The sequence below is a fragment of the Carya illinoinensis genome, chromosome 6 (genome assembly GCF_018687715.1).
Source record: "Carya illinoinensis cultivar Pawnee chromosome 6, C.illinoinensisPawnee_v1, whole genome shotgun sequence".
In the NCBI taxonomy this organism is placed as follows: Eukaryota; Viridiplantae; Streptophyta; class Magnoliopsida; order Fagales; family Juglandaceae; genus Carya; species Carya illinoinensis.
The window spans coordinates 10,578,049-10,650,137 of NC_056757.1; the positions used below are offsets into that span (position 1 = coordinate 10,578,049).

The 72,089-nt window shown below is 36.7% G+C and overlaps 2 protein-coding genes, 1 long non-coding RNA gene and 1 pseudogene across 8 annotated transcripts; 2 read left to right on the forward strand and 2 right to left on the reverse strand.

The window, feature by feature from the left end:
- Positions 1–17,768: 17,768 nt before the first annotated feature.
- Positions 17,769–24,830, reverse strand: LOC122313464 (transmembrane protein 208 homolog). Of its 6 annotated transcripts, none has more exons than XM_043128500.1 (8): positions 24,561–24,830; positions 24,241–24,355; positions 23,969–24,162; positions 22,484–22,568; positions 21,566–21,742; positions 21,368–21,438; positions 18,158–18,223; positions 17,769–18,059 (listed from the first exon to the last, which is right to left on the reverse strand). In XM_043128500.1, exons 2-8 carry the CDS (start codon positions 24,322–24,324, stop codon positions 17,804–17,806), a joined length of 933 nt encoding a protein of 310 aa, XP_042984434.1. In that variant the 5' UTR covers positions 24,325–24,355; positions 24,561–24,830; the 3' UTR covers positions 17,769–17,803. The 6 variants fall into 6 exon arrangements, with proteins under 6 accessions (XP_042984434.1, XP_042984439.1, XP_042984436.1 ...); XM_043128502.1 differs by lacking the exons at positions 17,769–18,059; positions 18,158–18,223 and adding exons at positions 18,350–19,275; positions 19,312–19,478; XM_043128501.1 differs by lacking the exons at positions 17,769–18,059; positions 18,158–18,223 and adding an exon at positions 18,350–19,478.
- Positions 24,831–42,956: 18,126 nt separating this feature from the next.
- Positions 42,957–44,538, reverse strand: LOC122312318. The gene is made up of 2 exons (XR_006243163.1): positions 44,144–44,538; positions 42,957–44,047 (listed from the first exon to the last, which is right to left on the reverse strand). It is a non-coding gene; the product is annotated as an uncharacterized LOC122312318 (long non-coding RNA).
- Positions 44,539–47,488: 2,950 nt separating this feature from the next.
- LOC122312317 (serine carboxypeptidase-like 50) lies at positions 47,489–49,147 on the forward strand. The gene has a single exon (XM_043126872.1). The coding sequence runs from the start codon at positions 47,636–47,638 to the stop codon at positions 48,977–48,979; it is 1,344 nt and encodes a 447-aa protein (XP_042982806.1). The 5' UTR covers positions 47,489–47,635; the 3' UTR covers positions 48,980–49,147.
- An 11,056-nt stretch (positions 49,148–60,203) lies between these two features.
- LOC122312439 lies at positions 60,204–61,838 on the forward strand (annotated as a pseudogene).
- Positions 61,839–72,089: the final 10,251 nt, after the last annotated feature.

Sequence of the window (72,089 nt, forward strand, 5' to 3'; positions counted from 1 at the left end):
CACCTTTTGGCGTGAAGTGTGGTTTTTTTTTTTTTGCTGTGTAATCAAACTTCCCTCTAGCAACAACCATGTTGAGGCTTTTTTACCTTAAACAATTGTATGTCCAGGAAGAGCAAAAACGTGCTCTGCTATAGCTTGGAGTGAAACGCATGGCTATGGTGTGAATTACTTTCTTAGGGAAAAAACCAATTGAAGAGTCTAGGCCAAAAAGCAAGAAAGCAAATTCAAGCATGGCCCCACGTGAAGAGTCAAGACCCAAAAGCTTATGTGTGTTCCATTTCTTTGTCTTCTTGTCCATAGCTTTTCTTTCTTGTTCCTTTTTTTTTCCCCCGTCTTGTTGTGCTCTATTTCTTTGTCAAATTCTTGAAGCTACTCGGTCCCCCAACAATTTGAACAACAGCCATGCTGTGTGTACTCAAAATCATCTTCGTTTTCGTAGCCTCTCATTGCATATGCATGTGAGAAAATATTACTTAATGAAATCACAGGTTATAAAATTTAACATAACTATGATACTAACCAATTTGAATCACAACTCAGATGTATGCTTCTTAACAGTTTTTCCATCTAAAACCAATAAAAATGTCAGTGAAGTAATTAAAATATATTGGTTCTAGATATGAAATATGCAATAATTTAGCTCAATCACTATGCATGGGGGACTTTAATGAGGTCATATCTCACGATGAAAAAGCTGGTGTTGCTCTAAAACCTTATAGACAAATGGAACTCTTTAGAGAAACTCTAGGGGATTGTGGTTTGAGTGACTTGGGCTATAAGGAATCTATATATACTTGGTGTAATGGTAGAGAAGGCAGTGCATTCACTAAGGAAAGGCTGGATAGAGTGGTTGGTACTCGAGCTTGGAACTCTCTTCATGAACAATCTAAGATCTCAATTCTCCTAGTTCAATGTTCTAATCACAAACCCTTGCTCACCTCTTGTATTAATCCTCTCATTCTTTTTGAACCCAAGAAGAGAACCGTCAAGTATGAGGCCACCTGGTCCAAAAAGGAAGAGTGTTATAATATCATCAAACAAGCATGGTCTAGTACTCTTGCTTTTCCTAGCAGCACTGACTTCATTAAGAAGGGCTTGGATAGGTGCCAGCAACACTTGATCAAATGATGCAAAACTCTTGGGATTCTAGAAAGGTCATTGCTGAGAAGAGGGATAAGATCATAGAGATGCAAGACCTAAACCAAGGGGATCCTTCTGAGACAATTAGAGAACTATAGAGCGAAGTGATTGACATTCTTGAAGATGAGGACCTCAAATGGTGTCAAAGGGTAAAGCAAAGGTGGTGGTTAAAGGATGGTGATAGAAATACTAAATTCTATCACTCTTGTATTAACCAAAGGAAGAAGTCCAACTCAATTCTTAGTATCTCTAGTGATGAAGGGCTGCATGCTTCACAGCCTAAGGAAGTTAGTGAGCTTTTTGAGTCCTTTACATGGGCCTCTCTACCACCTCTTAGCCTCAAGGGATCAAAGACAGTCTACCTCACTTGGGTAGAGTTGTTACTGCTGAGATGAATGACTAGCTACTATTTGATTTCACAACTGAAGAGATTAAAATGGCATTTTTTTTAAATGAATCCTCTCAACTCTCCAAGTCTTGATGGATTCCTTGCAATCTTTTACCAAGACCATTGGGACATTGTTGGTAAAGATCTAGTGAATGCAGTGAAGGATGTGATGTCTTCCAGGTGAGTACTTGATCGAAGCGTTGAATGAAACATATATTACTCTTATTCCTAGAAAGAAAAATCCTAAACTAGTCACTGAATTTCATCCCATTAGCCTCTACAATTTGTCCCATAAGATCATTGCAAAAGTCCTAGCAAATAGGCTAAAAAAGATCCTTCCTGAGATTATTTCCCCAACTTAGAGTGCATTCATCCCTGGTAGATTAATTTTAGATAATGTCATAGTGGCTTATGAGGCATTACACACCATGAGGACTAGAATGCAAAGGCGGAAAGACGCTTACATGGCTCTTAAATTGGATAGGAGAAAGGCATATGATCGAGTTGAGTGGGACTTCTTGGAAGCTGTCATATAGCATATGGGTTTTGATAGTAGATGGGTCTCTCTGATTGGGCAGTGTATTTACTCAGTTACCTATTCTCTCCTTATTAATGGTGTCCCTCAACAAAAGTTCCAACCATCCAGAGGAATCAGACAAGAGGACCCCCTCTACCCTTATCTTTTCATTTCGTGTGCAGAAACTCTCAGCTCAATCCTTAACCATGCTGAATCTCTTGGTTATATCTTAGGCATCCCAATGGCTCATTATTAACCACTTATTTTTTGCATATAACAGCCTCATTTTCTGTGAAACCAACTCATTAGAGTGGAGCAGATTACACAAGCTTCTTGAAGCCTATGAGCAGGCCTCTAGTCAGAGGTTAAATAAGGAGACATCCATCTTCTTCAGTAGCAACACTAGACCATAAGTAAAAGACATTCTCTTAACTACCACTGGAGTGAGGGCCTCTAACTCTTATGAGACTTACCTAGGTTTACCATCATATGTGGGCAGACACAAGTCCAAGACTTTCAACTCCATACTAGACAAGATTAGGGGCAAGGTGAGCAATTGGAAATTGAAATTTCAGTCCAAGGCAGGAAAATAGATTATTTAAAATCAGTGACCAAAACAATCCCCACCTATGGTATAAGCTTGGTCAAAGTCCCAAAATCACTGATTAAAGAGATAACTAGAGTCAAGCAAAATTTTTGGTGCAATCTTAGAGAGGATGGATCCAAAATTAACTGGCTCAGGTGGCAGTAGCTAGGAAAAGCCAAGAGTGTTTGGGGTTTAAGCTTAGGGAACTTGAGAATTTCAACTCAGCACTACTAGCCAAACAAGGTTGGAGACTAATTCAAAATCGCACTCTCTAGCAGCAAGAATTCTGAAGGCAAAGTACTTCCCTCAGTCAGAGTTCTTAAGTTCTAAAGTTGGGTACAATGGATCTTTCCTATGGAAAAACATCTTGGCAGTTAAGCAGCTTTTAAATGAGGGTCTGTTTTGAAAAATAAGTAATAAGGAATTAACCAAAATTTGGAAGCACAAATGGATACCAAAGGCATCTTGATTTAGAATCCAATCCCCAATGAGTCTACTAGATGAAGATGCCTTGGTAAAGGACCTTATAGACCCCAATACTCAGCAATGGAATCACTCCTAATTGAAAGAGCTCTTTTCTTATTCTGAATATGAGATGATCAGCAAAATGCCCATAGTCTAATCAACAACTTAGACAAGCTTACATGGAGAGTACCTCTGATGGCAAATTCATTATGAAGAGTGCCTATCACCTACAAGGGGTCCTCATGGACAGCACTTAGGGCCAATCCTCGAGCATTTTTCCTACTATAGATCTATGGTCCAAACTATGGAAACTTAAGGTTCCCAATGCAATCAAAGTCTTCATTTGGAAAGCTTGCCATGAGGCACTCTCCACCAAATTGAAACTGTTTAGAAGGAAAGTAGTGGAATCACCCAACTACCCCTATTTGTTTTGTGGAACTTGAATCTATTGCTCATACTCTATGGAATTGCAGGGCAGGCCAGGATGTGTGGGGCTCATGCTCAAAAGAAATTGCAAAAAAGCTTTGTAGAGGTATGCACCTTATTGAAACTCCTTAGGCAAATGTTCTCATCTCTACAATGGGAGGACCTAGAATTGTTTATTGTGACAGGTCACCATCTACAGAAAAGAAGGAATGGTTTTCTCTTTGAAGAGGTGTTCACCTCTCTAGATACCTTGATCTCTCAAGTTCACCTTCTTAACTTTGGATTCCAAATTGCTAATCACATTGTAAGGACTTTGCCAAGGGAGGACAACACCTCACCTCAGCAGTGGATAGCTCCTCCTCAGGGTTACTATAAGGTCAACTGGGATGCTGCCAATGACAAGGTCAATTGTAAGGTTGGTATAGGAGTTGTGATCAAAAATTGTGAAGGCAAAGTATTTACTACCCTTAGATCTACCCATGACCTCTTTCCAAACCCTCAGCTTGGTGAATCAATTGCTCTATTGAAGGCTTCTTTGTTGTATACTGAATTGGGGCTAACTAAGTGCATCTTGAAGGGGATACTCAAGTTGTGATTAATGTTGTCAAGAGCTCTCAAGAGAATTGGTCCTCAGCAAGGTTGCTGATCAGGGATATTAAACTTATTCTAGGGAAAGTGCTTTAATGGTCAATTATGTATGTTCCTAGGAATTTAAACATTGTGGCTCATTTTTTAGACCGTGAAACAAACATGATGGCAAAAAGTCACTCATGATGGTTATTTGTAGTTGATACCTCTTGAAAACTCAAGTGTACAAAAAAACAGTAGAATATATTTATTATTATTATTATTTGTATGTTTTACACATTTGCAAAAAGTCAATTCGGTTTCTAACCTTGATCTCTTATCACTCTTTCAACGCGATATTTATCACAATTTCACCCAAGGCAGGGTTATGAGTAAGGCAAGATTTCTATAAGATTTGGCTTGAGCCTTTAATTCAACCTTCAATGTGGCCCATTTCACTTTATTTTATTTTATATCAAACCAAATTTCTCCAAACTAATTGCAACTCATTTAGACTAAAGTTTTGTTTTTTTTTTAATCAAAAATATGCCAATACAATAATTTCCTCATTCAATAATGGTAAATGTGTCACATCTTACTTAGTGTGATGCAAGTGAGATGGTAATATAGTGTATAAAATTTTCATTTTCTCATTTACATGTAATTTCAATTTATATTCTATAACAACACAAGATTAATGTGACTAAAAATAAACATGTAGATCAACCAAAAGTTGTCATGTGACGTCATATTCAAGATTAAAAATGTCCAAGAATTTAAAAAAAAAAAAACATGCATTTTGATGGATCCATGCTTGCACTCTGAGCCAACTTTGTGCCATTAAGAAATTATCTAGAATTGGTTAGAATGATATTTTTTTTATTTATATATAGCAGGGTAATCAAACTTTTCTAGTATTGCAAGTCAAAGGAAATCTTTTTCTAGATTTGATTAAGAGGCATGTTTCATCCATAAAAGAATCTCAAAGAAATAAACTTACAAACTGACATGTCTTGATGTATTACATGAGATTGTAAAACTTTTTTTTAAAGAAAAAAATAAATATGAAGTATCACATCAATTCATGTCAATATATTAATTTATTTTTATGAGTTCCCTTTATGGATCTAGCACTTGATTAATGAATAAATGATGTTTGTATAGTGATGGATCAATATTATCCATGATATATTTTAATACAAAGGAAAATATATACCTTTTATTGTTGCTGAAAAGGCTATATGACTTTTTTTATTGTTAATTGTTTTAGATTGGAATTCATAGCTTGCACTGTATTCTTCTGGTTCATATTATTACCAATTATATTGCAATTCTGTTAACAAATTCTTAAATTTATCTTGTAACTTGTAACACCCCACTTGAGTACCTTAGGACTTGGCCTTAGTAAACATGACCCTAGCTAAGTAGAAGAGGTGATCATTGAGAAAAAGGGAAATTTTGGAGTTTGAGTTAGCAAAGAAGCTTACACCATTGGTTTATTTAGTATTTTTAGAGAATTCTAATGCTATATTAATTTTGAGAAAATGTGCCAAGAGGCCAATAGTAGAATGACAAGTGGCATATTGGAGACTTGACACCTTGGTGGGCTAAGTAACTTGGTTAAAATACTAGATGAATTAGAAGAAGGCCCAAGAGTTGGTTAAATAGGGCCCTAGCTTATTAAGATAAGAGGGCTAAGGATAGATTTAAGACCATACGCCCAACTTGGTAGACTCATGACCAAAGGTCCTACTTAGTAGACACAAGACTATTGAGCCCAAATTAGTAAGATCAAAGACTATAGGCCCAACTTAGTGACACCCAAGACTAAGAACCAACTTAGTGAACTATTAAAGCCTAGGAAAGGCCCAATAAGATCTTAACATGGGGCCCAAGGAAAAGGTCCATTTCAAGCCCACACAAAAGGCTTGAATATTTGGACCATTGAGCATTCAACACTTGGAGCAAGAGCTTAGTATTCCTATCACTATTTCAAATTGGATTTACAGACACCATACAATTGGTTTCCTTTCTTCAAAACCCATTCCACACGCCCTTAGAGTTTATTTTGCAATCATGGTAAGATCTCTAACTTGAGTTTAGGTTACTATTTCAAAAACCCTCATCATTTCCATGAATAATAACTCAAACATCATGACTTGCATAGTTTTCTTCTAGTTCTCTTCTCCATGATTTTTTATCTGCAATTTATGTCTTTTCCACTTGTTTTGCATCACTCTTAGGCAACCCTAGAATAATAACTAAATCCAATCTATGTCACTTGAGGAAAAGGCATGTCAATGCCATGAAAGTCCACCAATCAGCACACACTAGCGCAAACCGATGGACCCCTAAACAAGGCATTGAAACCATGGCTCTTCAACAAGTTTTCAAAGAGGTTTTTCTGCACCATCCAACCCCCATTGTGTCTTCTAAATCCAGACCTTAAATAAGGCCAAGAACAGTTCCAAGAATCAATCCAAAAGTTCAACTATTCACATAGGAAATTAGAACTTGACCAAGCCGACTACACATGTTCTTTCAAAGATTTTTTGCACCAAAACCAGCCACCTCCACATGCCACCACCTCTGCCATTTAGCCCTAAGGAAGTTCTCCAAAATACTCAATTGCATGTTTGGTCAATCACCTCTTATAGACAGCAAAACAAATGGATCAATTGGTGCTACACGAGGTGCTTACTCGGCTAAAACCTAGACATAATAAACTTTCCTTCATTTTCTGCACAAACTAAACCAAATGGAAACCATTCATACCTCATTACCCACCTGGAAAAGCTACTCAATAGTAGTTACTATGCTTACAAAACAGATCACAAGGATGGGTCAAAGAGGGATAAACAACTAGAGAGGTTTGGTGAAGCCAAAACCATTGGCTTTAAACTTGGTTTCTCATGTGATTTCTTTCCTAACTTCTGAAATCATTCAACCCCATGCACCTATGGCCTTCACACAGCTCTTGTCCATGAGGTAATCAAGTGGTTTATTCAACTATTCAAACTAGGGGTGAAAAAAAAAAAAAAAATCCAATGAAGCGGTAAACCACTAGTGGGTTTGATCCAATACTGGGTTTGATTCGGTCCAGTACTGATTTCATTTTTCTTAAAACCAGTCAAAATAGATCCGGTTTCGATTTTTTTTTTTAACACTAGACCGGACTAGTTTATATATATATATATATTAATTTTTTATATTGTATGAAATACTTTTTATATGATTTTTTATATTATATATAATTTTTATATATAATATATATAAGATAACTTTGTATTATATGATAAATTACTAATTAATATAATATTAAATTTTAAAATCATATATCACTATAGTCTATAATACAATTATAATATAGTAAAATATATTATCGCTACATTATTCTATACTATAATATACCAGAAAAATCAAACCGAATCGGTAAAAATGGAAGTACAGGTTTAAGGATATAACCGGTGCAGTATCGGTTCTTCAAATCTCAAAACTAGTATATACCGATTCGATTTTAAAAAGTGTCCAAATTCAAACTGAATGGGACCATTTATGCCCCTAATTCAAACTGTGCAAAAGATGACAAACCTGAAATGCAAGCAAAACCTCCACTGCCCACACACACCAATCACCTTCCACACCCTTCAACCAAGCCGTGTACTCCCTCACCCCTCACCCCTTCCATTGAGTCCTATAAATACCCCACTTCATCCCTCACTTCCTTAAACACCTTCTTCAAACTTCTCCTTAAGTGTTCTTGAGAGCAAAATTAGTCTTAGTGTTAGAATAGAGTGAAACCATGAGTTTGGGTGAGTGCCTTGGAGGGAAGTGATCTTGAGTGACTCAAAGGCTATGGTTTGGTGAGTAATCTTACCCTATCTTTTTTGTTGGGTGTTAGATTAACATGTTAGGCTTTAGATTATGGCATAAGAAGGAAGATTTGATTGAGTTATATGAAGTTGAACTTGGGGTTTGCAAATACAGGTCAGATTTGGAGTCTTGCATTATAAATTATTTTACTGTGAAATTTTAGCCATGACATGTCTTAATATGTTATTGTAAACTTAGATAACATCTTGATTAACTGATTTGAGGTTTATAATTGAAGAAAACAGCGTGTCATGATAGGTTTATAAGTCAATATCTTGGGTTGATAATCAAGCACATTCAATTTCCACTTGCATGAAGGTTATCTTGTAATATCATGTTTAATTTTCCCAAAGTTTGTGTTATAAACCTTTAGAAACCTATTATCACCATGTCAACACTTCAAATACATGATTTATTTAGGCTTTAAGAGTTCACATGTCAAAGAGAAGGTAGATACAGCATACTTATACCCAGTATCCAATTTGAAAGTTTTGTAATTGTTGGTATTAAGCAATGCATGAATGTTGATAAGAACTAATGTGACCTGAATCTAAGTTACTAACTTCTCTTTAGGGCCAGATTTACTATTTACTACATGATGAAATTCAGTCACATGCATCCATAGCAGTTATCACAAATGGACAATGGTGACAATTCATGCCATGGGATGGAGTTAGCATAGTAGCTATGTGATTCTTGCAATTCTAAGAATATATGGATTTAGAACATGGAAAATATGAGGCTTGTGCAATTTAGTGATATTTGGGATCAAATTGCAAATAGTTAAAGTTTAGGGCCTAAGTGGCAATTTTCAAGAAATATAGGGGTAGTTTTGTAAATATTATTTTGAACCCTCTTGAATCTAAAAATATTCCTTAGTTATATGATTCCTAACTTAGAAGTATCTCTTATTGCAGCTGCACCATTTCCTAATAATCTGAGAAGTTTGCAAGTTAACTTCTAACTTACTCTTGAATAATTTATTTATGATTATTGTATTTACACAACATTCATATTACAAATGTCATTTTGAGCATATAATATCATATGATACATCATTGAGAATTTGATTACTTGCTTACATGACATGTAAAATTTTTACCATTTTAGCATGTTATATAAAAATGTCATTTTTACGTGAAGCATACTGCATAAGCACATGTCATGAAATACATTTTTTAGCATAGCCTGAAATACATTTTCTAATTTTTGACACTACCTCAAATGCTAGGATGTGGAATTATCCTAATAGAACTACTCTGTCAATTCTAGAGTGAGTAAAAATAGAGCGGTAAACATTGAGTTGACAAAGAACCATCAACAAATTTCGAATAGATTCTTTTTAAAAAATATCAAAGTAAAGTCGTATATAGCACATAATACTAGTGGGTGCATATGTTATGATGATATATTATGATGATAAAATATTATAATATCAATTCATTGAGATATGAGTCTGCAGACAATATAGTCTCAACATGAGTTACACTACGGTCAACAGCAGATACTCACAGTGCAAATGGAGAATTGTGATAATACCATATGTTATGTGCTGTTAATGATGACTCTTGTAAGGGAATTTTTCCCTCCCTTATGATTGGTCCATATGGCAAAGTTTTGAATATCGTTCCAGTGACCGTTTTAGTTAGAACACTAGAACGAAATATTTCGGTACTGGTATCATTTTGGTGTACCGTTTTGGAATTAATTATATATTATATATAAATATTTATATGTATATATAAACTAACAACTAATATAACAAATACATATATATGTGTGTGTGTGTGTGTATCACATATATGTGTATATATATGGAAGAATTGAAGATTTATAAAATAAATATATGTTAAAAAAATCATAAACTTGAGTTGAGACACAAAAATAAAGAAAATCAAATAAAATAATATATCAATTATTAAAAGTAATGATATTTAAAAAGAAAAAAGGAGAGAATGAGGACACATATTTAAAGTTACAAAAAAAATTAAAATTATATAAATATATTTTATATTCTAGAATTAATTAAAATACCATCTAGATTTAAAATTTACAAAAATGCCATCTAAGTACAATAAAATTACAAAAATAATCCGAAACAAAGTGGAGACCGAAACGCCTATTCCAGTCAGAATTTGACCAGAATGGCCGAAATGGGACCAGAATGGCCAGAATTTAGAGTGAAATGGAACGGGGTGGTCTAGTGTACCAAACACTATACCGGAATGGAAACTTTTGTATGGAACAAAATTTACAACATTATCATATAGCAAGCCCACACGGGACCTTAGAGAGAAGGGGAGAGAGCTCAACCAGACCCAACAACCCTACTTTAAAAGGAGTCACTAGACCTCTATAGAGTACTCGACCCATGAGCAAGACTTACCTGTGAAGCAACCCTCACATGGGAAAGATGGATGATAGAGGCAGATGGGACTCGCCGCCCTGACACTCTCCAATGACACCTAGCTCTCAGGAACCTATATAGACAGGTGAGTGAGAGATGCGGGGGACACTCGATCTCCTGACAGCAGGCATGAAGAGGCTTAATAATGAACATTTATAGGATAAAGTGAGTCAGGGAATCACGCCACATTAATAGCGCCTCTCCCCACTTTCTACGCTGCATTAATGGCCCCACCCTTGGAGTCACACCGCATTAAAGGATCCAGATTAGGTAAACAATTGAAGTGTCATGAACTCCTTGAGATAAGGTATGGGTTGTCCCCATCCAAAAATTTAGTATAAAAGTCAACCCCCAAGTAAGAATAATTCTCTCTGATGCCTCAAAATTCTCATATAAACTATTAAGGAGATATACTAATTTAAGTATTGAAGACTCCTTGGCCTCCACCAAGGCCCCCCACTCTCTGTGTTTTACTTAAGTGTGTAAGTGTGAGAACCAAGACCTAAGTTGCTAGAACCCCGGCTTAAAGGTGTGCGAAACACGATGCTAATACCTCTAATAAATAAGAAATGTTATGCTTTTTAAAAGATGAATGAAGTACAAAATGTTCTCTGTAAGAACATATGCATTAAAGTTTTTCTGAAAGATGTTGAGAAATCTAGATGGGAGACAAATATAGGTTTTCTACATATCTAGCATGTATCTCATGTTTATCATTAATCCTGTATATCTTATCTTTGTATAAGTTGGCTATTTAACTTGCTAAAAATTCAAAGAATCTCAAATGTGGTAGTCCAACTACCATTCCCCCCAGAATGGTGGGAGGAATGGTAGAAGCTATGTGATGACCGACCTTTGATGAATAGGATGGTGATGAACTCCACCCCTTGATTTCAGATGATTGAGAACAAGTCTGACCCCAACCAAAAGATGGAGTTAATAATGTTCTTAGAGATGGTCCTATTCACTATGCAGCATATTAGAGAAATATTTTGATCTACCTGTTTATGGAACCTTGTTGTAGTTGACTGTAATAAGGAGATTCTATCTCCCACTTTATGTCTGAACTTATGCCTTATTGTTTGAACCTCTTTAAGTAAGGCATGTCTATGGTTAATTTGAATTATTGAGATATTTAGTTCATTCTAGCATGAACTTTTATGAGTTACCCTATTTCCGTTGTGATTATTACATATTGCTAGTGGTATACAATGATGCATTACATGTTATCTGTCATGAAAGGGTATGTAATCAAGTGTTACATATCCCAACGTTCCAAGTCTTCTTTACATCCCAAGCAAAGGTTGGAGGCATCACATAACTTATACATGATTTTGTTGCAACTGCTACTCTGCTACATAACTTGATCAATCCAAGGTTGCTTGGTGCTTCGTTGGGATATACTGGCATGTTTACTCCATAACGATTTTTCATTTAATTGTGTACTTTTGGATCTATTTTTCAATTATGTTAACTATAATTACTTTGTAAGCTTGCTAGTTAAAATTTAAAAATGCCCCAGCACAAAGGTTGTTTTGTGACTTAATTTGAGAGTCCATGTATATATATATACACACACACACATATATATATATATATATTCTTGATTTACAATGTCCAAAATTATCAACATAAAATATTCGAGATATATATTCTCGATTTTCTCAGTTACGGTAAATCAATGTGATCTGTTGTTAAACTAGAAGATATGATTGCTAGCTAAATGTCACCTTTATTTTTCCAACTCGCAACAAATAATATATTGGCATATTCTTATCCTAAAACTTAGTCCAATCAAGTTGAAGAAGCCCTATTCTGACAATTTTCAGACTATTTGCAGTGCAACAAATAGCCATGTATGTTGTACTGACGAAAGCTTTATCATGATCTTCTGTAAAGGCAGGCATGGAGATGTGGGAACTCAATTTCATTTGCAGCTACCACCAACCCTAAAATTGCAAATCCTTGAGATCCCTTGCTACAGACTACAGAAAAAGGTCACTTTCTAATTCTTTCAGGTTGAAGGAGGATGACTGTAGGAAGTTTGGTGGGAGAGATGTTGCTAGAGCTAAAATTCAGACAAATTTCAACCTGTTATAGAACTATCGAAAAAAAAAAATAATCCCATATCAACCGTACCTCGAAGGTATCGAAGGATATGTTTAATGCCATTCCAATGTCTTCGAGTTGGTGTGGAACTATATCTTGCAAGTAAATTAACTGAAAATGCAATATCAGGCCGAGTGCAATTTGCAAGATACATCAGGGCTCCAATTGCACTGAGATAAGGTATTTCAGGACCAAGAATTTCTTCATTGTCTTCACAAGGATGAAATGGATCCTTTTGCACATTAAGTGATCGAACAACCATTGGAGTACTCAGGGGATGAGCTTTGTCCATGTAAAAGTGTTTCAAGACTTTCTCTGTATAATTTGACTGATGAATGAGAATTCCATTTGGCAAATGCTCGAGCTGCAGGCCGAGACAAAATTTCGTTTTGCCAAGATCCTTCATTTCAAATTCATTCTTTAAATATGTAGCGGTTCTTCTGATCTCTTCAGAAGTTCCAACAAGATTTAGATCATCAACATAAACCGCAATAATAACAAATCCGGAGTCTGATTTCTTAATAAAAACACATGGGCATATTGGATTATTCTCAAATCCTTCTTTCAATAGATATTCGCTAAGGCGTTTATACCACATGCGTTCGGATTGTTTTAACCCATATAAAGATCTTTGAAGCTTAATAGAATACATACTTCTGGATGTACTCAGATTAAAAGCTTCAGGCATTTTATATCCTTCAGGGATTTTCATATATATGTCATGATCTAATGATCCATATAAATATGCAGTGACCACATCCATCAATTGCATATTCAATCTTTTTATAACTGCCAAACTGATCAAATATCTGAATGTGATTGCATCCATAACAGGAGAGTATGTTTCCTCATAATCAATCCCCGGTTTCTGCAGGAAACCTTGTGCAACAAGTCGTGCTTTATATCGCACAATTTCATTACTTTCATTACGTTTACGTATAAATACCTATTTATATCCAACGGGCATTACACCCTTTGGTGTTTGTATAATTGGTCCAAAGACCTCTCGCTTTTCTAGCGAGTTTAATTCAGCTTCAATAGCTAATTTCCATTTTGGCCAGTCATCTCTACGTTGACATTTTTCGACAGTTCTTGACTCAATTTTTTCATTACTTCTGGTAATGTCAAGAGCCATTTTATATGAAAATATGTTGTCGACAATAGTTTTATTTCTATTCAAAATTTCTCCTGTACTCATGAAATGTATCGAGATCTCGTTATTTTCAGGTACCTGTCCCTCTTCAAGGGAAGACATTTCATGAAATACCTCTTCAGGAGGTTCTTTCTCAGGAGATTTACTCTCTTCAGGAGCATCAATTACTCTTATGGCCTGTGTTGGTATGGACTCTTCAGGAGTACCAAATTCATTTTGTATTTTCCTCTTCCGAGGAATTTTGTCCTTAGCACCAATAGGCCGTCCACGCTTCAGGCGTATCTTAGATTCGCCTGTTGCTATTTTGGCAACTTGTCCTTCAGGGACTGCAATCCTTGCTGGAACATTAACAGCAGGAATATATGATTTTACCACACCTTTAGTGTCAGTAAATACATTCGGTACTTGGTTTGCAACACTTTGCAAATGAATAATCTTTTGAACCTCTAGATTACATTCTTTTGTACGATGATCAAATTGGGAAAGAGCTTTATTTTCCCAAGTAATTTCCTGTCGTGCTTCAGGCACTGACTTCTCATTACGCAATGTTGGAAAAATGGATTCGTCAAAATGACAATTCTCAAAACGTGCCTTAAACATATCCCCTGCAAGAGGCTCAAGGTATCTGATAATAGATGGAGAATCAAACCCAACATATATCCCAAGTCTACGTTGAGGGCCCATCTTTGTACGTTGTGGAGGTGCAATTGGAACATATACAGTACATCCAAAAATACGAAGATGAGAAATATTTGGTTGTTGACCAAATGCAAGCTGTAATGGTGAATATTTGTGATATGCTGATGGCCTAACTCGAATTAATGATGCTGCATGAATTATAGCATGTCCCCAAGCAGAAATAGGAAGATTTGATTTCATGAGTAAAGGTCTAGCGATTAGCTGAAGCCTTTTAATCAATGATTCAGCTAAACCATTTTGAGTGTGTGTGTGGGCAACTAGATGTTCAACATCTATTCCTATTGACATACAATAATTATCAAAAGCTTGAGATGTAAATTCTCTTGCATTATCCAATCGAATAGTTTTAATTGGATAGTCAGGGAATTATGCTCGTAGCTTAATTATTTGTGCAAGAAGTTTAGCAAATGCAGCATTTCTAGTGGAAAGTAGACAAACATGTGACCATCGACTTGATGCATCAATTAAAACCATAAAATATCTGAACGGTCCACTTGATGGTTGAATAGGCCCACATATATCTCCATGAATCCTTTGTAAAAAAGATGGAGATTCAAAAACAACCTTTGAGATAGATGGTTTAATAATCAATTTACCTTGAGAACATGCAGAGCATGGATATTCATTGGGTAAGATAATCTTCTGATTCTTTAGGGGATGCCCATACGAATTATCAATTATTCGTCTCATCATTATTGATCCCGGATGTCCAAGGCGATCATGCCAAGTCATAAATATTTTGGGATCAATGCACTTCTGGTGCATTACAACATGTGATTCAATTGTTCTCATTTTTGTATAATACAATCCAGATGAGAGGGCAGGCAGTTTTTCTAATACGAGCTTCTGGCTCAAAATTATTTTAGTAATGAGAAGATGTTCTTTATCGTCTTCATTAATGGTTTCAATATGACAACCATTACGACGTATATCTTTAAAACTTAATAAATTTCTTCTGGATTGTGAAGAAAATAGAGCATCATTAATATAAAATTTGGTGTCATTAGGCAACACAATATAAGCTCTTCCGGAGCCTTCAATCAGATTCGATAAACCGGAGATGGTATGAACATAGGCTTTACTCAATGTTAGATTTTGAAAATATTTTTTATCCTTAAGAATTGTGTGAGTTGTAGCACTGTCAGCCAGACATACATCTTTATTATTCATCTCGGAGATAGAAAGTTCATCAATAAGACTCATGATTCTACAAAATATATAAAAATTTCATTACTAAAAAAAACATTACAGAATAAAAATATTTTACAATAATATAAAGGAAATACATTAATTAAAAAGGAACACTTCCATGATCAACTCTACCACTGGAATCCTCAAAGAAATCAGAAACATCAAGACTTGTAATATCTTCTCCATCTATAGAATTTAAAGCATATGATGGTTCAGCAAAATTTGTTTCAAATTTATTTGTTTTTTCTTTTATGGAAGATTGGTATAAATCAACCAAGTGCTTAGCTGTACGACAGGTACGAGACCAATGTCCAGTTATATCACATCTATGGCATTCATCTTCATATTTCTTTACAAATTTATTTTGAGGACCTTTGTCCTTTTCTGAGTTGAACCACTTCTGGTGGTACGGTGTATATATATTATTTTCCTTTTTAGTGTGGTCACTTCTAGGACCTCCACTTCTATAGTTTTTCTTACCACGTCAACGCCCTCTTTTTCTTTGAAAAGATGCACCATTCGCTTCTGGGAATGATGTAAATCTAGTATCATTCACTTCAGGGAATGATATAGAACCAGTAGGACGTGACTGGTGATTTCTTAATAAAAGCTCATTATTTTGCTCAGCTAATAGAAGACAAGATATAAGTTCAGAATATTTCTTGAACTTTCGCTCTCGATACTGCTGCTGCAGGAGCACATTCGAGGCATGAAAAGTAGTATATGTCTTCTCTAACAAGTCATCATCAGTGACTTTTTCACCACATAATTTCAATAGCGAGCTAATTTTAAAGAGTGCAGAGTTATACTCACTAACACTCTTGAAGTCTTGCAACCTCAGGTGCATCCAATCATGACGAGCTTTTGGGAGGATTACAGTTTTCTGGTGTTCATATGTCTCCCTTAAATCATTCCACAAAATAAGTGGATCTTTCACCGTTAGATACTCAGTTTTTAATTCTTCATGAAGATGGTGCCGAAGGAAAATCATTGCCTTAGCACGGTCCTGCAGGGACCCTTGATTTCCTTCTTTAATTGTATCTCCCAGGTTCATTGCATCCAAATGGATCTCAGCATCAAGGATTCAAGATAAATAATTTTTCCCAGAAATGTCAAGAGCAACAAATTCCAATTTTGTAAGATTTGACATTTTCTACATATATAAATCAGGAGCATAAGTATGTTTAATATTTCATATTCATTTTGAAAACTACAAAAAATATATTGAAAGACTTACTTGAAGTAGAGGACTATTAGCTTCAAGATCGTCAGAACTTTCGTGCTGATATCGTGTTATAAAACTATCGAAAAAGAAAGAGAGAAATAGATTTATTATAAAACTTTCTAAAAGGAGAGAGAGAGAGAGAGAGAGAGAGATAGAACTCAGAGAAGTTATGAAACTTGTGAATTTTTTAAAGAATTCAACGATATATATAGACGTACAAAGGGAACTATGTTAGCTTACTATACTGACACTATGCACTGTGCATATGTCGGCCATTTACTATGCCAGTTACTATGCAGTACTATGCTGACACTATGCACTGTGCATTATGTCGGCCATTTACTATGCCAATTACTATGCAGTACTATGCTGGCACTATGCACTGTACATTATATCGGCCATTTACTATGCCAATTACTATAATAGCACTATGCACTGTGCATATATCGACTAGCTCAAGGTGATCATACAATTTATTTTACAACAATGTTATTTTACAACACAACCCTTTTTTTTTTTTCTTTTTTTTTTTTATTTTATGCAAGTCAACTCCAACGTGCAAAGCAATCCTTTTTATCATTCAAAACTTCTACTCATATCTCTCTAGCCTCCACACAGCTTTGCTAAAAAGGAATCTTTGTGATGAAGAGGAACACTTTATTTGGTACAACTGGTTTAGAGTCTACTTGATTGGGAATGGAAGCATCTGGGAGATTAATTACGTCGAGGAAAATCTTAGGCATAGAGGAAAATTCTCAAGCTTAGTACCCATGACAACTTTGACGAGGAGCACTCTATCTTGAAAGTTGTTAGGTTGCGCAAGGGAGCCGTATCCCTTGCAAACTTAATCAGCATACAAACTTTAACAAGCTTAGGGCTGAGCAATTTTTTTTTTTTTTTTGGGGGGGGGGGTCGTATCCCTGCCCGGCAACATCCACCTTCTCGCAAGGGTAAAGGACAATTTTGCCCATTACCCATATGGGAGCTGCGGTCAGAGTGCAAGTTCAGGGCATGGAGATTTCTTTTAACAGAATTTCTAAAGCTAAATAAACAGAGATTACATTATTTTTCCACTCTGCAGAGGAATATAGTTCGATGGGGAAAAAAAAATTTGTGTGCAGCATTGTCTCCTTAGGAAGACCAGACTAGATTTATAAGGCATACAGATGTATACGTCCAATGATGTCCCCCGGAACCAATTAATACATTTCAAAAGTAAACTACCTAGTTCGTGTCTTGACAAACTTGCCCCTAGACATCTTCTTCTCCATCTTTTCTCTCTTCTTGCGAGACTTTTCATCCTCCGCATCTCCCTATTTCACACACAAGCATATAGCAAACGGTATTGGGCACATAGATGCTATCCATAGCTTTAAAATAAAGAAATAAAGTCGGGGGTAAGATAGGATACCTCTGAACCTTGCGGCAAAATTCCCCTAATGAAACCAAAAGACTTATATGCTCCAAATGCCGGTATCTGGAAAGCAACGAAAAAACAAATTGTTACAACACCAACCTTCTGTGTCCTATACAAGATATTCAGAAGATAGCTGCATTACATATAAAGCATGTTCTACTTCTACAGATAAAAATTTAACAAAACTTCTCCGGTCTGTAAAAAATCTTCTACATGTATTTAAGTCTTACAAATATCCAGAACATAGTTACTTCCTTTTTGCCGGAAGAGCCTCAATTCCGTCAAGAGTCTATATTTGATCAAAATACCATATCAAACATGAAAGCCAGACAGAACAATTCAAATATTAAGTCTCGAACCTAGGAATTTACACCGCACGTCTCATTAGATGATCTAACCACAGGTAAAAACCTCTCAAAATGGGGAAGAAAATGTGGACTTGATGCTTAAGCTCATATCTTCTACAAACAGAGTGAACATAGATTGATCCTCAGAAACATCCATAAAGATGTATACATGTAACATACGGATCCTAAATTAGAACATAGAATAATTTTTGGTTTATTTATTTATTTATTTTAAATATTATCATAAACCACTGCACAATGCCTTGAACTTCCGTTATTCTGTGTCTCCTCTTGGGTTTGCCCTTCAGCAGCTTAGAGTTACAACAGTCAGTAACTGACTCCAATTGAGCACATTGAACACCCTTTCTCCATCTTTAAATCCTCTCTCCATCTTTAAATCCTCTCCCTCTCAATTTCTCCAAAACTGTAGCATTCTATCCTCACAGCAAGCCACCACCGTACACCATCCCAGTAGCCACCTTCACTTCCCTCCCACCCAGACCACCACGAACCACCCTAGCACCACCCAAGCAAGCCAGCGAAAGCTGAGACAGCCACTGCCTTCAATTACCTCATTCAACCCCAAAAATTACCAGATCAGCCACCTTCACGCCGCCAAGGTAAGCTTTTCTCACTGGATTTCCCTTTCTACACCGTCGCTTTCTTCTCTTTATATAGCAAGTGACCGATTCCTTTTGTGTGTGATTTGATTGTGCCCACCAACAACCGCCACAGGGAAAGTCGGAAAACCACCAGGACAGCCAGAAACAGCCGGCCAAGCACCTCCCATCATCCTGGCTGTTTCTGGCTGTCCCGTTCATCCACCAGAGACTGCTTTTGTGTTTCTGGCTGAATAGCTGCTCCATCGCATCCTTCCTCTCTCATTGAGTCTCTGTTGCACCGTTCCTTCTCTCTGAGGTGAACTCCTTTCATAAGTTTTTAGCTCTTTCCGTAAAGTATGTACAGACCTAAAATCATAAAAATGCCATTTAACCTTTTCATAAAGCATAATACACGTACAGCTACAAGGTGTTAATTACAGTAATGCCAACAAAGTATAAGTCATGTCAGTATGCACCTTGGGCTTGTTTTTACCTTCGGTTTGTTTTATTTTGGGCCTGTTTATGTGGATGACACTTAGTTTAAGTAACTTATAATTATAATTTCTTATGGAGTCTAAATTATATTATTAGACTACAGTAATAAATCACAAGAATTTGATTTAAGTCTCACTATTGAACCGAATTTCCACAGCTTATTTTTGACAGACTTGGATAAAATCTAATTATTCTACTAAAGTATAATTTAAATTTTTTTTTGGTGCGTCAAAGTATAATTTAAAAATGAAGACACGTTATGAGTATTTATATAATATTAGTATTTATTAGTTTTGTAAAAAACTGGATAATTATTAACTTATTTTCTATTGTGTATTTAACTAAATAGAATATTATGACACTTTTCTAGAAAATTTAGTGATGTACAGTACTTCATATAGGAGTTAGCTACGAGGTAAGATTTCGAAATCTACGCGATGGTAAGCAGCTTGATCATAAAATTTAGGATTAGCACAAATTAGTTTGTTTAGATAGATTAATTATTAAAGTCAATTCTTTGGACGCCAATTTTCACGTATCACGCATGACATGAAATATGTAAGCATGCCATTCATAATATGATCACATTTACTAGCAGTTTTGTTATTATAGCCAATTGTGTTATTACGTATTATATCATACATCTCATGTCGCAGAAGATACGTAAGCTTTCATATGATAAAGTGTAAGATAAAGATCAAGATTAATAAAATGACCATACAAATGCATGGTACCACTGTAGTCATGGGTGGATGTGCAAGCCACAAACCTAAGCATGGTCCAACACAGTATGTTATGATATGATCAGCGATTCCCCTTATGGCCACAGAATATGGAACCGGTGCACAACCTTGCACATGGAATTAAGGTTTGTAGGCCAGTCAAGACAAAAGACTATGACACATGACACATTTGATCATACATGTCATAAGCATAATGTTTGGATAATCAAGATTTTCATTCTCTGAAGCATACAAAATTTTATGAAGAACCTTATGTCTACATTATGATGGGTTTCTTACTAAGTCTTTGACTCATTTTAGTTTTTTCTTTATATATATATATATATATTTAACCACCCAGGTGTGGAAGATAATTGGGGATGAGCAAGTGGGCCAGGCTTGAATGTAACAGTCTGATGAAATTTAGTCCCAGACATCTTAGTTTAGTTTTACATTGTGATAACAATTTTTCAAATTTAATTTGTTTGAAAACTTTGATTACGTTTTTATGAAAGGCATGGTTTTCTTAATAATTACTTTTATTAAATAAATAATTGTTTTATTAATTGTGTAATCTCTTACCTAACTTTATTTATGCAAGTACATGACCTTCCTAACACTCCCTTCCCTTAGGCTAGAAATGTCACATACTTTTAAATAAAGTCAAGCAAGAGATTTGCATAATTAATAAAACCATTGTTTATCTCATAAAGAAGTTACTAAAATAAACCGTGTCTTAAATAAAAACATAATCAAAGTTTTCCCACCAACTAAATTGGGAAAATGATTTTCATAATGTAATATCAACTAAAACGCCTAGAACTAAATTAATCAAACTACTCCATCCAAGCCTGGCCAACCTACTCGTCCTTTTTGTCTTCCTCACCTTGGTGGTTAAAAACATAAAACAAAACAAGGGAAGTCCAAGTTAATACCAATCGAAGGTAAAAACAGGCACAAAATAAAAGGGAAGTTTGGTGCCGTTAGACCGAGAAAGCAAAGGAAAATAAAAGGGCAGAGAAGCTGATGTGGGCTTACCGGAGCGGCGCAAGGTGATGGGAAGCGTTCGACAGCAATTTCTGTGGCTGTCCAAGAACTTCCAACTCCCCCTGTGTCCGTCGACAGTGGAACACAACATACCACACCCACAAATTAATTGGTCAAACGTTATAGGGAGAGAAAATGACGAAAGAGATATATGGGGTCGATGCCCTCGTGGAGGGACAGGAAACTTACCGGTTGCGTCTTCTGGTGTTCCTGACGGTTTACAGCAAGATGGGTGGTTCCTTGGGGCTGAATGGTGAGTTGGGTGTCTCGGTCTGTACTGGCTTGTTTCGCCAGTGGTGATTCGTGTTGATCTAGGTGTGAGGTAAGAATGCTACAGAATTGTGGCTTGCAGTGACGAGAAGGTGGCTGTGGTTTTGAGAAGATTGCAAGAGAGAGAATCAAAGATGCTCAACGTGTTTTAATTCTGTCAGTTACAGACTGCATAACATTCACCATTGAGAGGTCATCCAAGAGGAGATCGAGGGTGGTGGAGGCTTAAACACATTTAACTACAGTTATAATAATAAAATCTTGAATTTTACAGCATTACAATACATGCAATGATGTCCCAGGTCAGGGTCATCAAGCTGTAATCTGTTCCATCAATTAAATTGAGTTCAACATTAAACAGAAAGAGACAATGGCCCCCATGATAGCTGCCAAATAATTATCAGCAACAAAGAGACTTGTTTGAAAACAAAGATATTCCTGTTTCAGGCCAAAGATCCAATTATATAAGTGGCTGAGAATTTCCTAGTACTTGGCCACTTTTGCATTAGTTTTATGACTCATTTGACTCCTCACCTCTTCTCCCAAAACAAAACCAAGCCCCGAAAAAGTGATATTGCATGAGTTAATTAAGTTTGACCTTGAGGAACCACAAATTATGTCATTCAGTGATATAGAGTGATTGCACCATGATATCATTGCTACTTTTCTTCTAAAAGAAAATCATAGCTCCTTCACCAATAAAATTCAAAATCAGAACCAAAATGGACCTTCTCCATTCCTAAAACATAAGCATGGCCATGTGTGAATGCAAGTTGATTACAAGAAAAGAAATGTGAGACTGCAAGCTTAGAGAAAAATAAAATAGACAGATCTTACCACCAAGTAAGTGTACCAAAATTTTCCAGAGATGATAGACATCACTTGTACGAAGCTTGTAATGTAAATTACATCATGTAAATAGCTGCAAGACATGAGTTATAAGTCAAAATTTCCATTCCTAAATTTCATGTCAAAATTTTCATTCCTAATTGGTATTTAGAAAACATGTATAGGAAGGGGGTGGTAGAAGGAAAAAATATAGCAAGTCTTATTGAGCCTAACTACAAACAATTTATTATGTCGATGTAATAGCATTTGACCACCTAATATGCAAAACATGCCTTGAAACTAATTTCAAAAATCAATCCTTTCATATCAAATAACCAGCATGTGCTTCAGGCCAAAGTCTAAGGATTAAGAATAAACCACAAACGATTCGAAGAAGCTAAGATATAGATAATAGATACATTTAAAACAAAAACCCCTCGGGATTGGCTCAAGTGGTAAAGGACTTGGGCTTGGGGATATGCTCCCCTCAGGTCTAAAGTTCAAATCCCCTTGAGTGCAAACAATCTCTAGGGGCCATCGGACTGGGGAATTTTCTCCTTGAATTACCCGAGGTGCACTTGCATGAAAGTCATTGCCAAGGGCCTATGCACCCCCGAGATTAGTGCGGACGTTGTTCCTGGACACTCAATGCCAATAAAAAAAAAAAAACACAACATAACACGGACACACCAACACCAAAGATAATTCTTGAAAAGGTAGGATAGGGAATGGCAAGGATATTTTCACAAACATAGATTCTTCAACTTTGTGTCATTTTTTTTTTAATTTTTTTTTATGTCGGGGAACCTCTCCAAGGCAAAACCCTTTGGACCCACCCCTGCAAAATAAACCTCGGTCCCGTGCACCGCACCCTCGAAAGTTTCCCTACACGGAATTAGTTAAATCGTTGGCTTTTCACCAGGAGGTGTGGCTCCAAATAATTGTTTGCACCCATGAGGTGTTGAACTTTGTGTCAATTTTGTTGTTATATAATGTGTATGGATATCTTTCCTCTCTACTGTAAACTTGGAAGGTTTATGGTCTAACACTCAAGGCTGGTCTGCTTGTATCAAGGAAAAGTATCATACGAACGTATCTAGTTTGAGAAGTGTCATCTGATCATATCAGCCTCGGATACAAACATATAAAAGTTACACTAATAATATCAATTAATTATCTGAGATGCCTTTCAATGCGGCACCTCTCCTGCAAAAAGTCATCAACGAGCAGCTAAAATCAAATTTTTGTCTGCTCAGGTCTATGTTGTTACCATTACACATGGCTTCTACCAGACATCTGATATCATCCAATGCCATCTTGAGCCACACAACATGATATAGGTGCCTCAGCAACTAATAATTCTCTCGTGTTAGTTTTAATTTTGTAAACACGGTGACATCTATATTATCTTAAGGAAAGACAACTTCTTGCAGATTCAATGCAAGCATGCATAGGTATGTAATAAAGAAGAAGAACAAACATAAGGAGGCATACCCACAAACTCCACCAGTAGTCATATCAAAACCACCATCGAAAAGCTCCCCATCATCAGCATAAGCGGGCTGAGCCATTCTGGCAAGTTGTTGGTAGGGAATCAGATAAGCCACAGACGTGAGAATCAGACCAATCCAATGCTTCCAGGTGAAACTTGAATGGAAAACCACCATCCTCACCAGCACATAGATAACCTACACATAAATCAGAACAAATAGCTACTAGGAAAATAAGAAAACAAAGCAGCGCAATTGATCAAGAAAGAAAAATACATTGCAGACAATGATGATGCGTCGGAGGTTCGCCATGTGGCGAGCGTTCTCTTCCTTGCGCTTTTTCGCACCTTGATTTGCCATTTCAAGCTCCCCTGTCTTTGATACTGTAACCCTACAAATAGCAAAGAGGCCTAGATGGTGATTTCTAGAGGAGGAAGAGCCTCTTGACAGCTCAAATCTAAACCTTCTTTTTCAAATTAAACTATCCATATATACTAGTTTGCATATAACACATGATACCTGGGTTACAGAATAATGTCAGAGAAAGAGAGAGAGAGAGAGAGAGAGAGAGAGAGAGAGAGAGGAAATTGGTTTACCGTGAAGTCGTGGACGGTGGCTGGGTGGGTGGAAGCCCTGAACCGGAGTAGGCTACTGCCGAGCCGTGTGCGTCTGGCCGCTGGAAGCGCTGGAGTGAGGCAGAGTAGCTGAGGTCTGATCGGCCGAGTGCGAGTGGGCTACGGGCTACGGGCACCAGCAGCAAAATTTAGGGTTGGGGTGATTGAAGAGCGAAGACGGACGAGACGAAAGAAAAATCTCGTAGGAAGTAAAATTAGAGAAAACCGAGGCCAGTATGGAAGAGAGATTCCATTCATTACCTCCAGTATAAATCTCATATAATTTTTTAAAAAAAAATAAAATTTATTATTAAAAAATTAATTTCTTACCATATAAATCATATATTTATTTATTCTTTTATCACGATATTTGTTAGAATATCTAAACATTAAATAATTTTTTTAAAAAAATAAATAAATATAAAATATATATAATAAAAAAACAAATTTATTCATTATTTATTTTTTTATAAAATACGATATTAAATGATTGGTTTATATATAAAATATAATAAATAGTCTCAAATAATTTAAGGTATTAAATGATAAGAAGATGATAAAAATTGAAATAATGAGCAGTATTACTCTAATAAAGAATTAATTTTTTAATAATAAACATCACTCTTTTTCAAAATAATTATGTAGTATTTACACACTCCATGACTATATGTAATATTACTTTCTTATTTAATTATTATCTAATTATTATAATTTTCCACACTTCCATACAAAACATAATAATTTAATTATTAAATAATAATTATTTATTATTTTCTTTTGGTCCAAGAACTAAATGCTGCTAGTGACTCAAAGTCTGCTTGGGATAATTTGTTTACGAGGTGAAGAAGACGATGAAGTAGATTTTGAGGTGTTTCATACAACATAAAAGGCGCACGGCAAGTGTTAGAGTCATACATTGGCAAGATATGCTAAACATTTTGATGATTTGATAATTTGGTGAGACTTGTTCTTTGAATATATTTTACAAATTATTTGGTCTGAATATTTTATGTAATTGGGACTATTAATGAATACAAAGTATTATGTTGCTATAGAAAAAAACAAAAAACAAAATTTATTTTAATAAATTATATTTAACAATGTTTTAACTTTTTCCTTTTCATTTTCTAAAATTTCATCAAATATTTTAACTCAAATTATTTTAACCCATCTTATCCTCATTTGAAATATCTCACAAGCTACAAATCGTTCGAAGGAAAATGGTGGTCCTCATGTGCCACCCACATATGTGTGTTGTGACGCCCCTAAATTCCGTTTGGGATCGGACGGACATTTGAAGCGTCGAGACATACAACACAAGGTTACCTGCCCCCGTTCATGACATATAAGATGCAATATTCCTAACATGCATCTAACAATATGCAATATTCGCAGCGGATAAATTTTTTCTTTAGCAATACTATGCACCAAATTGAAAATATCCCAAATACTTAAAACATATTTCATACATAAAAATCCATTGAACAATTAAGATCACAACACTAGTCCAAAATGGTTATGATCCAAAAAGTAGTAGAGATGCAACTCAATCGTACAAGTAGTAATTTACGTTAATTACTATATCAACATTTATGTCACACCGTCACTTAGTCAACTGTGTCTAGTTGATCAGCTCCTAATTCTCCTTCAGGTCCTGTAACAAGATCTACCATTCGGGGGGAATGGTAGTTGGGACTACCAAAGTGAGATTTGATTACAAATCTCAGTAAGTTAACAAAAAACTTCCACACAAGCTAATGATGCATGGATGATAGTAAAAACATAAATGCATAATCAAATTCATAAGTAATTAAAGCATAACTTGGAGTACAACATAGCATAATTGACATAACTTAAATTGAAACATGAACTGAACTTGACTTAACATGAACTTGATCTGAGACTTAACTTAGTATGAACTTGCTTTGAAACTTGAATTAACATGAAAAATACATACTCCACAGTTGTTGTGGCTCCATGTATTTTACGTGTAAATACATACTCCACAGTTGTTGTGGCCCCATGTATTCTACACAAACTTGACTTAACATGAAAAATACATACTCCACAGTTGTTGTGGCCCCATGTATTCTACGTGTAAATACATACTCCATATTTGTTGTGGCCCCATGTATTCTACGGAAACTTGTTCTTTAACTGCTTAAATACATACTCCACAGTTGTTGTGGCCCCATGTATTTTACGTGTCACAATTGCTGTGTCTCACGTAGTGTATGCGCCACAATTGCTGTGACCCCATACATAAGTAATCAAGATGAAACGTGACTGGAATACGAAATAACTGAAGCCCTGACGTAACATAACGTGACTTGAACATAACTTGAAATACATGACTAACTTGAGATAGAAACATTTCGTAACATGGCATAACATATAATAGACAACATATTTAACATGACATACTTGCAACAGTGAATATTACATGACTTGACATATATGTAATAGATGGCATACTTAGCATGACGTACTTGTAAGGTACAGTAATACATGACAGAATATATTATGTAACAGATAAAAATTGATGACAGAATAAATTATGTATAATAGACAATTACGTGATAACTTGGCATGGCATGACATATATGATAACACACATACATACACTGTAGTTCCTTTACTTAGCACACATACACAGTAGACTGCTAGTAAGTTAAAAGCTAACTTACCTCGATCTCCGCGTTTCTTATAAAACTTCAAGTGCGATCACGAGGAACTGTAATTAGTGATTCTAAAAGTTAGAACTAAATCACTAATAATTTGAAATATGGAAAATACTAACTTAAAGAGTAAAATTTTCATTTTACTCTCTACATGTGGGAAAATGACCGTTTTACCCATAACTTAAGGATTTTGCATACTAACTCCAAAAGTTTCCAAAATTTACATTTCTCATGTAAATTTTGTCCTAAACTTAAATATCAACTCAGAAAAATTTAAAACAAAACACAACTATGAAGAACACACTATGGCCGAAACATCCATAGGTCATTTCCCTTAATTTTTGTTGCAATTCCTTCCAATTTCAAAACTCATGCTTAAACCAAAATTTTGCAACAAACATCTTCCAATCCTAAGTTCAAAACCATACTTAAAACATTCATTTAGAAAAAGCTAATAATTAACACCAAACTGTTTTGTAAAAAGATCCAAGCACTTGAATCACAAGTTTTAACCTTAAATCAAAACATCTCCAAGAATTTCAAAAATCAAATCTTACTTCTAACATATTCATAATATCATCCTAACATCAACCATGCTTTAAATCATCAAACTAAAGTCACCAAAATCACAAAATAACATTTGGAGTTTTTGGTTTTACACTTAGTCCAAAAACAGAAACTTTTTCCTCAACTAGTTTTGATAAATCTCTTGATCTATGACTTATAAATATATGATCTTCAAACCAAACCATCACATGGTTTAAAAAAATGTCCTAAAACACATATAAGCTTTTAATTCAAGATCACATGGTTAGAAATTAACTAAAACATAAATTTAGCCAAGAATATCCACACTTTGTCTTATTTGAATATCTCTTTGTATAAAATTTCATATCTTTGAAACTAACATCAAATATCTTCAAAATAATAATATAACATGTATATAAGATACTTAGGATCCTCCAATAAAATTATTAAAGTCATTAGAATAGGTTTAGACCACCAAAGAGTTCAACGTTTTCAAAACAGAAACTGTTTTTCTTCTTCCAGTTTCTAGTTTCTAGATCTAAGAAAATCTTTCATCAAAGCCTTTAATCATGCAAAAATCCTCAACCAATAGTCACATATATATGTTAACAATACTCCATAAAAATTTCGGACCAATATCTATCCATTAGCTTGGTCAAAAACTCCAAACTATAACCTATTCTCCAATTTATCTCCCAGAATGACCTTTTTATAGTTTACATAATATTTGACTGACCAAATGATCTTCAAATGGGACAAATAAGATATCCATGTAAACTAGACTCAAAAAGGAACAACTTATATGAAGGAGACTTTATGATAAAATACTTACAAAAGCTTTAAAATGGGTGTGCAAAAGACCTCCTAAAAGCTGTCCGAGAGAGAGTGTTTGATATTCTTTCAATGGAAAGTGTAAATGAAGATAATTTCGTGGGGAGAGGTGGCTGGAGATACTTATGGATGAGATATGGAAGAGATGTGGCTGGAGTTGAGAGTTGAGTATAGTTTTCTCCTACCCAAAATATCTATAAAAGATTATCTCATAATATTCTATCCAATAGTATCTACAAAAAATCAACTTAAGATATTTTTATCTAATAATATCTATAAAATCAACTCAAAATATTTTTACCCAATAATATTCATGAAAATTACCTCAAGATATTTCTTTTTATCCAATAATATCTACAGTTTTGAACAGACGTTTTGTCCAAAAATATGAAAAAATGTTATTGCGCCATAAGACTTTAAATAACCCTCCGAGTCTAATGGCACAAACCATAATACATTTTGACACTTCTAACTATCTCCAATAATCAAAAACACACTTCTGATACCATAGTAAATAATAACACTAACTATGTAGTTAGACAAAAACCTATACGATTAATGGATTCGTGAAAACTTATGGGGTTTTCACGAGGTTCCTAAGTTAATAGAAATTTCACAATTGAATTTCTAGCGGGCTGTTACATGTGTAGTCCTCACTCGCTACCTATTCTGGCAGCTCTTCTCACTACATGTGTTGAATCACTAAACTTGTCACAACCATGTCTTACAGATCTGATCTTTGTGGCTAAAAAGAGATAAGTATATTGCCTTTACGGGTTATCACAGATTCTGAAGTTTACCTAAGTTGATACAAACTATAATATGTCATTTTTTGCATTTATCTGTTTTCCTATTTTGTTGCATTATTGTTAATTAAAATAAAAATGAATTCGTCTCTCAGACATATATTTGTAGAGGTTGAATCCTCTCTTTCTATGAAATGTATGGTTGAGTTTCTGTTTAAGTATAGAGTATTAACAACAGTGATGACCAAAACTAGTCATAAAAGAAAATAGTATGTTCGTAGAGCTCCAAATGCATTATTTTAGTTTATAATATCATGTATGATATGGAGACATCCCAATATGTATCCAATCATGGATGTAAGTTTCTATAATGAATGAATAATGACAATTTTTCTTAAATAAAATATTTCATTATTACTTATAAACCATATCAACTCATATCATCTCATCTCAACTTATTATCCAAACTAAGCCACCTGAGTTTTACATCTTTTGCTATACATATGGGTTATTACACCATTGGAATACATTATAATTTAAAAAAAAATCAAAATATTAAGATATTTTAACATAATTAATGTACAAAGTTTCTATGATCAACATGTTATCGGTGTATGAAAAATAAAACTTTTAAATAAATTTTCTCTTCACATTAAATGATACGATGCAATTTTTTAAATGATGTACATTTAAGTGATATATATAAGAAATCACTGAAATAATTATTTGAAATTATTTTAATTTAAGATAATAATATTTAGAATAAAACGTAGCATTACAACAAGCCATTGGACAGATCACAGGATGCTGAACCGAAAAATTGACTAAATCGAGAGTCTTCAAACACAACCAAACATATCCAAGTTGAGCCGAAACAACAGAAAATGGGAATGTTTTGTACATATTATAATGTTTCAACACCAACTATAATTGGGTGGGTGGAATCTGTTGATTGTAAAAGAGTTATGAAGGCATGGATGGTTAGATTAGGTGATAAGGATATGGGGTTGTGATAGAACAAGTATCAAATTGTAGTGCAAAGTTCCCGGTTTGGAACAGAAAAGTCTTTGGATAAATTAATAAAAACATTCAACAAAGTAGAACGAAGATCCAACAACTTCAAGCATCTAACCGCATTATTCACTAGAATTGAAGAACATAAGGAAGCTCAGACAAACATACAATAATGTGGCGACAGGCTTCAAGAATGATATCAAAATACAATATTTTTCCATAACAAAGCATCCCAAAGGAAAAGGAAAAATCATATTAGTGGAGTGAGAGATGGTTTAGGTGTATGGCAGGAGGAGGATGGGAGAGATGAGGTGATACTAAATTTTTTTCAATAGCTTTTTACTGCATCAAATCAGAGGGGCAATTTGGATATAATCAATGGCCTAGCTGGAAGAGTTAATGCAGAAATGAACAAAGACCTAACTCAAGCTTATTCTAAAAAGGAAGTATGTAGTGCTCTAAACTAGATGACTCCCACAAAAGCTCCTGGTTCAGATGGTATGGCGCCCATCTTCTATAAAAAATACTAGAACATTGTGAGGAAGGATGCTACTGCAACAGTGTTGGAGGCTTTAAACAAATGTGAGTTTCAAAGTTCTATTAATCATACCTTTATAACTTTGATTCCTTGGAAGAAGAAACCTGAGATGGTTACTTACTATAGACTAATAAGCCTCTGTAATGGGTTTTACAAACTGATATCAAAGATTATTGCAAATATACTTTAGGTTGTCCTACCTCATGTAATATCTTGCTCCCAAAGTGTTTTTGTTCCGAGTAGACTCATCACAGACAATGTCTTAGTTGCTTGTGAGGTTCTACATTTTCTTAAACAAAAAAGAAGAGGCAAAGATGGCTACAAGTCCCTAACTAGATAGGAGTAAAGCATATGACAAATTAGAATTGGACTTTCTAGAAGGCATTATGCTTACGTTGAGTTTTTATGGAAAATAGGTTGATTTGATTATGATGTGTGTTAAAAACTTAAAACCATTTCCTTCTCCATTCCAATCAATGACGAGCCTAAAGGTCTTATAAACCCATCTAGAGGTTTAAGACAAGGAGACCCCTTGTCTCTTTAACTCTTTCTACTGTGTACTGAAGAACTCTTTACATCAGGCAGATACTACAAAACATATTCAAGCGATTAAAATTTGTAGAGGGGCTCCAAGAATCAATCATCAGCTATTTTCATATGATTGTCTTTTATTCCACAAGGCTTATATGCAAGAAACTCAGTAGCTACACAAGCTTTTGGAACACTACGAGAGAGATATGGGTTAGAAAATCAATAAAAAAAATTAAAAAAAAAAAAAACTGCTCTGGTTTTCAGTAATAATGTCTGCCCAGTAAAGCTGAAGGAAATAATGGCTTTTTGGGTTGTTCAGGGTCATCAACAATATGATAAATACTTGAGTCTACCCTTCAAGATTAGTTGAGCAAGAATTAAAGTCTTCTGTGATATTAAACACAAAGTATGGCAAAAATTGCAAGATTGGAAGGAGAGGCTTTTATATCATGGAGGTAGGGAGGTTCTTATCAAGTTCGTAGCTTTTTTTATCCCCACTTATTCTATGAGCTACTTCAAGCTACCTATAAATCTTTGCACAAAATTAGAAAGTTTGATGGCAAGGTCTTGGTGGGGCTAAAGACAAAATAAAAATAAGATCCATTGGGTGAGTTGGGACAATATGCGTGTTGCTAAAGGAGAATGAGGGATGTGATTCAAAGACTTGAAAACTTTTAATATGACTCTGCTAGCCAACAAGGGTGGAAAATAATGAATGAAGAGTCATCTTTGTTGCTTAACATTTTCAAACCCAAATATTTTCCACATACCAGCTTTATGGACTCCAAACTAGGTGTTTAAACTTCTTATGCATGGATAGGTATCTCGGAGGCAAAGAAATGTCTTTCTCATGGATGTAGATGGAGAGTGGAAAATAAAAAATCAATAAATCTATGCAATGACTAATGGATTCCATGACACAGGAATTTGATTCATCATTGGAAAGGGGCATACCATCTAAACATACAAGAGAAAGTGGCAAGTCTCATTGATGAGGATACTCGAGGGTGGGATTTTGAAAAAGTCAGAAGCTCTCTTCCACCAAGTGCCATTACTGAAGTCCTAAAAACCATTCTTACACCGAGAGAGAGAGAGAGAGAGAGAGAGAGAGAGAGAGAGAGAGAGATTTGAGAATCTGAAAAGGATGACAAGTTTTCTGTGAAGCGTGCCTATAGACTATTCCGAGAGATTGGTAAAGGCAATAAGAAAGGTGAAAACTCAAATGTAGCACAACAGAAATATATCTGGAATATAAATGCCTAATAAGGTTGAAGTGTTTTTCTGGAGAGTTTGCAAAAATAGTTTACCTACAAAGTACAACTTAAGGAAAAAGAATATTCTTAGTGAGGACTATTGTGTTTTTTATGGACAGGAAAATGAGGACTTTATTCATGCACTTCTTGATTGTCCAACTCTGAAGGCAATATGGGATAAACATATTCCTTTCCTGAAAAACTCCAAAAATCACAATGATTTTAATTATATGGCAAGACAAGATAGAGATAAAGGCAGTAGAGAGTACCTGGAAATTCTTTCTGATTTCTTGGGGATTGTGGTACTGAATAAACCAAATAATTTATGAGAATACAACCTTATCAATAGAGCATGTTGTGGACTATGCTTTATCTTTGTTGAAAAATAATAAGAAAGTCATTGGAATAAAAAAGCAGAAGAATAAACAACAATTATATTGGGTCCATCCTCCACAGGGTATTTTAAAACTCAATGTTGATGAAACTATTTTTTATAACCAGAATAAAGCAGGTGTGCGAGTAATTTTAAGAGACCACAAAGGGGATGTTATCATGGCAACAAGCAAAAAGGAAAATGAAGCTAATGATCCTACTGAAATTGAATTATTGGCTATGTTCAGAGGCTTGCAACTATGTGTCTACCAAGGTATACAAGAACTTATTCTGGAATGTGATTCTCTGCTTATGGTAGAGGAACTTGGAGCTGAAGTTGAATCCATGTCTCTACTAGGGAACCTCACTATCAAAATAAGGGAGCTAATGAAGACTTTCAAAAGCTACAAAATACAACACATTGGGCGTATAGGGAATGAAGCTGCTCATAGGCTTGCTAACTATACTTAACATGTAAATGATCTTTGTGTATGGTGGAAATCCATCCTAACTAATATTTCACAAGAAATTTGGATTGATAAACATTTGTAAGGTTTTGATTGAATGAAGATGTTTTGCTATTAAATAAAAAAAATAAAAAAAAAAACCAACACTAATCGTTCCCGTTGATACAGAACGGTGCAAAAAACATTAAGGCCCCACTTGGATGCTGAGATAAGATGATAAATCTTTCATCTCAAATCAACATCCAAACATTATTCAAATATAAATATTTTTCAATTTTAAATTTTTAAATTTTTAACTTTTTATTTAATCATTATAATTTCCAAAACTTCTAACTGAAACACTGAAAATAATTAAAATTTCCAAATCTAAAAAAAATTCTATTCTAACAATATTTAATTTTATAATATTTTTAGTCAATTTTTTATCTTTCCTTTTTTAAAATCACATGAAATATGTTAACTCAAATTATTTTATTAATATTCATATATTTTTCATCTCATCTCAATATCCAAACAAGATTTAAGAAGTGGAGCATAATAAAGGAGATAGAACCACAGAAGAAAAATAAATGCTCTAGGACTAAGGTTGAGAGCTGGAACTCCTCCCTCACGTGCCACACAAACTTTCACCCAAAACTCTGCTAAACTTAGGCTTCCCGAGGCTTTTCCCCATCCTATGTGCTTGCTAGTCGTTCTCCTCTCTATGTTTCCATCTGAAACACCTCGTCCTTGCCCTCATTGGCTGACGTGTGGTTACATGCATCGCCCCATTTTCTATAACCAAATCCTACGTCCTTATTCCCTACTTGATATAAGCATCCAAGTTTAAATTGTTCACGAATGACTCTGTTTATTTGAAGTCCTAATATTTATGAAAGTAAGAGCATTTTCATCCAGTTTTCCATCCTCATCCTTATAATTTAACTCAAAATCACATTTCTTCAAATTTATCCTTAATTTTTATTCATCTTCTAAAAACCTCCTACATCTCATTCCCCATCCATATCTCTATTATATTAAATAATATTTTTATATTCTTTTTTTATTACTTTTTTTTCTCCCTTCTATTTATAATCTTACCTACTAACTTTTTTGTCTTATTATCTTCTTTTCATTTTCACTTTCTACTAAAAAAATACTACGAATCTTATACTTTTAGTGCCAATCAGAAACAAAATAAAATAAGAGATATCCTAAACTCCAATAAATAAACGTAATAGTCACAGCTGAGTCCGAATGCATTTTGATCTTTACGTGATGAATTGAAGTTTCAATCACGTTTAGAAGGATGACAGAATTAAAATGAAAATGACAGGAAGAAGTCCAAACATCCACAAAGCAGCGAGATTTTCATCATCTTTTCTATATAAAAAACAAACCTATTAATTTTAATCTCCAGCATTTCATCCGAAACCAAACAGTATATTTTCATCTATAGACATTTCATCCGCAACAAAACAAAACACAAAAGGAAAACAAAACAAAAAAAGAATTAAATTAAATCAACATGAAATAAAAATAAACTGTAAACAGAAAAAAAAAAAAAAAAAAAAAAAAAAAAAAAAAAAAAGCAGGGAGCTCGTTTTATGTCTCCTTTCCCCAGCTATGCTTATTATACCGAGCAAATCAAAGAAATGAAATCGAGGCGCAAAAAGAAGGTGCGCACACACGCAGAGAGGAGGGAAAAAAGGGAGAAAATTGTACTCGTCATCAAACATGAGTCGTCTCTGGACGACGTCCATGCTAGCGTCGGGAGCATTCCCCATGGCGATATTAGAAGTGGAGAGCACCCTCGGGACAATGAGAGAAGAAGAGAGCCTTGACGGGTGGGTGACGAGACGAGAGGCAAAAGCTGAAGAGAAGCCGCTGGACGGAAGGGGAGAATGCTGGAGCCAAAGATACGATGTGGATGTACAGTAGATCAACAAAGATGGAAAACTCCTGTACAGACCAGAAACATAAATCGCAAAATGGGAATTGGGATGGAAATGGTTTTTTGAACAAAATCCTAAATAATTCCTTAAATTATAGGAAAAATTCTGGTATGCAAATCCAGATGGAAATGTTCTAGGAGGACGAACTCAAGTTGCAAACATTTGAGAGAGAGCGAGAGAGTAAGTAATTGATATGGCTATTTTTAGAGATTATAAGGGAAATTCTATTTATAATCTTGAGTCCAAATAAATAAAGGTAAAAGAAAAAAGATATCATTTTAAAAAAATATATTATTATAATTTTAAAAATGTTTTAAACATAATTCCCAAATGATTTCATTCTAATGTCACCTGAAGCTTTGGATCCGTGATGGTTCAGCTTCTGCACTCTTTTCCCAAGGCAATGTGTTTAGATACATATAGCCCGACCTACGGGAGATTGAACCCATCTCAGGTTCAACCTCTGGATTTGTTATGCCTATCGTACCCATCAAATCACCTATTACCATCAGGCGAAAGGGGCATACCTCTAATGGTGCTTCATCCTTTGAATAAACTTATTAAAATGATACCAACGATCTTCTCAGTTCTCAGGGTATAATTATTTCAAGATAAAGTAACTGGAATCTAGATATTTGAGATTGGTTGTCTCGGATTATACATGGTGGGGCCATCCGATGAAGGAACATTCGGGGGAGACAGTTTTGCCCAAGGTGCAAATAAAAGAACAAATGGACTGCCCATAAAATAAAAAATAAAAGAGAGAGAGAGAGCTAGCAATGGACTAAGAGCAATTTCCAAATGGAAAGTATATGTAGACCCGCTCTCCAAATGGAAAATGCATGATCCATCTACTATTGAGTTGCTAGCTATCTTGAGGGGATTGCAAATGTGTCTTTCTCTGGGCATTCTTAAAATAGTGGTAGAAACCGATTACTTAATTATTGTTAAAGAGTTGCAATCTTCATAGGAACCATCATCAGCAAATAGCAATTTAATCATAGAAGTTAAAAGTCTCATGAGTTGTTTCGATGAAGTGGTTTTTGAGCATGTATACCGAGAGGGTAATGGAGTGACCCATGTTTTAGCTAGATATGCTTAAAATGTGTTAGATGTTCAGATGTGGTGGGGTTCCGCCCCAGATTTTGCTGGTCATGCCTTATGGTTTAATCATGCTATTATGTAATTCTGGTTATGCCATGAAATGAAGTTTTACTCTATTTATAAATAAATAATAAAAAAAAAGATTTATAAATGTTTCCGTTTAGATGATTAGATTAAAAAAAAAAAACTATAAAATTCACATAAAAGAGGTTATAACTCGAGTAAAGACAAATATGACGATGCCAAAGAAAAAAAGGACAAATAAAGTGGGATTTAGACTATGCATGAGATTAGGGGTGATAATATATCATATGACCCATGAATAATCTAATATAAACATGACACAAAATAAGTAGATCTGAGTTTGATATAAATGAGTTTGGATCAAAACGAATTGACTCGATAAGATAAAATTAATTTACGGGTCAACTGCGGATCAATCCATATAACCTGAATAAATTCTATTTTTAAATTTATAAATATTTAGTCATATATGTCTTTTTCTGATGTTGGGAATATATGATATTAATATTAGTATTTGATTACATTATATCTCATGTTATTAAACTTTTTTTTGTTAATATGTAAATTTATTTTATGAAAATATTAATTTTCTTACATATTATTGGTTTGGATATTGATAATAAAATTTGTTATCATGAATCCAGTTGTAATTATGAATTATTTACATATTTATCCTTGTATTATATATATATATACACATTAAATGGTTTAAAAAATAAATAGACGAGTCAATTCAACTCATTTATATGAAGCAGATTGAAACGAGTTAAATGGATTGTGTCTAAGTTAACCCAATAAAAGTTAATCACTAAACGGGTTAAGCGGGTCGTTTTGTATCATCTGTTAATTAAATGGATAAAATTCAGATTTTAGGGTATGGTCTGTTTAATTGAATGGGTCAGGTCAGGTTTGGATTTTATATTATATATAAAATATATTTTTATTTGATTTTCTATATTATATATAATCTTTTACATGATATTATATATATTATATTATAATTTCTAATTAATAGAATACAAAACTTTAATCTTATTATTCATATCTATTAATCTTATAACATAAGATTAATATAACATTGGATATAACATAAAATTAATCTTATAAATTTTAATATAACTGTAAGGGGGTAAAATATATCAGGCTCAAAATGGTTCTCAAGGTCTAGCCCATTAAAGGGTCATCGCTAGAAGAAAAATAAGGGAGAAGACATAAAGGTGGGGTGAGGTGACCTAAAGTAAAGGGGGCAGGAGATAAAAGACATAAACACATACGACTTTAGGCACCTTTTGCTTGACTTCTCCAAGAAAGTTTCTTTAACCTCGAGAAAGGGGTTCCAACGATGAGATCTAGACCAGAAAATAGATCACCTTCGAGATCTATTATATAGTGAGAATGAGAGACTATAAAATAGGCTTATTATAGTGGATTCTTCCATCCCTGAACCCCCGTGGACATAGGCCCAGTGCCAAACCAAGTAAATTTACATATATTCCTCTATTTATCTCCTTTGTATTTATTTACTATTCATCGCTATGGATATACGCACGGACACCATATAGCCATACCGGACCACCACTGGGGACTTCACACAGCACCAATCTAGCCACAAACCACCTTAACGGGGTTGGGAATGGATCTTTCTCCCCTTCTAAATTTCTGTGCCATTTTTAGGTGTTAACAATGACGTCATTTGTGGGATCGAGATTATTTTTGCACCAAAAGTAGAAGAATGACAATTTCCTGGTGTGGTAAATAATCTCCGAAGGAGCAAATGAAACTCTTTCTGATAAGTATTCTTGGCCTTCTCACTTTTATTTTTATGAAAAGCACTACTGCAAAAAAGGGGCGAGTGAACCTTTCCTCACCAAGTGATTAAGTGCATGCACTTAATCACTTTTTCTGCACATAGTGTTTGAAACTGGGAGCCCAAACTCCTTAGCCACATAAATTGCAAATACATGATGCACTTTGAGTGCACTCTGCAGAAAGATGAGGGAAGCGTGGGTGAGTATTGTGCAATGTGTAAGTGCGCCTACACATGCTGCTAAGTATTGTGCACTCCATTGCACAGTGTAGTCCATGTCCATCGGACGAATCGTCGACTCCGTTTGTATCCTCAGAGGTGGTCTTTGACTACCCTCTGTGAAGAACGGCTATGGGCGAACATCGTGCTCCGAGAAGAGCCATAACCTAGCCAAGCAGCAATGCCGATGTTCATCAGATGAACTGTCGGCTCTATTTGTATCCTAAGAGTATCCCCCACCAAGAATGACTACAAACACATCGTGCGCCCATAAGAGCCACGATCCCTCTGTGGCATGACCTATGGGTGATGCTGGCAACCACCATATAGGTCGTTAGTGTCGTCTGACTCATCCAGGGTGGTTCCTGACCACCTCTCATGGAGGTGGCTCTGCCAGCCAAACTACATGCACAGTGTAGCACGGGGTAAAAACCCCTCTGCCCAGTTCCGTCTTAGTTCACCAGGGATGCTAGTGGCCCCTTAGCAGCCCGCTGGAGTTTTCTACCCCTCCCACAGGTGATTCCCGACCACCCCAGTCATGAAAAATGGCCCTTGGCCACGTGCACAATGCACAAAAGGTTTGCCATCATACAGGGTAAGCTCACAGCGGGCCGTGAGCCCCATGTCCCCTCCGACGGTCGCCACCTGGACCTCTAGCACCTTTTGCTGCCATCGAGGTGGACCCCGACCACCATGACAAGCAAGGGTGGCCCTCGGTCTCAAAGGCCCTGTGCACGCAATAGCACATGGCTGAAAGCTTCTTGACCTAGCTCAACCATCGCACGACAGGGATGCCTATGGCCACTGTGTGGACCGCTGACCTCTTCCAACTTCGCCACAACGTCCATGTGCGCTGAGATGAATGGCGGGCAATGGATGCGTGTAGCATGCACCCAACAAGGACTTCCCCCAGGGCTACCACAAGCTGGCGAGCAATGCCACCATCAGCAGGATTGCCGGCAATCTCTATTACCAGTATGGCACTCTGTAGCTAAACCACCCCCTCGGATGAGGAAGTGGGCAAGCTTCCCCGCCATGCAACTTAGAGAAATACTCCTCAACCACTACTTATCAACCATACACTACTCATTGGCTAGGCAACTCAAAGAAACACTCCTTGCCTAGATCAAACTCCTCAGCCACATTACTAGTCAGCTTCACGAATTCTTGCTTCATGCCCAACAGGTCCCAACTCACCCATCAGCTTCTTGGTCATGAGCTTCTCGCCCACTCCTTGACCTAGCCACCACAGACTCACCCAACCAACTATAGACTCGCCTTCCAAAGCATGGCTACGTCGGTTGTATGCATGCACCATGCACCCATGCCGTGCACTTGGCCAGCCCATCTCAACTAGAGGGCAACAAGCCACCAGGCCACATGCATGCAACGAGGGAAGACCACACACGGTTATAAGTCGTGGACAAACATACAACTCAGCCACAAAGAAAATAAAAGAGGGGAAAGAAAGAAAACAGAAAAGATAAACGAAAATCGAGGAAGGGCAAGGAAGAGAAGAAATGACAACTTGTAGCAAGCAATTTTCAGTTAAGCAAAAATTGGCTACAACAATTAAAATACTTTAGTTTGTCTCCCTCAAAACATAGGAATTTCTGTTTTTACTAACATAATTATTTTCTGTGATGTGGAACACTAGCTATATAGCCCCACTTGGACATCATTTAGATGTCTCCATATTTCTCTAGCAACATTATCTCCATCAACGTAAATCTCTACCAGCAGAATCTCCAACAACTACTTACCTCCCTGCAAGGCCCAAATGGATACGTTACGCCAAAGGTTGCTTTATCTTTCTCGCAGTGGAGTGCGAGTCAGCCCTCGGCTATCTAACATCAACATAATCTCTATCACATAATCTCCATCTACGTTATCTCCATCAACATAAATCTCCACCAATGGAATCTCCAACAACTACTTACCTCCCTTGTGAAATACTAAAGGGGTGAGTGTAATGCTTAAGGCTGTTTTAGCCCTCCCTCCTGTGGCAGAGTGCAGACCAACTGCCCGACATTTACCTACCTCATGAGCGTTAACAGACGGGAATGGGTCTAATTCCAAACTGCCAGGTAACTTACCTCCGCGTAAGGGGCGATAGACATGTCCAGCCCTTGCGGCCCAACCTCCTTCATCGAAGAGGGCGGGTCTAGCCCCTGGGCTACCTGAAATGTTACCCAACCTGCCCATGATGAAGAGTGGGATTAGCGCTAACCTAACCCAACATTTACATTCCCTGTGATCTCAATGGGCGGGAGTGGATCCAGTCCAAAACTACCTCGAAAAACTTACCTCCTTGTGAGAGTCAATAGGCAGGTCTAGCCCCTGTGGCACCCTGACCTCCCTCATGGAGGAGAGCGAGTCCAACCTCTCGATTGTTTGAACAACTTACCTTGCCCCCATCATAGCAAAGTGCAGATCGATTGTTCAACTGTTCAACACTTACTTTCCTTGCGAGGTACCAAAGGGATGAGTTTAATGCTTAACGTTATTTTATCCCTCTAGAGGTGAAATAAAGGCAGCCGAAGCATTTACCTTCCTCATGAGCGTTAACAAGTTAACTGGTTCAGTTCCAAACTGCTCGGTAACTGACCTCCTCGTAAGGGGTGATAGGCAAGCCCAACCCTTGTGGCGGCCTATCCTCCCTCGTGAAGGAGAGCGGGTCTAGCCCCTCGAATACCAGACAATTTATCCCAACCTCCATTACGACGAAGAGTTTAATCAGTGTTAGCTTGACCCAACACTTACCTTCCCTATGGTGTCAACGGGCAGGAGCAAGTCCAATTGCAAACTGCCTAATAGTTACCTCCCTATGAGGGTTAATAGATGGGTAGGCGGCTCAACCTCCTCACGTGGGAGAGTAGGTCCAACCTCTCGACTGCCCGAACAAATTACCTTACTCCCATCATAATAAAGTGCAGATTGGCTTCTCAACTATTCGAGAAATTACCTCTTTGGAAGGACCAAAGTGGTGTGCTTAGCCTAAGACATCCCTACCCCTCCCTTGGTGGAGTGTGGGTTTAGTCCTTCGACTACCCAACACTACTGCAGAATGCCCTCTCCTGCAACGAAACAGCAAATGGATAACACCTTAAACCTTCATTGCACTTTGGGAAGACAACTCAGATTTGTGAATTTTAGAGATTGTTTACACTAATTAGTTTGACTTTTGCGGTATGGACAGACATCTCCTACTTATCTTCCCGTTTAGGGTCAAAAGGTCGGTCTAGCCTTAAGGTGGCCCGACCTGCCTCACGGCGACGTGTATGTTCAATCTTCCCCTACCGAACCCTCATAGACATAAACCCAATGCCGAACCATGTAAATCTGCGTGTCTTCCTTTATTTATTTTTTTTACATTTATTTACTGTTTACTACAATGGATGTATGCATGGATACCATACAGCCATGTTGGACCATCGTCGAGGGCTCTATATAATACAGATCTAGAACAGAACCACCTTAGTAGACAGGAATGGATCTTTCTCCCCTTCCAAATTTCCGTGCCATTTTTAAGTATTAACAATAACATTTGATTATAACATAAATTAATCTTAAAATTTTTAATATAACATTTGAATTTTGATATAACTTATAAATTTTCATTTCATAACATAATATTTATATAACATAAAATGAGAGATATGTGTTAACCATTTACTAAAGTTTTGTTGGAGTATGATTTTGTTTGTCCGTAAAACCAGAAAAAACTAGACTGGATTGAAATATTAAAAAAAAAAAAAACTAGAAGTTCTAGTTTCTGGTGGTGAATTGGTTTGGTATAAGTTCTTAAATTTTCAAAATTGTTGTAAACTGGTTCAGTTTTAAAAATGTCTAAAACTAGACTAGTTACACCCCGATGCTCACTCATGCCCTCAGGCAAGAGTGCTCATTCCCTGCTCGCTCGCAAGGGAGCACTGCAAGGTGCAGAAGATCTTTTCCGAACAAAGTGCTTGCCACATAGGTGAGCACTGCGGCAAGCAAAAGTGCTTGACCACCTACAAGCACCCCTAAAACTAAAAGGTCCTTGCACCTAGGCAAGATCCTCGAAGAGCAAAACTGCTCTACCCAGGTGGATGCCGCGGAGGCCAAAAGTGCTATCCACTTAAGCAAGCAATGTGAAGGAACATGAAGCTTGACATCTTTGAATTGTAGGAAGAATCAATAAATAAACTCCAGCATCAGATCTACTGAGGAAATCTTGTGCACAAGGTCTGTTGGGAATTAGAGATGATGAACAAACGTTGTGCATGCCATCCTGTATTGCGAATGAATGACTCCATGTTCAATGCTTTTTTGCTACAGGTGTGCATCTTTAAAAAACAATGCCATCTTTAAATGGTCTTCAAGATCACTTACAAACAATAAGAATATTATTAGTAGTCATTGTGCTCACACTTGGATGAGCGCCGCAAAGGACAAAAGTGTTTGCCATGCAAGCAAGCAAGCAACACCAAGGAGCATCAAGCTTGCCATCTTTGGATAGCAAAAAGTATATATAAATAGAACTCCAACTTCTAATCTATGGGAGATCTTCTGCACATAGTCCTTCGCGAATTAGAGATGATGGAGAAACCTTATGCATGGCATCCTATACTACAAATGAATTGGTCCATGTTCAATACTCTTATGCAGCCGATGAATATCTTTTAAGATCTGTGCTATATTTCACCACCTAGGGGAGCAATAGTGCTCAGCACCCCGCCCTGTAGCACAAAGAGCCAATATGCTCACCTTGGGGCTGGGCGATTACCACATACAAGTAAAAGTGGTCGCTCCCAAGGTACTCCCATGTGTGTATCATTTATTTTCTTGCAAATTGAGCGAGCAAAAGTGTTCGATCCCCTCCTGGCAAGCACCATAGAACAATTATTGTGTTCGCCATCTTGGATATGGGGAATATTAGGCCTGTGCACAAAAATGCATGGCCCGATCCGTCCGAAATAACCGACTTGGGCCTACCCGAACAAAGTCGGGTTCAACGGGTTAAGCACAATAACGGGTTTAAGCACCCTGTTATCGGTCGAAACCAATTACCGAAAACTTGCTCGTGCCTCTCATCTCCTTCTCCTCAAACCCTAGCACGTTAGCGCCGTTCTTCATCGCCTTTCGTCTTCACATCATCCCCTTTGTTGCTTCTCCACGAGGTCCAAATCTGCACACTCAAGTCTCACGTTTCTCCTCTGTTGCTTGTGGGTTTACTTCTGCTGGGATTGGAATTCTTACCGACACAGGAGTCCACCTGCAAATACGTACCCATCCAACGACTTGCCTTGCCCAAGAAAATCGATAGCCCAAACTCTAAAATCAAGTCCTAAATCCTTCAACTGTTTCTCGTAATGAAAAGAACCAACACCAAAACAAGAAGAAAGAGCCCAAGAATATTCGTAGCCAAGAAACTCTACCTGTAAGGACGACCCAAACAGACCCAACATCACCTTACGTAATAAACAAAAACTAAATGGAAATAGCTCTAAATAAACTGAACTTGCACTACACACAGAAGGGCTTCTGCGTTTTGATCATATTTTCTTCCTTCGGCGTCGCATCGAGTGGTTTGAGAGAGGAAGGGAGAGGGAGAGAACGGAGAGGATAGATTTCGTTGAGGGCAGATGGAGAGAGAGAGAGAGAGAGAGAGAGAGAGAGAGCAAATAGAGAGTTGATTTGGTGGTGCCGGCTGCGGGAAAATTATATTCGAAATGTCTACGTGTCGCGATATTAGTGGCCGGTGCAAAAATGGTTTCAAACTCATCCAGCCGGGAGCTTCTCTCATTAAGGAATGCCTTTTTTTTTTTCTTTTTTTTTTTTTTTAATTTGGTAAAGGTCGGGTCATACGGTTCGACCCGGTTTCATTTTATGCGGGTTTAGTTGGGTCGGTTTTGCGCCTTAAATGGAGTTGTGTGGGTCGGGTCGGGTTTAAACCCGATTGTTTTGCTCGGGTTGCAGGCCTAGGAAATATGGGGAATTGTACGTGGACGTGTCTTGCACGTGCGATTCTCAATAATCATGTACAAAATTGTCATCTTTTATTAATTATGTTTTTTCTAAGTTCAGCTGAGACTTAGATGTTTCTATGCTGTGAATTTTGTGAACTAGTGATGAAATCTTCATAAATGGTAATGGAAACTTTTTTAGAAGAGGTTTCAATAATATTTTGTAAATTAGTGGAACATATGGAGAGTAGCTTTGGATGTAAGAACTTTTAAATGGGTTTTATTAATAAATTATTTAAAATTTATTTTTAAATTAAAAAAAAAAACGAAAAAGCTAAAAGCAACCATGAGATGGTCGTAGAGATTTATTTATTTATTTATATTTTTGTTTTTAGTATATACTAATTTTTGTGTTTTGAAAATTTTTTAAAACAAATGATATTTGGTTCTTTCAAATTTATTGCTCAGAATGATCTTTTAAATATTTTATGATTAAAAAAGTAATTATAAATAAAATTATATATTTTTTTAATGATTAAAAATATTAAAAAATATTTTTTGAGGAAAAACATTGGGCCGCCCACTAACTCTGAAAACTTCGGACATTCATCTCTTTTGTCCATGAATGTGTTGAAATTGTAGCATTGGCAATTTGGCAGGAATTAACCCAACGCCAACTACTTCGAAAAAGATTCCGAAGACAAAAAAGAAAGTAGAAAATTCATGAAACCAAAGACAAAATCAAGTAACTATTGTGACGAGGGTAACGACACATTTACACTTTTTTTTATTATTATTTTACTATCAAGTTATTTCTTTTTTAATTTTTTTTACTCTTTAAATATGAATTAAAAATTTCAAAACATGACCTTATTGTATAATCTAAGAAAAAAAAAAAAAAACTGAATAACAAAACATTAGTAAAAGGTGTATAATATATCATTACCTTTGTGATAATATTTAAAGAGTTTTGCTATATATAAATAAAACCACGTACTAATCTGTGTACTAATACTGATTCTTTCATATTAAAAATTTAAATTAGTACTATTTTTAATAAAATCTACTTTTTGACCAATCACATTAGATTGGTGCACATAAAATTTAATTTAGGAAAAATCTAGTTGTAAGTATAACTGCATATTAATATGTGCATCAATCTAATGTGATTGGTCAAAAAGTATATTTTATTTAAAACAATGCTAATTTAAATTTTAAATATGAAAGAATTAATATTGGTACAGAGATTAATACGTGGATTTGTTTGTATGTAACAAAATTCTATTAAAAAACCTTGATTGTCGTGGCTTATGACAAAATGTTTGTACACACGGATATGATTTTAGGATATGATAGATTTATTACTTCTTACCACTCGTTTACTATTATATAGTGTATTTAAAGTTTTTACTTTTTAGCTATTTTCTTTTAAGTATTTTTATAACATTCTTAATTATTAAGAAAAAAAATTAAAAAAATATACAATTTTACTAATAGTCAATTTTTTAACTATTAAATAAAAAAATAAAGAAAGTAGCAAAAGGGATGGTATGAAATAATAGTCTTATCATAATTCAGGATTTTAGCCCGACTTATGGAGAAAAAAACCAAGTGCTCCAAAACTTGCTTAGACAGGTTCAGAGCACCTTGAAGGATAGTTTTAGCCATCGGAACTTTCTCCTACCTCAAAGAAAAATGGTAGACTCATATATATATATATATATATATATAGTTAAAATCATATATATATAGTTAAAAGTAAATTTATATATACAAAATCTAATTGCAAACGTAAGTGTGTACCAATATTTACATCAATTTAATTTGATTAATTAAAAAATAAATTTTATTGAAAATAATATTAATTTAAATTTTAAATATGAAATAATTATTATTGGTACATAAATTAATACGCGACTTTACTTGTACGTAGCAAAACTCTTTATATATTGATATGTTTGATGCGATGCATATAATATATTTTAAAATATAAAATATTTTATAAATTAACATATTATATTAAATCATATTAATTATTAATATCCTTTTATGTATTATTTATATTCCTCATTTAAATGGCATCTTCTTCTAATTTAAACTTCTACTTTGGTGGTGTCTTTCTGATGGAATTTTTAAGTTTTTATCAAATTGAATAAAAAAAATTTTTATCGATTATCATCCTTATATCACATACTTATTTTTATTGAATAATTATTACATATTTTGAATTACATATATTCTTAGTTTATCAAATTATCTTATTTTATAAAAAATTAATATCTAAGAAATGAATATGACTGAAAAAGTCTCAAAATATTTATTTTTTCACTTTTTAATCTTTCATATGAATAAACAAATGATGAAAACTATAAAAAAAAAAAAACACTATAAAAAATATATTATTATAAAAGAAGTGCTGCAGCCAAAAATGGATTCTACAAAAATAAATCCATAAACAAAAATCACTTCATATATATTAGATCTATTTTATAATAAAAGTAACTTATAATTTAAATTTTAATATACTACATCAAATCACATCAAGTTATATGTTTAATTTTGTGGAATCTCTTTTTTGCTAAAGTATTTCTCTTAAAAATATAAAATATTAAAAAAATAATATTTAAAATCATAAAATACATAAGTGCTACACATTTTTCTTAAAATAAATAAATATATATTATACACATAAAACAATTAAATTTTTAATAATAGATCAGACTCTTCAAAAGAAGAGAAATAATACTTACAATTATGAGTATGTAAACATCACATAATTATTTTGAAAAAAATAAATAAATATAAAATTTATAATAAAAAAAATTAATTTTTTAATAATAAACTGAATGTTTTGCAAAACGAATATTGGGCTCTTATACGCTTCACAAGCATTACTGTCGCAGGTGAAAAAAGTCAGGCCGCCTCACAGACTCTTATAACTGAGGTACCGAGGCCGAAAAGCGGAATGCACATGGTAGTCGGCTTTCCGTCAAAACTTCCTCCTTAAATAACCACTGTCACAAGTCTCTCTTCCTCCTCTCCACTCATCTCCTGACCCTGATGGAGTCAACCGCTTGTCACTCCCAAAATCTCCTCCTCCTACTCCTTCTCATCTCGCTCCCTGTTTTCCAATGCATCCCTCCTTCATCATCGCCAACTTCAGCACCTTCTTTTCCCAACGAAGCCCTCCCCAGCAAATCAGGCTACCTCTCCGTCAATGCCTCTACCGGTTCCGCCATTTTCTACGCTTTCTATGAGTTCCAGAAACCAATTTCTCCGCCCTCCAAAACTCCACTTCTTATTTGGCTCCAGGGTGGCCCTGGCTGCTCCTCCATGGTCGGAAACTTCTTGGAGCTCGGCCCCTGGCGTGTCAATTTTCAAAAGGCCAAGAACGAACCCCTTGCTCTCGAACCGAATTCAGGTTCTTGGAACCGGCATTTCGGCCTTCTTTTCCTCGATAATCCCATTGGAACCGGGTTTAGTATTGCCTCTACACCCGCAGAAATCCCAAGAGATCAATTCTCCGTTGCCATGCATCTTTTTGCTGCGATCACTTCGTTTATTCGACTAGACCCGGTGTTTAAGTCTCGTCCTATATATATTACGGGTCAGAGCTATGCAGGAAAGTATGTTCCAGCAATTGGTTACTACATTCTCAAGAAGAATGCGCAGTTGCCGGCGTCTGAGCAGGTGAATTTAGCTGGTGTTGCTATTGGAAATGGATTTACCGACCCCTTGAACCAAGTGGCTACTCATGCTATGAATGCTTACTTTTCTGGTTTGATCGATGAGAGGCAGAAGAAAGAGTTGGAGAAAGCGCAATGGGAGGCAGTCAGGCTGACAAAATCAAGGAATTGGACTGAGGCCACGAATGCCAGGACTAGGGTCTTGAGTTTGTTGCGAGAGATGACAGGATTGGCCACTTTACAAGATTTTACAAGGAAAGTGCCTTACAAAACTAAACTGGTCTCGGAGTTGTTACAAAATGAGGAGCTAAAGAAAGCCTTGGGAGTGAACAAAGCAATGGTTTTCGAGGAATGCAGCGATGTTGTGGGGGATGCATTGCACGAGGATGTAATGAAAAGCACGAAATACATGGTGGAGTTTCTAGTAAAGAAGAGCAAGGTTTTGTTGTATCAAGGAAATTTTGATTTGAGGGATAGTGTAGTTTCAACAGAGGCGTGGATGAAGACGATGAAATGGGAAGGAATTGAGGAGTTTTTGATGACAGAGAGGAAGATTTGGAAGGTGGGTGGAGTAGTTTCTGGGTATGTGAAAAAATGGAAGAATTTGACTCATGTTGTAGTGTTGGGTGCTGGGCATCTTGTGCCTAATGATCAGGCATTGAATTCCCAGGCAATGATAGAGGACTGGGTCTTGGAGAAGGGGTTATTTGGGCATTAACAAGGGGAGGATTCTTGATTAAAGATCAGGGGTTCACAATAATTTTCTGTTCCTCCTACTTGTATTAATTAATAGCTCAAAATTACGGGCAATATTTGAAGATGGACTGCCAAGAACATCGTAATTTCTGTCATAGAATAAAGTAAATTTTCTGCTTTTTGGTCGTCAGATATCCGAACTTTTACATGCTAATTGATTAGAGATATCTGCAATATTATAATGGGTGAGAGGTTGTATCAATACCCGACTCTTCGATGAACAGAGTTATCTCGGAACGAAAAACCAACATAACTACACCTAAAAATTCGCAGAGGTTACAAAAACAGGATTGCAGAAGGGTAGGATGGGATTAGTTCCCTATTAGTATCTATTTACTACTTACAAAAGATTTGAAGTTTTTTTATTTTTTTATCATTTTCTTTTATGCATTTTTTTAACATCTCTAGTTATTAAAAAATATTAAAAAAATATAATTTTATTAATAATCACTTCTTTAATTATTAAGTAAAATAAAAAATTAAAAAATTCAATAAAAAAATAATAAAATAAGTAGTAGGAAAGTTCTAACCTATTATTTTCTATCTCAATAGATGCAATACTTCGTCCTCCGTTCCACAAAGATTCCGGCCTACAAATCTGGGACACATAGCCGTTGTAATAAAGAGCCGTTGTAATAAAGCCCCCACCCAAATCTGGGGAAAGCTGTGGGATGAAGCTCTGTATATTTCTGCTAGCCATGACAATGTCAAAGAGGCCAAGCAGACTGCAACGTCGATGAATTTCCCATCAGCCTTTCCCCATTATTTCATGTCCTTTCTGTCCTCATTAGTTCCCATTTCAAAAGAAGATGTATTCTGTCACCCCATCCTTACCGGGCCCAGTGTATTATTTTTTGAATTTTTCTTTTCACATATTTTAATAATTAAATAAAAAATATATGAATACACTTAAAATTAATTTTTTAATTATTAAGTAAATACCAATGACCAGTACACTATAGCGGTACACTTCGGGAAGTACAGTAACTTTTTCCAAAGAAAATATATACAATACATACTACCAAAAATATTTAAGATAATTCTACTCTAGCGCTACAGTGTGCCCACTCTCACTTACCGCATGACGTTGAGTGTGCTACGTTGTTAAATGGAAAAAAAAAATAAACACTTCAACTCTCTTATCAAACACGATCTCCTCAGAACTCAAACCCTAGCCTTTCGTACACCATCTTGCACTCACCATCTTCAAACCAATTTCTTTTATTGTTTTTTGCATTCTCTCAAATATGAGTAAGAGAATGAGTACAAGAAAGTTGTAAGTGGTATTTGCAAAAAATGTAGAACTAAAATAACATTAAATTTGCAGTAGATTTTTACATTGTTAGTAGTGGGTTTCGATGTCAAATGGTTTATGTTCTCAGTCTAGATGGTTTCTATCTCAATCAATCTCCAGCTCCAATTATTTTGTAGAAAACTTTCTACTACAGATCATATCAAATCGGTTTCTCATTCAGTCTCTAGCTCCTTTCTACCCAAGAGTCTATAAACTTGAAATCATGTGGCACAAACCTAGAATCTGTAACCCAAATTGGACCAAGTTTCAGTGATGAAGTGGCTACCGCTAAAGTTTGGGAGAAGATGGTAGGAGCAATTTCGAAATGAATAATGACTGGATTGAAAATAGGCAAGTCTTTCTTTTACGTTTTGATCTGTTTTAGTTTTTTTTTTTATAAAAAAATGCTCAATGATCAATAAAACTCTGGCTTCGTTTTGCATAGGCTGCAAACCTGAAATTCATCATTGCTACCGCAATTGTAGCAGTTGAGTCAAACCCAAAAGATAATGATTTTCTCACCGGGGAGGACTAGAGGTTGGTTGGATAGCTTGCGCGACATTGGTTCATGTTCTGGCGCATCTGGAGCTCATTTGCAGATTGTAACTAGGTTGGTGTTGTGGGTTTTAGTGGGAGTCCTTGCAAAAATGGAAGAATCTAAGAGATCAAAAAATATCATCAAGGTTAGTGGTACGGGAGTAATATATTACATGATCCGTTAGTTCAACACGAATAAGACACGATAATAGCGAGTTAGAGTTTAATTTTAACGGATTTGGATCAAAACGGATTGACCCTTAAGACACGATTGCTTAATAAGTTGGTAACGAGTCAACCTGTTATGACATGTTAAGAAAATTAAAATTACAATTATAACTAAAAGTGAAATTGTTAAAATTTCAATTTTGAGATTTTTATTATTTAGATTGTAATTTTGGACTTGTAGTTAACTTTATAATTTTTATAAATATTATGATTTTAAAATTTATATAAAATTATGGTAATTTAATCAAATCAAACGGATTAATTTTTAGATTATTCAACTCATTTATATAAATATTTTGAAACTAGCCGTATTGTATTGTGTTAACTTATTTTATAATATTTATTAATGAATCAAAATAAGTTGATATAACATGACCCGTTATATTAATGGATCGCGTTAAGATTTAAAATTTTGATACGATAAACTTAATAAATAGAATTAAGATTGAGTTATATAATATAATATATATATTTTAATATGATACAAAAATTACTGGTCAACACGATTTGCCATCCTAATTATTAGTGGTGTTCAGTGCGAGGGGAGGGAGTGGGAAGGCAACGTGAGAGTCTGGTGAATGCTATAAATGCACCAAATATATTTTGAAAATATCTTATGAGATCAGTTGCTTTTTGTAGTTTTTTTTAAATAATATTATCTTGACATGACACATCACACGGTAAAAAGCAGGTGGCACAATAGCCGTACCCAAATATTTATTTATGGAATCTACACTAGGCTGCTGGGCAAGCCCCATGTCCAGACCACTCCTGCATAGGCCCGGGACTGGCAATCCATCCAATCTAAGCTGACAGGCAAGTAGGCTTTTTAACATTAAAAAAAGTGCAGATGCAGGTGGGTAGCCCCAAGTCCCAACCTGCATAGCCTAGTATAAAAGGATTAAAAAAAAAAAAAACCCAAATTTCATCTTCTCTCCCTCTTATCGTTCGAGTTTGAACCCCCATCTCTTAACAGTACAAGATTATATATATATATATATAAATTAATCTTTTCTCTCTTCTCCATCTCCTCTTTAGTTGCCGCTCCAACCTTCTTGTAGGCAGCATGTCTTCTTTTCCTCCTTTGCTTTTCTTTCTTCAAGGTGATGAGATACCCATAGTGCCACGACGTGGCCCGTAGGTTTGCAAATGGACTTGGCTATTCGTAACCGTGATTCTTTGCTTAGACCCATAACTATGTCATTATCTTACGTTGTTGGGATGCTTGTTTTTAAAGATGATTCTTTTTATTTGATTTGTGTATTTGTGGTTTAATTGTTGATTTGTGGATTTGAGGGATACATTTGTAAATTTGGTAAAGGGATTTGTGGAATATTGGTCGTTTGGCAGATTTCAGATGATTTGCAAGACCATTTGTCTGCCCAGCAGCTGAATGGGATCACTCATGCACGCCTAGACCAGGTGCCAGTGCCAATATGCGGCCCCTCTCGAGTGGCTAGCTGCTTGCTCACTAGGGGTGGGTAGCAGGCCTAGACTATAGACTACTTATGGATATGGATATGGGGAGTTTGGTCCGGTTCGGGGGAGGTTTGTGGATCGGGCCGGACCTATTTGGTTTAGGATTTTCCTACTCTGGATCAGACTGAACTCCATAAAGACCGATCCCATTCGGGACGGTCTGGTCTGTTTGGTCTACTCTAGACTTTTTTTTTTTAATTTTTTATAATTCAATGACATTTTATTTAATACTTATGTAATTATATTGTGATATATTTAATATATATACATATAGTATACTATTATATATATAAGTAATAAGCTAATACTATTAGTCTATTAGTATATAGTAAATTAGTAATATTTATTAACTTATTTATTATAACTAATAATACACTAGTACTAATACTATAACTAATAACTATATGTAATAACAGTAATATTATATGTAATATACTAGTTTTACTATATCTCTTCAAACTTCACATATTGATTAATACTCTATGTAATACTAAATTAAATAATAGTGATACTCTTATTATTAATACTCTATGTAGTTATAATGATTTAATACTAATATATTACATATTAAGTTAACTATATTAATACTATTAAAAATTTATACACATATGATATATTATAATTTATACTATAATTTTTATAATATGTTATCGAGCATAATTAAGCTTTCGTAAGTTATCTCTTCTAAGAATTCTATGAGAAGTAACAGCTTTTTGGAAAATTTAAGCGACACTAATCAAAAAGATGAAAGCTTGATTAATTGTAATCTTCCCAAAATATAAATAGATGTTGATTGATAGAAACTCATAGTAAGAGCATTGGCAAGGGCTAGGTCTAAAGTTTAACTAGAATGATAACTTTTAACTATCGTATCAAATTTTAACTAGATGAATCCACATTGGCCTAGCTATTTTAAATATAAAATAATAATAATATAATATTATATATTTTAATAATATTAATTTTTTTAATATTTTACAAATACAATTCATATATTAATTAATAATTTTATTAAAAAATAAGGACCAATCTCTGAGCTACATGAGGACCAACCTCTCGATGTAAAAGCCTATATTTTCTAATATTTTTAACTTAATGGGACTTCACATAGTCTTGGATAAACATTGCAACCCTCTCTGCTTTCCAAAATCGTTAACTACAACGCAGGAGCAACAACCACCTTTCTCGCTTTTCCTTCATAATCAATTTTACACAAACAAGCCCACTCGTCAAGAGTTTTAGTACTAGGCACTGTCATTAATTTGACACGATTACGCCGTCGACCTCCACTGCCTTCACCACTGAAAGGGCCAAAGAAAATATCAAGAATTGCACGCGAAGCATCAAGAAAATATACAGAGCACCATGCTCAACCTGCTGCAACCATGCCCAACCAATCTCTGTTTTTGTTGATTAAAACAGAGCATCTACTCTTAGCACACCGAGCATTGCCAGCCCTCCATGCCACCTGCAGTCACCGCTTGTGAGCCACTCCACGCCACCTCCAATTGCACATAATAACATCCGTGAAGAGAGAATGGAATACGAAGGAAGGAAAGAGGAGTTGTTGGACAAGAAATAATATTCAATGTTTTGATCCTCTTACAGTAGCTAGCTAACAATGGTCAGAGAGACTAATTTACTATAGCACAATACCAAGATAGCATGAATTTAGCTATACCGATGCGGGAGCTTTTTGATAAATATAGTCAAATTTTAGACTTGCATTATACAATAGCGAGTTTATTGCCAATACTTAACTCATGATAGTTTACAACATGACACTGTCCAGATAAGAGTGGTCCCAGAATGGTGGATCCCGGGAAAATTCCAGAGATATGTAGGAAGGAGGTTATCGAGTGGGACCGAGAGATTAACAGCTGGGAGAGGTTCTGATGGGGCTGCTGTGTGAAGGGCTGGGAATGGACACCGGGGGATTGAAGGACGCATGACATGTTTGGAAGGGAGAGTGATGGTCGGCCACTACCATCCTTGCTGCCCACAGCCTGATCTGACAGTTGGGCCTGTTGATCACGCCAATCCTACGGTTTCGACAGTGGTACAGCAGGACAATGTTGGTGGATTGCAGGTCAAATATGGTGGGTCTTGGCCCTTGGGTCGATGTTAAGCCTATCCCTGGAGCTCTTGTTATTAACGTTGGGGACTTGCTTCTGGTAAATTCAAAGAAAAAGGCTTTATGTCAAATACGGTATTAGGTCAAATACGGTTTTGACGTTGATTGTATATAAAATTTTTGTTGTTCGATGTATGAAAATGTTTTATTTTATTTTATTTTATTATTATAGTTTTTTAAACTTTTATATAAAATATAATAAATAATTTATTTTTTTAAATTTTAAAATAATAATAATAATAAAAAAAATTCTAATAATATTTTATTTAACTTTTAATTTTCATATTAAACCATCCAATCTTATCTTAGTGTCCAAAGCTCATCTTAGCCATCACAACTTTGTCCTTCCTCTAACAAAAATGATAGATTGATATATAGATATTGTGCTAATAATATTATGTGATGTTGTGATAATATCCTAACGGAGTCTTAAGTTTTTAACGAATTAAATAAGACAGTTTCTACCGATCATCATATTTACACCTATTTTTATTAAATAATTATTACTTAGCTCAAATTACATATATTATTAGTCTATCAAGTTATCTTGTTTTATAAAAGAATATATATATATATATACATATAAAAGAAATGAATATGACCGAATATGTTACAAAATATTTAATTTTTTACTTTTTAATATTTCACTTGAATAAACAAATGATGAAAATTAAAATAAAAAAACTACAAAAAATATATATTATTATAAGAAAAGTACTACAGCTAGAAATGAATTCTATAAAAATAAATTCATAAATTGATATGATTTTATATAATATATTAGTTTACTTTATAATGAAATTAGCTTTATAATTTAACGTATTATACAAAGTACATTAATTTATGTGTTTAGTTTTATAGATTCTAAAGCATTTCTCTTGGAAGTATAAAAAAATTAAAAAATAATATTTACAATGATAAAATGCGTACCCACCAAATACTTTTTTTGAAATAAATAAATAAATATAAAATATATATTAAAAATTAATTTTTTAATAATAAATTATATTATTTTAAAAAAAAAGCGTGCGACTCTCATATTAAGAGCATTTATATTAGATTATCCAAATATAAATTCATAATTTGCATACTATTACATATTTTACATTTAACTATTTCACTCCAAACCTTTTTTCACATTATATTATTCATCTATTAAATAAAATAGTAATAAAATATCAAATATGTGGAAGAGAGGGAGTGTTTATGAAAGAAAGAAATAATACCAAAGAAAAGAGAGTGTGTTCATAGAAGAAAGAAATAATTTTTTAATATTTTGGTTGAAGTGCGATAAATATCAGACTTAACCATAAGAGCTGGTTTTTGTAGTTAAAAGTCATCTTGCTGTATGTTTGAATGATTCAATGTCAGTCATTCTCATTTTTTTTTTTTTGAAAATGGAATTCAATTAGATTAGCAAATGTTGGATACAAGAGGGGATTCCCTCCAAACTGATGCTCTCCTCAGAGAGTTTAAGTGCATCCTTAGCTAAACAATGGGCAACACTATTACATATCCTAGACACATGTAACACAGACCAACTTTTCATAGACTTAAGTAAGGATCTGGTGTCCTGAATAAACATTCCTGCGCAGCTCCAATTCAGCTCTTCACCCCTGATCTGTTGAACCACACCAAGTGAGTCCCCCTCGAGTAGAACATCCTGCATATTCAGTTGGTTACATAGGATGACAGCTTTCAAGGCAGCAAAAGATTCAGCTAGCAACGGGTCAGGGGACAGGTCCCTTTGTGATCTAAGGGTGGCAACTACACACCCGTTCCAGTCTCTGATCACCACCCCTATCCCAACCTTGCACTGAGCTTTATCTACCGATGCATCCCAATTTGCCTTGAAAGCATGCAGAGGAGGAGCTGTCCAACTTCGGACAGATGGTGTAGTTGGTTTATCCCTACTCACTTGGATGCTGTTTGCTTCCTTGTAGTCGAGTACTAGCTTGGTGGCAGTACTTACCACTGTCTCAGGGGCATCATACCTGCCCTCAAATACATATAGATTCCTTCTCTTCCATAATTGGTGAACTATGGATGCGAAGATGGGCATATCCTTTTCGTCCAGTACTGAGAACATGTGGTCCACTATGCTGGAGAATGGAGACTCAACCACCCTCTCCTTTTGAAGTTTTCTCGAGCTAAGTCCCCATGCATCTTGAGCTGAGGGACATGACCATAAGGCATGTGTAGTCGACTCTGGATCCCTGGTACATATGGGACACAATGCTGACTCCCTTATCCTTCTCTTGTATAGGTTCTGGTTTGTGGGCAGTGACTCATGACAAGCTCTCCAGAGTAGCATTTTGGTAGCATTTGGCACACCCAATTTCCACAGCCTGTGCCAGAAAACAGTACTCTTTGTTCTGCTAGAAGCTTGCCCCTTTGAGCACACCTCCATCTCCCCTAGAAGATGATAAGCACTCTTAACTGTGAAGAGTCCATTCTTTGTGAGTCTCCATATAAGTTGGTCAGGGCTCCTTCTCAAGCTTAAAGGGATCTTGCTGACCACATCGGCTTCCTCCACCGATAGGACCTCCCTCAATAATGACCTGTTCCACGACATCTGTTGCTTGTCAATCAACTCACTCACTTGCCATCTAGAGTGCCTATCACTTAGAGGGGATTGGACCCGATATGAAGAGGGTTGGGGTATCCACCTGTCTCTCCCTATGTAGACTGAGTCCCCATTCCCTATTCTCCAGAAGAGACCTTCTTCCAGTACTGGTTTAGCCTCGATGAAACTCTTCCACAGATATGAGGCATTACTGCCTAGTTTGCTACCCATGAAGTCACTTCTTGAGAAGTATTTTGCTTTTAGCACCCTGGCTGCAAGGGAGTGAGGTTGCTGGATAATTCTCCATCCCTGCTTTGCTAGAAGGGCCACATTGAAGTCATTAAAGTCCCTATAGCCCAGTCCCCCTGTGCTCTTTGTCTGTCCAAGCTTTTTCCATGGGATCCACTGGGTTTTAATTTTCTCATCTCTGCTTCCCCACCAGAACTGTTGCACCAGCTTGTTTATGTTCTTGAGAATGGCCTTTGGGAGCTTAAACATGCTCATACAATAGGTTGGGATTGCTTGAACTATCGATTTTAGCAGAACTTCTCTCCCTGCCTGAGACATGAACTTAACCTTCCAATTCTGGATCCTATTTCTAATAGAGTCCAAGATAGGCCTGAAAGCTGCCAGTTTATGCCTTCCCACATACGAGGGTAGGCCCAGGTACTTCTCAAAACACCTTGCTTCCTTAACTCCAGCTGCATTGAGGATGGTTTCTTTGTTTTGTGCACTGGTGTTCTTGCTAAAGAAGATTGCTGTTTTGTCCATGTTTAACCTCTGACCAGATGCATGTTCATAAATGGTGAGGATCTTGATTAATCTGGTCCATTCCAGTGTATTGGCCCTGCAAAAGAGCAGGCTATCGTCTGCAAAAAAGAGGTGATTAACCAATAGAGAGCCCCTAGCAAAAGGGAACCCAGTAACTAAACCTTTCTCATCAGCTTTATCTAGCATTCCACCAAGGACTTCAGAGCACAGAATAAAGAGGTAAGGGGAAAGGGGGTCCCCTTGCCTCAGCCCTCTAGTTGGGAGGAAGCTTTCTTGAGGTTCACCATTGATAAGGAGGGAGTAACTCACTGAGGTCACACATTCCATGATAAGCTTGGACCATGCTTCAGCAAAACCCATCTTTCTCATCACAGCTTCCAAGAAGTCCCACTCTACACTGTCATAGGCCTTACTCATGTCTAGTTTCAAGGCCATATATCCCTCTTTCTTGCTTCTCATCCTGTACTTCATTGAATGCATGGCCTCATATGCCACTATAATATTATCTGAAATCAAACGCCCTGGGGCAAAAGCACTCTGTGCTGGTGAGATTATGGATGGCAGGAAAGCTTTTAACCTGTTAGCTAAGACCTTGGCAACAATTTTGTAAAGAACATTGCACAGGCTTATAGGCCTGTACTCGGTGACTAATTCAGGGCATTTCTTCTTGGGAATTAAGACAATGTGCGTGTCATTTATCTCACCTATTCTTGTCCTGGTTGAGAAAAAGTTCTTCACTGCTGAGAATAACTTGTCTCCCACTACTGCCCAGTTGTCCTGATAGAAACCAGCAGAAAAACCATCTGGCCCTGGAGAGCTCAGAGGTTGCATCTCAAAAACTGCATTCTTAACTTCCTCAAGGGTGCACTCCACTAGTAAATACCTGTTCATCTCAGAGTTCACCATGGGCTCAACAGCTTGAAGAGCCTCATCAATTCCTCTCGGGTGAGAGGAACTAAAGAGGTCCTGATAGTACCTCTGGAAGAAGGAGCATATACTTCCATGATCCCTGGCATACTCTCTTCTCTCATTCTTCACCACTTTAATGGTATTATTTTGCCTTCTTTGGGATGCACATTTGTGAAAATATTTAGAGTTCTTGTCCCCTTCCTTTAGCCAGAGTTGCTTGGACCTTTGTCTCCATTTGATTTCATCTTCTGCCAGCATTGCATCCACTTTCCTTTGCAAATTCCTTATAGAGTCATTAAAGTCTCCTTGGTTTGATTCCTGCAACTGTCGAATTCTGTCACTCTTCTGCCTGATTAATGTGGTTTGGCTGACTGTATCAATTCTCTTCCATCTTCCCAGGTGGAGTTTGCAGTTTGCAAGGCCATAGTTGATGGATCTGAGTGAATGACCCCCATGGGAAGCTTCCAACCAAGCTCTTTTTATTGTGTCCTTGCAGCCTTCTCTTTTGGACCAGGAAGCTTCATACCTGAAAAGCTTGTGTCCCTTCCTCGACATACCTGTTCCATTGTCACATACAAGGAGCAAAGGAGAGTGGTCAGAGTTTAGGACAGGAAGGACATGCACTTCCCAGTTGTTGTAGAGTAATGGCCAAGCTGCATTTCCCACTGCTCTATCTAACCTCTCTTTAGTGAAGTTGCCACCATCTCTTTTATTGCTCCATGTGTACTTTGAGCCTCTATAGCCCAGGTCACTAAGGTCACATGCATCAAGTGCTTCCCTAAACCTCTCCATCTGAGAGAAAGGCCTAGAGGCAGCACCTAACTTCTCAGCCAAACTAAGGATTTCATTGAAGTCCCCCATGCAAAGCCATGGGGTGGAGTTCTCAGGCTTCAACATCCTTAACAGTTGCCAACTTCCTTTCCTTTTCTCCACTACTGGGTGCCCATAAAAACCTGACAGGAGCCACGGCTGCCCTCGATGCTCAGATGATACAGTTATTGCGATATGACTCCTGGAGTAAGAATGTAACTGAGCCTTCACCTCATCTTTCCATAACATTGCCAAACCGCCACCTTTCCCAATACTGTCAACCACAAAACTCTGATCAAAACCAAGCCTGTCATTCTCATTTTCTACTAATCAAATTATTCATATTATTTATATTTTCATAATTCATTAACAATGCTCCGGTTGGGTAAACATTATTCTTAAAAAATTAGGCTAGCAAATAGCGTGATAGACTGTCTCGCTGGGTAAAAACAAGTCAGGCCGGCTCTCGGATGAGCTGCCGACGCTGAAAAAGCGACATGCACAGGTTGTTGGCTTTCGCAGTCAAAACTTTCTCCTCAAATAACCACAGCCACAAGTCTCTCTTCCTCCTCTCCTCTCATATCCCGATAATGGAGTCAACAGCTTGTCACTCCCCAAGTCTTCTCCTACTCCTCCTTCTCATCTCGCTCCCTGTTTTCCACTGTATCCCTGGTTCATCATCGCCAACTTCAGCACCTTCTTTTCCCAGAGAAGCCCTCCCCACCAAATCAGGCTACCTCCCCGTCAATGCCTCCACCGGTTCCGCCATTTTCTACGCTTTCTATGAGGTCCAGAAACCCATTTTCCCGCCCTCCAAAACCCCACTACTTATTTGGCTCCAGGGTGGCCCTGGCTGCTCCTCCATGATCGGCAACTTCTTCGAGCTCGGCCCCTGGCGTGTCAACTTTCAAAAGGCCAAGAACGACCCCCTTGCTCTCGAACCGAATTCAGGTTCTTGGAACCGGCATTTCGGCCTTCTTTTCCTTGATAATCCCATTGGAACCGGGTTTAGTGTTGCCTCTACACCTGCAGAAATCCCAAGAGATCAATTCTCCGTTGCCAAGCATCTTTTTGCTGCGATCACTTCGTTTATTCGACTAGACCCTGTGTTTAAGTCTCGTCCGATATATATTACGGGTGAGAGCTATGCAGGAAAGTATGTTCCAGCAATTGGTTACTACATTCTCAAGAAGAATGCGCAGTTTCCGGCGTCTGAGCAGGTGAATTTAGCTGGTGTTGCTATTGGAAATGGGTTAGCCGACCCGCTGACCCAAGTGGCTACTCATGCTGCTCATGCTTACTTTTCTGGTTTGATCGATGAGAGGCAGAAGAAAGAGTTGGAGAAAGCACAATGGGAGGCAGTCAGGCTGACAAAATCAAAGAATTGGACTGAGGCTACGAATGCCAGGATTAGGGTCTTGAGTTTGTTGGGAGACATGACAGGATTGGCCACTTTATACGATTTTACAAGGAAATTTCCTTACAAAACCGAACTGGTGTCGGAGTTGTTACAAAATGAGGAGCTAAAGAAAGCCTTGGGAGTGAACAAAGCAGTAGTTTTTGAGGAATGCAGCGATGTTGTGGGGGATGCATTGTACGAGGACGTAATGAAAAGTACGAAATACATGGTGGAGTTTCTAGTGAAGAAGAGCAAGGTTTTGTTGTATCAAGGGCATTTTGATTTGAGGGATGGTGTAGTTTAAACAGAGGCGTGGATGAAGACGATGAAATGGGAAGGAATTGAGGAGTTTTTTATGACAGAGAGGAAGGTTTGGAAGGTGAGTGGAGTAGTTTCTGGGTATGTGAAAAAATGGAAGAGTTTGACTCATGTTGTAGTGTTGGGTGCTGGGCATCTTGTGCCTACTGATCAGGCATTGAATTCCCAGGCAATGATAGAGGACTGGGTCTTGGAGAAGGGATTATTTGGGCATTAACAAGGGAAGGATTCTTCATCAACTATCAGGGGTTCACAATAATTTTCTGTTCCTCCCACTTGTATTAATTAATAGCTCAAAATTACGGGCAGTATTTGAAGATGGACTGCCAAGAACATCCTAATTTATGTCATTGAATAAAGTAAATTTTCTGCCTTATAATGGGTGAGAGATTGTATCAATCCCCAACTCTTCGATGAACAGAGTTATCTCCGAACGAAAAACCAACATAAGCACACCTAAAATTCGCAGAGGTTGCAAAAACAGGATTGCAGAAACCTTGGCCTTCTTTTACTAACAAGGTTTTCAACAGCATCTTCCACCCAGGGAATTTTTGTTCCTGGTATCCTCAATAGATGCAAAAGTTCGTCCTCCGTTCCACAAAGATTCCAGCCTACAAATCTGGGTCACATAGCCATTGTAATAAAGCCCCATCCAAATCTGGTGAAAGCTGTGGAATGAAGCTCTTTATATTCCTGCTACCCATAACAATGTCAATGAGGCCAAGCAGGCTGCAACATTGATGAATTTCCTATCACTTTTTCCCCATTATTTCATGTCCTTTCTGTCCTCATTATTTCCTATTTCAAAAGACGATACATACAGAATGTTTATTTATGGAGTCTACACTGGGGTTGCTGGGCAGCCCCCCGCGTCCGGACCGCATCCTCGCCCTCATAGGCCCAGATTGGCAATCCATCTAGTTCAAGCTAACAATCGGGTAGGATTTTTAACTTTAAAAATAATGCAGATGCGGGGGCAGGTGGGAGCCCCACCCCGCATAGCCTAGTATAAAGGATTAAACAAAAACCCTAATTTCATTTTCTCTTCTCTCTTTTCTCTCCCTCCCGTCGTTTAACTTCAACCCCCCATCTCTTAACAGCACAAGATTATATATATAAATTAATTTCTTCTCTCTTCTCTATCTCCTCCTTTGTTGCCGCCCCAACCCTGCAGTAGGCAACATGTCTTCTCCTCCTCTTTTGCTTTCTCTTCTTCGAGATAGTGAGATATCCATGGGCCACGATGTGGTGATGAAGATCCGAGAAGAGCCATTTGCAATGCCACTGAGAGAGCTAGGAATGTTGAGATTAGGAAGGTTGCATTGGGTATATGCATGGTTCGGGTAGTGAGGCGATGGGTATCCAAGACAAGTGTAACTAGAGGAGTTTCATGTGTTGGCCAATTCCTTGATTTTATGGATTGGATGACAAGATGACAATGTTAGATGATAAGAATGTTGGATGACAAGTTCCTAAAAAATAGGGGTGGAGGCACCATTCATGGTAGTGGTCAGCCATGATCCTTTTATTTATGGATTTATTTATTTTTAGTATGTTTATGTTATTTCCTATTTTATTTCCTAGTTAATTTCTTTTATTTTAGGCATTAGATGTTGTTGTTGTTGTTTTTTTTTTTTTTTTTTAAACTTAGGATTCCTAAAACTTAGAAGTGGATCTAAGAGTGAGATCTACATCTAGATCTAGGTTAAGGGAAGAGAGGGGGAGGCATGTGGCGCCAACCGGGTTTCTCTATTTATATTTTGCTTTTGCTTGTTTATTCATGAATTATTGTTATGTTTATCCAATGAATAAGAATTTTCTCTTCAATATTTTTGAGAGTTAAGTGCTAGCCGAGCTAGTCTTGATTTTCACCAACAACTAATTTAGATTTTTTATGACGCCCCCAAATCCCCATGCACGGACACGGGAAAATCGAGACGTCCGGATGATTACCTCACGGGTCATCACCCTATCGACGTGTGCCAAGTGTGTGTATAAGCGAAGAATGTGCACGAGAAATACACAGCGAAAAGCAAGTCAATAACTGAGTACCAGAATTTTTCTTAATTTTAATACAAAGCTATTCAAAACATACATAAATAAATATTACAAGACACGAATATAATTTAATATCAACTACAAAACATAACATCAGCATCCTGGCGAAGCCGCATCCTCGGGCTCAGCCTCCTCCTCCTCATCCTCGATCTCTGCACCAAAATCTACGGTACCAAAAATGCTGCCGCAGGTAAGTAAACTCCAAACACCACTAGATAAAAATATATAAAACTCAAACAATATGGATGCAAGAAAAGTCAATGCACATGTCCCGCAAAACCACATTTTTACCACGCACGCAAAAAACCCATTTGGCCCATAAAAACATATCCTTAAAACCAAGCCTCGCCATTATCCCAGATAATGGCCCAAACCACCATTTTCCCAGAAAATGGATCAATGCCTCGAAAACCAACATCGCCATTTTCCCAGAAAATGGCCCACATCCGAAAACCATAAAAACAATCCGGTTATGCATGCACCATGATCTCCCCTAGGGATCACCCGCACACCCTGGCTCTGTGCCACACTGCAGGTAACGACCACGCATGTGACACCTAAACGAGCGATGCCTAGACTCGCGCCCAGCGCGTACCTGGCCAGGCCATCCTCTAGCCCTCGCCAGCGAAGGGCACGGAGTCGGTGAGTAGAGCGATGCCCAGACTCGCGCCTAGCGCGTACCTGGCCGGGCCATCCTCTAGCCCCGCTCCCGTCGTCGTCCAGCGACAACTCAGGGGACGTCACTCAGTATTATCCACTCCCAAGTGACCAGAGGAGCTCCACCGAGATAATAACCCATTCCGGCTTGGGCTCGTGAGACACACGCACCCGAAAATCCATTCACGCCAGCAAAACAGGATTTCTCAAATAAAATAAAATGCACGTGCATGCAGCATGTAAATGCAATTTCAATGCACAAAACAATCAATCAACCATAAATCAATAAATCAAGCAACTCCGTCCTCCATCCATCTGACCCCCGAACTCCTCGGACTCAGTCCGGAATCAACCAACCAGCAGCAATAATTTATTGTAAGAGCAAAATATATTTAAATCTAAAAGTAGGGCTTGGAAAATACTTACAGCGCTATACGGTATTTTTAGAAAGCTTGCGGCGTTGCAAACGGCGGAGGAAAAGCAACGTAACAGTGTAATTTACACTGTGGCCGTGGGTTGTAAAATACCTACTTTTGAACGGGGACAAACCAAGGCTCGGGATTGATAGGGAATGGCCTTGAGATATTTATGAAGCTAAGGAAAATGAGTTTTGGTCGTGGGTGGTGGTGGAAATGGCGGTTGAAGGCCAAAAAGGGGCTGAACGGAGTTGAGCTCGTGGGAGCTGCTCCGGCAACGGATCGAGGCCGGAAATGGGTGGTTTAGGTCGGCAAGAGGTAGGGGAAGAAGCTGTGAAAAGATGGTGGCCGGAGGTGGTGCGACGGCGCTGGAAACGGTGAAAAACTGTATGGCTTGGAGGAGCTCGTGGCGGCTAACGGTGGCTCGGATGGAGGTGAAACTTGGTGGGGATGTTCACCAGTGAGAGGGGAAGAAAACTGGGTGGGTGGTGTAGGCCACACCGCCGGCGAGCGGCAGTTCTGGGCTACGAAAGCAACCGGAGACAGGGGCAAAAACAGAGCAGGTGCAGCGACTTTCGGCGGCTCTCGAAGGCTAACGGCTGGTCCGATGGCTTTGAAAATTGGTGGGGATGATCTCTGGTGGAAGGGAAAGAGAATGGTGGTGGCGGTGCACTAAACGGTGGCTGGATGGCAGAGAACTGGCCGGTCAAAGTGGAGGTGATAGGAAGGAGAAAAGAGAGGAGCTGCGCACGGGGAGAGGGGGAAACGGCAAGAAAAAGAAGAAGAAAAAAAAGAAGAAAAGAAAGAAAAGAAGAAAAGAAAAGGAAAAAGGGAAAAAGAAAAAGAAAAGAAAAGAAATGAGGTCCAATCCTCACCTCTGGAGTCCAACAACTGATCCAACGAAAATAAGTTTAAAAGCAATAAAACTAAGAAAATATTTTAAACACAACGTAAAGCTAAAATATAATAATTAACTAGTAAAAACAAACTATTTAATTTTAAATCCAAAGACAAGTTAAAATAAATTAAACAGCAATTTAAATTCAACAGCAATTAAAATCCAATTAAAATCTGATAATTTAAAATAAAAGAAATATTATATTAATTAAATTAAAATATTCCTTCAGTGAAAATACACATAAAAACGGGATATCACATTTTTTTTTGCCTTGAGGTAGCCCTAAATCTAGCCAATCAACAAGCAAAAAGCCCTAAATCTAATCACCCAACACGCCAATCACAAGTGAGTGATAGTGAGACTTTCATCAATTAGTGCTCTCATTAAGATATCCAACCCAAGGAGAGGAAGCTATGGCCAATCGACAACCAACTCATAGGGAGCATATTAAGAATATTAAAGCTGCTTTGGAGGCACAATAAACCGCCACCAATGAAAGGCTTGGAAGGATAGAGGAGTGCTCCATCAATTAGTAGACCAAAGGAGGAATGGAGAGAGAAGGCACCATAGAAGAAGAACCCATAGCCCGAAGGGTTCCATTGGATCTAAAAGAAACCCACACTGTGAGAGGGTGAATGACTCGGATTCATCTTTTCAAGATTCCTCAAGCATTTATGAGGAATCCATCAGGAAAAGTGAAGAAGAAGAAGGGAAATGTGATAAGAGGAGAGGAGCATGTAGGGGGGAAGTTCTCAAACTAAAGATGGACTTTCCAAAGTTAAATGGTGATAACCTGACCAAGTGGGTTAGTAGAGCCGAGCAATACTTTGAACAAAATCACATAGAGGGCCATTCTAAAATATCCTATGCCGCTTACTTTCCTGAGGGGGAGGCCAACCAGTGGTGGCAGCTAAGGAAGACGTATGGGGCTCAAATGAGAGAGTTGAAGTGGAAGAAGTTCAGCCAACCGAGTATATGGATTACCATAAGACTCTCTCAAAGATCAATTAAATCGGATCTTTAAGAGATTATCAAAAGGAGTTCGAGTACTTGTCCACTAGAGCACATGGGTGGTCGGAGAAGGCCCTTATTGGGACTGGCAGCTCGAAGAGCAAGTTGGTGGCGGAAGTGAAGCTTAAGAAATCAAAGACTTTGATGCAAGTTTTAAAGGTTGCACGGATCAAGGAAGACCAACTTTAAGATCTAAAGAAAAGTAGCTAGTTTGAGGTGAGGAAACCACCCTCAATGGTTTCCAAGATTGGGGCAAACGAGACTTTTGGCAAGGACTTCTCACTGGGAGATTCTAGTGGAGGCGCATCAAGTGGATCTAAGCCTTTACCTGTGGGGCTAAAGAGGCTATCTTGGAAAGAGATGCAACGAACAAAAGAGAATGGGGTTTACTTTAATTGCAATGAGAAGTTCACTATGGGCCATAAATGCAAAGCCAAGCAAATATTTTTCATAGAGGTGGAGTCCGAGGAAGATGAAGATGTAGTGGAGAAAGAACAAGGGCAAGAGGAGCAAGATCAACACGAGGCCGTGGGGGAGACTCTCAAATTTCTATTCATGCTTTGATGGGTGTTGTCGGGCCTAGAACGATGAGAACACAAGCACACATTAATAAGATGGAGGTAAGGGTTCTTATTGGTAGTGGTTCATCACTAAACTTCATCAATTCTAACGTGGCCGAGAGCTTAGGGTTGCCTATGATTTCTATTACTCCATTTGAGGTCAAGGTAGCTAGTGGGGAGAGATTGATGTGTAGAGAAGTATATAAAAATGTATGTTTGAAAACACAAGATCTTGAGATTGTCGTAGATTTGTATTCTTTGTCTATTGTTGGGTTGGATGTTGTGTTGGGTGTGCAATGGTTAAAGGAGTTAGGGAAGATTGTGTCGGATTATTAAAAAATGACGATGGAATTCATGATGGTAGACAAGTGGGTGACCATGAGAATGAGTGAAAGAGGAGGATGCAAGGCTATGGGTTCTAGTGAGAGGGAGAAAATCTTGAGGCAAAGGGGTAATGTTTTGCTATCACATTGACCTCCCAACAGAGGGGCTTGAATGAGGACCATGAAGGGGAGGATGGCGGCTTGGAAAGGGAGTTAGGGGCCGAGGTGCCTCTTGATTTGAGGGAGTATGTGAGAAGATGTGATACTTGCCAAAATGTGAAGAGTGAGAGTAGCAAACCCAAGGGGTTGATGCAATCCTTACCAATCCCTACTTACTTTTTGGAGGATGTTACAATGGATTTTGTGGAGAGGTTACTACTCTCAAATGCTTGTGATGCGGTGCTTGTGGCCTATGAAGTGGGGAGTTTACCAAATGATTTGGTGGATATGGAGCTTAGAGAAAGTGATGAAATCTTAAAGGAACTCAAGAAGAATTTTGCATGTGCTCAAGACCAAATGGAGAAACACTTTGACAAAGAAAGGAGTATGAAGTCCTTTGAACCGGGTGAGTAGGTATTTCTCAAGTACCTACCAAGAGAGCACAAGGCACTATCCAAAGCAACATTAAACAAGTTGAGGGCTAAGTATTTTGGCCCATATCAAGTCTTGGAGAAGAGAGGACAGCTTGCATACAAGCTAGATCTACCCGTTGGGGTTCACATTCACCCTATTTTTCATGTCTTATGGCTAAGGAGGAAGGTTGGTGATCCAACCAAGGTGGTGAGTGAGATGCCTGTGGTGGATGAAGAGAGAAGAATGACAATCTAACCCTAGAAGATCGTGAGTATAGGCTTGTGAAGAATGGTGGCCAAATGAGAACCAAAGCCTTGGTTCAATGGAATGAGCTTCCAACTGAGGATGCTACATGGGAGAGTGTTAGGGTTCTCAAGGATCAATTTCCAGATTTGGACCTTGAGGACAAGTTCGGTCTTGAGCTGGGGGGGAGAATTGATGGAGATCCAAGAAGAGTCATTCGCAATGCCACTAGGAGGGCTAGGCGTGTCGAGATTAGGAGGGTTGCATGCATGGCTCGGGTGGTGAGGCGATCGGCATTCAAGACAAGTGCAACTAGAAGAGTTTCATGTGTTGGCAAATTCATTGATTTTAGGGGTTAGATGACATGATAACAAGGTTGGATGACAAGAAGGTCGGATGACAAGATGATAATGTTGGATGACAAGATGACAAGTTCCTAAAAAATAGGGGTGGAGGTGCCATTCATGGTGGTGGCCGGCCAAGATCCTTTTATTTATGGATTTATTTGTTTATCTTATTTCCTAGTTAATTTCTTTTATTTTAGGCATTAGATGTTGTTTCTTTAAACTTAGGATTCCTAAAACTTAGAAGTGGATCTAAGAGCGAGATCTACGTCTAGATCTAGGTAAAGGAATGAGAAGGGGAGGCATGTGGTGCCAACCCTAGGGGTTCCTCTATTTATATTTTGGTTTTGCTTGTTTATTCATGAATTATTGTTATTTTTATTCAATGAATGAGAATTTTCTCTTCAATACTTTTGAGAGTTAAGTGCTAGCCCGAACTTAGATCTAGCCAACAACTAATTTGGATCTTTATGTTGCCTTGAGGTGTAACCCTAGATCTAGCCAATTTTAGATCTAATCACCCAACACGCCGATCATAAGTGAATGATAGTGAGGCTTCCATCACATGGCCCTAGGCTTACAAAGGGACTTGGCCATTCGTGACCATGGTTCTTTGCTTAGACCTATAACTATGTCATTGTCTTGCGTTGTTGTGATGCTTTTTTTTTTTTTAAAGATCATTTTTTTATTTGATCTGTGTATATGTGGTTTAATTGTTGATTTGTGGATTTGAGAGATAGATTTGTAAATTTGGTAAAGGGATTTGTGGAATATTGGTTGTTTGGTAGATTTCAAATAGCTTGCAAGACCATTCATTTGCCCAGCAACTAAATGGGGTCACTCGTGTAGGACTGGACTAGGTGCCAGTGCCCATATGCGGCCCTCTAGGGTGGCCAACTGCTTGCTCGCTAGGGGTGGGTAGCAGGCGTAGGACTATACATTGCTTATGGATATGGACAACATTCAATGGGCTTTGTCTTCAAGTGGGAGGGATCTGGGCCTAGTAACCTTGGCCCAAAACTAAATTGGGTCTATTTATTAATTACAAATTTTGGATTGCTGTGCTGGATTCTTTTCTTTGAGCATTCCCATCTAATTCTCTATAATATTCCCTAAAATCTAACTAGAAATCACAAGTCTTAACATTTTCTCCTAAATTTTATATATCTTTCAAAAAACCTTCTGTAAGACTATATCTCATTTCCTATATATATTTTTCATTCTATTAAAATAATCTTTCTCTATTTTTTTATTATTTTTTCTCACTCCTCTTTATATTCTTTAGTTATATTTTATTAAAATATAAAAAATGATTTAGTCTGTATACAGTAGCTCTCCAAAAGAATGATTGGGAAGCAGCTATACATATCTTAAAATCAAATAGGAATTAGAGGTAGGTCCTTTTCTTTCATTTTTCATATTTTATTGAGAAATGCTTTTACAGTCGGGATGGGGAGACGCGGCGTAGTCGGCTCCGACGTGGCATAAGTTTTGTTTAAAGGGTGCGTTTTGTCTTCTGTAGCCCATCACGAATTACAATCGCATTCAAGCACTTCAATACTTTTCATTTCATTCTTCCCTCCCTCATTTTCACCAGGATCACCATCCCCCATCTCCCCTTCTCTTCGACTGGAAAATTTCCCATCCCCTTCTCCTCATCGAATATGGAGCTTTGATTCTTCCATCTCCTAGAATCATTTGGTTTTGATTTTTGAGAGAAATATTTCTCCCATTCGGTTTCACCATCTCCGTCCGTCATTCTCTTCATTTTCCATCTTCAAGATTGCGTCCTTCGTGTTCCTTCATTTCCATCTTCAAGATCGCATCCTTCATGTTCCTTCATGTTCCATCTTCAAGATTGCATTCACGATAACCCTAACCCTAAAATTTTATCTCTCTTCATTCTGAATATCCTAACCCGTTCATTTCCCATTTTTTTTCGAAAACCCTAACCTTAAAATTTCCTCTTTCTCTTCATTTTGAAAACCCTAACCCTAAAATTTTCCCTTTTTCTGAAAACCCTAAGCCTAAAATTTCCCATTTTTTCCAAAAACCCTACTGTAAAATTTCCCCTTTTTCCGAAAGCCCTAACGCTAAAATTTCCTCTTTCTCTTTATTTTGAAAACCCTAACCCTAAAATTTCCCATTTTTCCGAAAACCCTAACTCTAAAATTTCATCTTTCTCTACGTATCCCTAACCATAATTAAACGACATGGTCTTATTCTCGGGATGACTGACTGAAAGGCTTAAAGCATGGTAAGCTCTCTAACCCGTTTATTTGAAAACTAATTATTTCTAATATGGTAAGTTCTCTAATATTTTACATCTGATGATTTGCTATTGCATTTGTAGGTTTGATTGAGTGTGCAAGAACCCTGATGCAAATTAGTTCTGTCTGGTTTGGATTGCTACATTATTGTGTTTTAATATAAGTAAATCAGTTCTATTTTTTGTTTTGGATTGCTATATTATTGTATTTTAATTTAAGTAATGTATTTTATTTTAGCAAATCAATTCTATTTTTCGTTTTGGATTGCTACATTATTGTGTTTTAATTTAAGTAAATCGGTTTTTTTTTTTTTTTTTTTTTTTTTTTTTTGTTTTTGTTTGGATTGCTACATTATTGTGTTTCAATTTAAGTAATGTATTTTAACTTAAGTAAATCAGTTCTGTTTTTTGGTTTAGATTGCTACATGATTGTGTTTAAATTTAAATAAATTAGTTTTGTTTTTTGGTTTGGATTGCTACATGATTGTGTTTTAATTTAATAGGTCAGTTCTATTTTTGGGTTTGGATTGCTACATTATTGTGTTTTAATTTAAGTAAATAAATTTTAATTTAATTAAATCAGTTCTTTTTTTAATTTTCATTTCTACATTATTGTGTATTAATTTAATGATGCATCTAATGGTAGCTTTGTCAAACTTGTTGATGGTGGCTATTGTTACTCCATGCTATTTATATTGAAGAAAAGTGGTTCTGTTTTCTGATTTGGAAGATGGACATTATTGTGTTTTCAGAAGCATTTAATGGCGGCTTTGTCAAACTGGTTGATGGTGGCTATCGATACTTCATGCTGTTAGAATCGAAGTAAATCAATTCTTTTTTGGTTTAGGAGATGTACATTATCGTGTATTCATTTAATGAAGCATCTAATTTTATCTTTGCCTTATTGGTTGGTGTTAGCTATTGTTATTCTACGCTGTTAGAATTGAAGTAAATTAATTTTGTTTTCCGATTTGGAAGAGGTACATTATTGTGTATTCATTTAATGAAACATCTAATTTTATCTTTGCCTTATTGGTTGATGTTAGCTATTGTTACTCCATGCTGTTAGAATTGAAGTAAATCAATCTTGTTTTTTGGTTTGGAAGAGGTACATTATTGTGTATTCATTTAATGAAGCATCTAATTTTCTCTTTGCCTTATTGGTTGATGTTAGCTATTGTTACTCCATGTTTTTAGAATTGAAGTAAATCAATTCAGTTTTTTGGTTTGGAAGAGATACATTATTGTGTATTCATTTAATGAAGCATCTAATTT

Excerpts from the sequence above, each read along its gene's own strand:
- LOC122313464 (XM_043128500.1), bottom strand. The coding sequence starts at position 24,324 with ATGGCAAATCAAGGTGCGAAAAAGCGCAAGGAAGAGAACGCTCGCCAC. Across the intron at positions 18,224-21,367 it reads CATCACCTTGCGCCGCTCCG|ATACCGGCATTTGGAGCATA; the intron begins GTAAGCCCACAT and ends GTTGCTTTCCAG. Across the intron at positions 18,060-18,157 it reads TTTTGCCGCAAGGTTCAGAG|GGAGATGCGGAGGATGAAAA; the intron begins GTATCCTATCTT and ends TGTGTGAAATAG.
- LOC122312317 (XM_043126872.1), top strand. The coding sequence starts at position 47,636 with ATGGAGTCAACCGCTTGTCACTCCCAAAATCTCCTCCTCCTACTCCTT.